General features: G+C 32.7%; 10 protein-coding genes across 23 annotated transcripts; 5 read left to right on the top strand and 5 right to left on the bottom strand.

The window, feature by feature from the left end:
* The first annotated feature begins 8693 nt into the window (after positions 1-8693).
* LOC8258762 lies at positions 8694-10403 on the top strand. Of its 2 annotated transcripts, none has more exons than XM_015724961.3 (2): positions 8694-8936; positions 9602-10403. In XM_015724961.3, exon 2 carries the CDS (start codon positions 9615-9617, stop codon positions 10065-10067), a length of 453 nt encoding a protein of 150 aa, XP_015580447.1. In that variant the 5' UTR covers positions 8694-8936; positions 9602-9614; the 3' UTR covers positions 10068-10403. The 2 variants fall into 2 exon arrangements, with proteins under 2 accessions (XP_015580447.1, XP_002528536.2); XM_002528490.4 differs by having other exon boundaries at positions 8706-8936; positions 9627-10403.
* A 139-nt stretch (positions 10404-10542) lies between these two features.
* Positions 10543-15527, bottom strand: LOC8258761 (subtilisin-like serine-protease S). Of its 2 annotated transcripts, none has more exons than XM_048374477.1 (11): positions 15008-15527; positions 14805-14902; positions 14607-14704; positions 14374-14532; positions 13989-14100; positions 13382-13910; positions 13207-13301; positions 12882-13124; positions 12677-12791; positions 12210-12396; positions 10543-10942 (listed from the first exon to the last, which is right to left on the bottom strand). In XM_048374477.1, exons 1-11 carry the CDS (start codon positions 15092-15094, stop codon positions 10860-10862), a joined length of 1806 nt encoding a protein of 601 aa, XP_048230434.1. In that variant the 5' UTR covers positions 15095-15527; the 3' UTR covers positions 10543-10859. The 2 variants fall into 2 exon arrangements, with proteins under 2 accessions (XP_048230434.1, XP_002528535.2); XM_002528489.4 differs by lacking the exon at positions 10543-10942 and adding an exon at positions 11028-11888 and having other exon boundaries at positions 15008-15522.
* A 4802-nt stretch (positions 15528-20329) lies between these two features.
* Positions 20330-21557, top strand: LOC8258760. The gene is made up of 3 exons (XM_002528488.4): positions 20330-20730; positions 20836-20952; positions 21068-21557. The coding sequence occupies exons 1-3, from the start codon at positions 20395-20397 to the stop codon at positions 21143-21145; spliced, it is 531 nt and encodes a 176-aa protein (XP_002528534.1). The 5' UTR covers positions 20330-20394; the 3' UTR covers positions 21146-21557.
* Positions 21558-21677: 120 nt separating this feature from the next.
* LOC8258759 (vacuolar iron transporter homolog 3) lies at positions 21678-24378 on the top strand. Its single transcript, XM_002528487.4, has one exon. The coding sequence runs from the start codon at positions 23192-23194 to the stop codon at positions 24074-24076; it is 885 nt and encodes a 294-aa protein (XP_002528533.2). The 5' UTR covers positions 21678-23191; the 3' UTR covers positions 24077-24378.
* Positions 24379-24575: 197 nt separating this feature from the next.
* On the top strand, positions 24576-25682 carry LOC8258758. Its single transcript, XM_015724967.3, has 3 exons — positions 24576-24804; positions 24918-25112; positions 25321-25682. The coding sequence occupies exons 1-3, from the start codon at positions 24721-24723 to the stop codon at positions 25444-25446; spliced, it is 405 nt and encodes a 134-aa protein (XP_015580453.1). The 5' UTR covers positions 24576-24720; the 3' UTR covers positions 25447-25682.
* A 3828-nt stretch (positions 25683-29510) lies between these two features.
* Positions 29511-33514, top strand: LOC8258757 (diacylglycerol O-acyltransferase 2). Of its 2 annotated transcripts, NM_001323687.1 has the most exon segments (9): positions 29766-30074; positions 30178-30252; positions 30355-30440; positions 30919-31025; positions 31122-31277; positions 32009-32095; positions 32354-32451; positions 32657-32744; positions 33114-33514. In NM_001323687.1, coding segments are annotated over 9 exon segments (1023 nt in total). In that variant the 5' UTR covers positions 29766-29850; the 3' UTR covers positions 33216-33514.
* Positions 33515-33810: 296 nt separating this feature from the next.
* LOC107262005 (protein FAR1-RELATED SEQUENCE 5-like) lies at positions 33811-37626 on the bottom strand. 2 transcript variants are annotated; one of them, XM_015724969.3, is made up of 3 exons: positions 37060-37626; positions 34642-36892; positions 33811-34162 (listed from the first exon to the last, which is right to left on the bottom strand). In XM_015724969.3, exons 2-3 carry the CDS (start codon positions 36802-36804, stop codon positions 33968-33970), a joined length of 2358 nt encoding a protein of 785 aa, XP_015580455.2. In that variant the 5' UTR covers positions 36805-36892; positions 37060-37626; the 3' UTR covers positions 33811-33967. The 2 variants fall into 2 exon arrangements, with proteins under 2 accessions (XP_015580455.2, XP_048229650.1); XM_048373693.1 differs by having other exon boundaries at positions 33811-34138.
* A 121-nt stretch (positions 37627-37747) lies between these two features.
* LOC8258755 (protein PIN-LIKES 3) lies at positions 37748-42212 on the bottom strand. Of its 6 annotated transcripts, none has more exons than XM_015724971.3 (10): positions 41330-42200; positions 40930-41009; positions 40705-40829; positions 39832-39953; positions 39481-39720; positions 38974-39063; positions 38604-38704; positions 38469-38521; positions 37969-38378; positions 37748-37848 (listed from the first exon to the last, which is right to left on the bottom strand). In XM_015724971.3, exons 1-9 carry the CDS (start codon positions 41462-41464, stop codon positions 37981-37983), a joined length of 1344 nt encoding a protein of 447 aa, XP_015580457.1. In that variant the 5' UTR covers positions 41465-42200; the 3' UTR covers positions 37748-37848; positions 37969-37980. The 6 variants fall into 6 exon arrangements, with proteins under 6 accessions (XP_015580457.1, XP_048229652.1, XP_002528529.1 ...); XM_048373695.1 differs by having other exon boundaries at positions 37822-38378; positions 41330-41505; positions 42074-42212; XM_002528483.4 differs by having other exon boundaries at positions 37822-38378; positions 41330-41505; positions 41789-42200.
* Positions 42213-45767: 3555 nt separating this feature from the next.
* On the bottom strand, positions 45768-49221 carry LOC8258754 (protein PIN-LIKES 3-like). Of its 3 annotated transcripts, none has more exons than XM_048374818.1 (11): positions 49201-49221; positions 48673-48882; positions 48506-48585; positions 48279-48403; positions 47987-48108; positions 47434-47643; positions 47222-47326; positions 46983-47083; positions 46771-46823; positions 46186-46371; positions 45768-46101 (listed from the first exon to the last, which is right to left on the bottom strand). In XM_048374818.1, exons 2-11 carry the CDS (start codon positions 48805-48807, stop codon positions 45977-45979), a joined length of 1242 nt encoding a protein of 413 aa, XP_048230775.1. In that variant the 5' UTR covers positions 48808-48882; positions 49201-49221; the 3' UTR covers positions 45768-45976. The 3 variants fall into 3 exon arrangements, with proteins under 3 accessions (XP_048230775.1, XP_025014786.2, XP_048230776.1); XM_025159018.2 differs by having other exon boundaries at positions 49065-49205; XM_048374819.1 differs by lacking the exons at positions 48673-48882; positions 49201-49221 and having other exon boundaries at positions 48489-48585.
* Positions 49222-55607: 6386 nt separating this feature from the next.
* LOC8258753 (protein PIN-LIKES 3) lies at positions 55608-58807 on the bottom strand. Of its 3 annotated transcripts, none has more exons than XM_015724963.3 (10): positions 58498-58807; positions 58146-58397; positions 57309-57388; positions 56979-57225; positions 56701-56883; positions 56514-56606; positions 56302-56402; positions 56169-56221; positions 55878-56063; positions 55608-55760 (listed from the first exon to the last, which is right to left on the bottom strand). In XM_015724963.3, the coding sequence occupies exons 2-10, from the start codon at positions 58278-58280 to the stop codon at positions 55636-55638; spliced, it is 1203 nt and encodes a 400-aa protein (XP_015580449.1). In that variant the 5' UTR covers positions 58281-58397; positions 58498-58807; the 3' UTR covers positions 55608-55635. The 3 variants fall into 3 exon arrangements, with proteins under 3 accessions (XP_015580449.1, XP_015580450.1, XP_048229665.1); XM_015724964.3 differs by having other exon boundaries at positions 58146-58370; XM_048373708.1 differs by having other exon boundaries at positions 58146-58807.
* Between the last annotated feature and the right edge of the window lie 9808 nt (positions 58808-68615).

Below are 68615 nucleotides of genomic sequence, written 5' to 3'. Positions count from 1 at the left end.
CTTTTTCCATTTAAGAGTGGGTTACTTTTTTAATCATTTTTAGGTTTATGATTTTATTTCTTCTTCATTTTAATACTCTTTTGATTAATATTATTATTGTTATTACTCTATATTCTTATTAATATGATATAAATCTTTTATGATAAAATTATTTATTACATAATTTAGAAACAACTCAATATTATGAGTTCTCGGTCAATAAAATTAATATATATTTTTTAAAATTTTATAAAGAGTAAAATGGAATAATTTTTAAAATATATAATACTTTTAGAATTATTTCATTAGTAAATTTGATAGGAGATCATTTCTTATGACTCTTTTTAAATGTCAATGTTTATTAATGTTATAACATAAAAAAATAAAAAGAATTAACAATGGACGGACCGAAGTGAAAAAGAAATGAAAAAGTCCATAATTACATAGTATTTATTTTGGATAAATTGCTATAAAGTCTCTAAGATTAGGTCATAATTACAAGTGGATCCTGAGAAGGATAAGCTAAAAACAAAAGAAAGAGAGAATGATCTTCATTGAATGTGAAAAACTGGCCTTTTAATAGCCATACAAAATAGAAACATCAGAAAATACGCAATGAAAAGCTAACCAATTTTAGACTACTTCAAACACTAACTCCCTAAGAAATAGGAGATTATTTTCTTAACAGTCTAACTAAGATAACTAATAATAGAACAGAACTTTCTAACATATCCTCCCTTAAACCAAATGTTAATCATTTAGTTTATATCACTATCTGCACACACTCCCAGCAGTCCACGTAACTTCAAGAAAACATCCAATTTGAGAGGTTTAGTCATAATATCTGCCAATTGTTCTTTTGTCCTGTAGTGCACCAAGTCTATCGTACCATCCTTAGTGAGATTAGGAAGAAAATGAAAACGAACATCAATGTGCTTGCTTCGACCATGCATCACTGGATTCTTTGAAAGCTTGATGGTTGAGCTGTTGTCACAGTGAATGAGTGTCGACTTATTTTGATTATGGCCCAATTTTCCCAACACCCTTTTTAACCACACAGCTTGACAAGCACATGAAGCTGCCGCAATGAATTCTGCTTCTGTAGTGGATAAACTCAATACAGGTTGTTTTTTGGATGACCACGATATAGCTCCTGAGCTCAGCAGAAAAACGTAACCTGAGGTGCTCTTCCTATCTTCTAAGTCACCAACATAATCACTATCTGAATAAACATGAAGTTCACCATCTCCTCCCTTCTTGTAGAAGATTCCAAACTCGATCGTTCCTTTCAAGTATCTTAGCACTCGTTTTGCAACCTGCAAGTGCATTTCTGTGGGATTTTTCATATATCTACTGATTAAATTCACCACGAACATCATGTCAGGACGTGTTGCGGTGAGATACATCAGACTACCCACAACTTGCTTGTAATAGGTTTTGTCCACCTTAACTCCACCTTCATCCTTTGTAAGCTTAACACCAGGAACAATTGGATTATGCACAAAATTGCTATTCTCCATCCCAAACCTTCGTAATATTTCTGCAGCATACTTCTTTTGACTTATAAAAATTCCATTAGGCTTTTGCAACACTTCAAGACCAAGAAAATACCTCATTTTTCTGAGATCAGTCATATCAAATTCACGCTTCATGGAGTTCTTAAAATCTGCAATCATCAACTCATTATTTTCAGTAAAAATGAGATCATCAACATACAAACTTACAATCAACATCCTGCCTTCTCCCTTAGATTTTATGAATAAGGTGTGCTCGTAATCACACTTCTCAAAGCCTTCCTTCAAAAAATAAGCTTTTATGCGACTGTACCATGCATGCGGTGCTTGCTTCAACCCGTAAAGTGCTTTTTTTAACTTGTAGACTTTCTGCTCCTTCCCCCGTTTCACATATCCACAAGGCTGCTCTACGTATACATTTTCTTTCAGCTCACCATGTAAAAATGCAGACTTCACGTCTAGTTGATAAATTTTTCAATGTTTTTGAGCTGCAAGTGCAAGGACCAAACAGATTGTCTCCATGTGCGCCACTGGTGCAAAAACTTCATTGTAATCTACTCCATGCTCTTGAGCATACCCCTTCACTACAAGTCTAGCCTTGTATTTGTTCACTTCTCCATTTTCATCATATTTAGTCTTATAAATCCACTTGACTCCCACTTTCTTTGACCCTTTAGGCAATTCCACCAATTCCTATGTACCATTCCTCTCTATTGCCTCCATTTCAACATCCATGGCATGTTTCCATTTCTCAATCTTCACAGCATCTTCAAAGTGAATAGGATCTGTTGTTGCAAACAGAAGAAAATAAGCTTCCTCGTCACCTTCAGAAATTCCCTCTCTTGTAACATAGTCTCGCATCCATATTGGTGGCACTCTTCTTCTTTCTTCACTAGAACTTGTAGACCCTTCCTCAACTGATGAATTGGAATCGTAATTTTCTTCATTATCAATATCAGAATTCATTCCAGCTTCATTCTGCTCCAGTGTTGTCTCTCCATTTAAGTGATTTTCCCATTCTAAATCACATGTAATTTCAGCATCGTACTTTTTATCCAGTCCCAACACTTGTCTTCTTCAAACACCACATCTCTACTGATTATAATCCTTTGTGAAATTGGATTATAAAGTCTGTATGCCTTAGACTCGTCACTAACTCCAAGCAAAACACAATTGATGCTCTTATCATCTAACTTGCTTCTCGTACTATTAGGCACATGTACATGAGACACACAACCAAAAACTCGAAAATGTGCAACTGAAGGCTTACTTCCACTCCATGCTTCCTCTGGAACTTGATTCTTTACCACCATTGTTGGAATCCGGTTTAAGACATGCACTGCCCAATTTACTGCTTCAGGCTAGAAAGTTTTAGGAATTTTCTTCTCTGAAAGCATGCTACGAACCATATTCATAATGGTTCTATTCTTTCGCTCCGCAATTCCGTTTTGTTGAGGCGTGTAGGCTGCTGTTAACTGTCTTTGTATGCCATTTTCATCACAAAAATTGTTGAATTCATGTGATGTAGATTCTCCACCTCTATCCGTACATAAGTTTTTAATAAAAAAACCTGATTCCTTTTCAACGTGAACTTTAAATTTTCTCTTTTTACTGTTGGAGATGGGTGTTATTGGTCCACAGATGTTAGCATGTATCAACTGTAGAACTTGTGATGCTCTCCAAGTGCTGCTTTTTGGAAACGGATCTCTGTGTTGCTTCCCTATCAGACAATCCTTGCACAACTTTGATGGAGACATAAGTTGTGGCAGGCCATGCACCATTTCTTTTTGTTGAAGAGTCCTCAAGCCTTTAAAGTTCAAATGCCCATATCTGCAGTGCCAGAGCTGCACAAGATCTTCGGTGATTGCATTAAAACAAGTAGATGGTAAAGGCTGACACACTGCACTAAACATGAACATTCTATTTGCAGACTTCTTAATTTCTAAAATCATGCCTCTTTCTGGATGATACACTTTGCACTTCTCATGCTGAAACAGGAAAGAAAGCCATTTCTCCTGCAACTGCCCTACACTCAACAAGTTATTCCTCAGTTGCGGCACATAAAAAACTCTTGTAATGATCTGCACCACATCATTCACTTTCGATCTCACATTACCCTTTCCTGCAACCACCATAGTAGTATTGTCACCTAACTTCACTGTATCACTGAAATTTTCATCAATATCAGTGAAATAGTCTTTCTTCCCGCACATATTGTTGCTGCAGCCTGAATCAAGAAACCATGTGTCTGTTTTGTTAGGTGCATCAACATCCACATAAGCCATCAACAATATCTCTTCTTGCGACTCTACATAATTCACCTCCTTGGCAGAACATTCCCACTGAAAATGCCCCAACTTGTGACACTTGAAGCATTCAATTGTAGATCTGTCAAATGTTTGGCTGCCTCTTCCCCTTCCCCTTCCTCTTCCTTTGGAGCTTCATCTACCACGACCTTTGCCTCCAAATTGTTCTCCAGAAGAAATCTTCAAAGCCTGAATTTCTTCTAGCGAAGACTTCTTTTTCATACGCTGCTCATGCACAAGCAAGCTACTTTGCAATTCATCAATTGACAGGAGACTTGTATCCTTAGCCTCCTCTATAGCACACATCACATAGTTAAAATTTGGAGTCATTGATCTCAGAATTTTTGCTACCATTTCACCATCTCCCTTGCTCTCCTCATTTGCCTTCATCTTGTTGACGATGGCAAAATAATCGCTGACAGATTCTCCTTCCTTCATTTCAAGAACTTCAAACTATTTTAGTAGAGCTTGCAAATGTGACTGCTTCACCCTTGTTGCGCCTTGATGTTTTTGCCTCATCGAATCCCATATGCTCTTAGATGTTTCTTTGTTGAGAATTGTCTCTAAAACAGAGCCATCTAGAGCCTGAAACAAGTAATTCTTTGCCTTTAAGTCTTTGAGCTTCTGCTCTTCGATATTCTTCTTTTGTGCTTCTGTCAATGCACCTCCTTCTGCTGCTGCAGGGATTCCTGTTTCCACCACACTCTGGTATTCTTTTGATCGCAAGAAGTTCTCCATGAGCATTGCCCAATCATCATAATACCCATCAAACTTTGGTACAGCTGGTTGCATAAACGAACTTTCTGTAGCCATTTTTCAATTAACACTCTCGTAGAAAACTGTTGTTTCTAATTTAATCAGGCCTTGTGTGAGGCTCTGATACCAAATGAGAAGGATAAGCTAATAACAGAAGAAAGAGAGAATGATCTTCTTTATTGAATGTGAAAAACTGGCCTTTTAATAGCCATACAAAACAGAAACATCAGAAAATACGTAATGAAAAGCTAACCAATTTTAGACTACTTCAAACACTAACTCCCTAAGAAATAGGAGATTATTTTCTTAACAGTCTAACTAAAATAATTAATAATAGAACAGAACTTTCTAACAGATCCTTCTTTCGAGAATCGAATACATCCCTAAAATTTATGGCCATGAACTATTAAATTCTTCCATTTCTTTTGCACATTTTACTTTAGTGTAAAGTGTCTAAATTGTGCTCATATAAATATTTTGACCCTTTTAGCAATCTCTATCTCTTGTTCTTGACTCTTTTAATTTTTATCTTTCTCTTTCTTAGAAGAACCATAAATAAAAAGAAAAATTAACAAAAAACCTTAATCCAAAAGAAATTCAACAACCTTAGATTCATTAAACATACCTAAAACCTTTATCTACAATCCTTTCAATATATCAAATAAAGACTAACAAGATCACTGCCCCACCATCATAAAAAGAACATCATATTTTACTTAATGTTAATAAGAACAATAATATTAATAATAACTCAGTGAGAAAATCAAAGATATATTTACATATAGCTTAAAACATCATGACCATTAATTTTTCCCTCCAATATTTGATTTTTGTTCCTTATAGCCAAAAGAGAATCCTTTTTAACTCCCAAATTTCATTATTCGAAATGTTTCTCTATCTTGTTGCACTAATTGTTGTCTCCCTGCTTTGGCTTATGGAATGTGTGCTTCATATCCAAGAAATCTTGACAGCAACCCTCTTCCCATAACCGCGAGGGTTATCAAGGTATCGTCCTTCCCTGGTAGTACTATTGTTTTAATTACTTGAGGATGACATCTTGTTTCTCTCCTAAAATGGAATTGATACAGGAAGATTATAAGCTTAAGAAAAAGAAATTAAAAATAAAATTAAAAAAACTCTTAACACTTTTTTCTTTTTTAACCATTAATCGACACAAATTACCCAACACTGCAAAAAATATATTCATTTTCAAGGGTTAATGATTCTCAAAAATAATTAATTGTCTTCGCTAATTGTTTAGTGACGAAATATAAGCCTTTCACTCGTCATTATAAATAATACCCTCGCTAATATCTTTTTTGCGAAAACGTCAAATGCCATGATATCAATCCCACTTAAGATTCTTTTTCTTTAAAACGGTGCGTTTACAGAGAATATCAAACTCACCGTTTTGATTCTTGCGCCTTCTTCTTCCTTCTTTTTTCTTGACAGAACTCTATAACCTAGGGTTCTCGCAAGCTAAAAGAGTTCGTTTTTCCAATCTTTCCAAAGCTAGCCCTCGAGAAATCTCATATCCAAAATGTCGAAACAAGATACTAATGAGACTTCTGATTTCGTTAATTTGATAACAAGGTCAAGTTTCAATACTTCAACCATATCGCAGTTTATTCATTCTGATTTACAAATTGCCTAATATCTGCACAATTGATGCCATCGCAAAAGCACAGATTGCATACTTCAATCGAACCATCCTTGGATCATTTAGCAGTGATGCAGACTCATCTTTCTAAGAAGGAAGAAGTAAAAGAAGAAGGTGTAAGAATCACTTGAGTTTGATATTCGTCGCAAAAAGCTCGCCTATTTTAATACTTTGGGCGGGTCATTAACGTGTTAGAATCGGTGATATATGCAGCAATAACCCAACATTTGGAATCAAACTTGTCGAATTCATAGATTATAAATAAGAAATAAATGGTATGGTGATTGCTATGAATTTTTTTTTTATATAGAAATTAGATTTTTTTTTTTTAAATGCTCAAAATTAAAAAATATATATATTATTAAGCTTTTTGAAACTATAATTAAAAAAATTTTATAAACCAGTTATAAATATGAATAAATTTTTTATTATAATAAATTATAAATTTTGTACATTTTATTTAAAAAATATATTTTTTTATAATAATATTTATATATATAATTTTAATAATATATTATATTATATTTTATCTTACTGCACTATTATTTTATTTTATTAATTTTATTTATATAATATGATAAAATATTTTACATATTTTATTTTTAATTTCTATTATTTATTAATAATATTAAATTTTAAATCTAAAAAAAAAAATTTAATACTCATATTTTCATCATAATCATATAATCAAATATATAACTATAAAAATATTTTACTGTATATTATGATTTGCTACTTTTATATACAAAAAATATATGTATTTTTTTATATATAAATGAGTATTATGTGCTTTACTTTTCTATCACTTTAACGTACAAACAATAATTTTTTTATATTATAATTATAATTTAGTGTAAAATAAATTTTGATAAATTAAGTATTGTTTTTAAATTAAATACTATTTAATAAGAAAATTAGAAGAAATTCTTTTGATATTTAATCAAATTTTAAAACAATACTTTTAAGTGGTGCATTATTTAATGCCTCATCCTTTATAAAATTATCTTTTCAGTGATGACCTGTTAAATATTAAAAGAAAAAAGCAACTATATAAAAATGAATCATATGAAATGATTTAGCACTAAAGTGCTTACAAAAAAAATAAAATGGGATGTATTTTTTTTAGGACGGAAAGAGGAGACAAAGAGATGAGCTTTTATTTGTTTAGATGCAGGCGGTGGTGACACAAAGGATGAATAAAGAGGAAAAGGGAGATATTGGAGACTTGCCGGGTTTAGCTTATTATTGGTTTTGAGGTTTTATTTTTGAATTTTTATTCAGTTATTAGAATTGCAGTCTCGTCCTGTAAAAAAAAAATAAATATATAAATAAATGTGAATATATCTAATTTTATATTTATAGGTTGATTTACTCGGTTAATAAAAAAATTTATAAAATTAATTTAACCGGTATATAAATAATTTAAATTATATTTAAACTAAAGTAATAATAAAATTTATTTAAAATATATTGTATTTAACTTTGACTCGAATTTTGATAGGTTTATATTAAAAATGAGGGGAGTGAATAATTAAGAAATTAATTCTAATTTGAACATAACTATTAGCATGACTTAAATCAAATTAATGACTTTTTTTATTATAAACTCTTTTATATTCTCTTATATTATCCCATAAGAGATATTGCATATATCCTTCAATGTTCTCCTCTTTAATGCAATACTTGCCATGGTCCAGTCCACAAATTAAATAAATCTCAGTATAAGTTTACTCACAAGCTCTGATACCATATATAAAATCTATGAATCCAGATTTTTCAATACTCCATCTTGAATGCAATTTGCATTTGACAACATTACATAAACTGTACTAACTTAAAAACTAATTTAAATTTATAATTTTGGACTAACAATATACAATCCATAAATTAACGGGTTTGTGATAAGTTCATTCTCAAATACTGATATTATATAAAAATATATGAGCTTAAAGATTAAAAATAGAAGAAGTGTGAGTAGATCACTAATAAAATTTTAATTTAGTCGAACCATTAGCATAACTTGAGTCAAATTAATAAATTTACTCTTTACATTATTACTTTTTTATATTCTCTTATCTGCTTTATGTATCATAACTCCAACATCGCACCGTAAAAAGGTAATACCATTTGTAACTGTATATAGGTAAATAAGTTTATATTTTATAAATATTAAATTACTATTATTAAACTAGAATTTCTTTTATCTTATAATAACATTGTAATAAATTAAATTTATAAAACTATATAAATATGAAATAAAATATATATGTCATAAAAATAGAATTCAATTTATATAATAAGTTATCAAAGTAATATTTTTCATACTAATTTCATATAATATAGAAGTTTTCAATATTTGGTCCGATTTGGTTTTTATTTTACAAGAAGAGCCCTTAAACTTTTTCTTCTTGTTTTTTTTTTTCTTTTTTTTGACAAATTCTTCTTGTTAAATATAGAAAACTATTAAAGGCTATGGCCATCATTAATCTCTGTAATCATTATTAATAATAATGGAGAGAGAATGGAATAATGTTAAAGCTATTAACTTTGGCTGACCGACAATTTCATATCGGTTTTCAATTTCCATATTTAACACAACAATCACCATTTACCCTTTTTAATTTATAATTTTATTATATTAAATCAGTATTTGATTATTATTGGAAGTCGTCTCGCCATATCCATCCCTCTGTCTGCTCTCATCCTCTCCATCTTTGTCAGGTAAATAATTTTCTCAACCATGCCAATCTTCTTCTCTGTTTTCCTTTTTCTTTTGAATGTTTTTTTTTTCTTTAATTCCATGAAACTAGCGTCTAACGATCGCAGAAGCTAGATTTTCCTTTTAATTTCTCTTATCTGTGATTTTTCAGTTTTAATCCTAGGAGCAATTGTAACCTAATTGTTGCCCCCTTTTCGAGCTTCTGAGTGGTAATTTTACGTGGGTCTGTTTGGTGGCAGTTGATTGAATAATTTTTTTGTAGTGTTATTTGTCTTTGGTTTTAATCCTTATAATTCTATGGAATTCTTTTGTGTAAATCTTTCGCTGCTCTCACAGGCTTGTCTTGGAAAAAGGTTGAACATGTCAAGAAATTGTTTTTAATCTTCTCTTAATTTTGAACATGTGAAGGAGGGAGGTTGATCTGTAGTTACAATTTCTATCCTACATTTGATCAACAGAAGGAAAGCACTGAAAATGCTGTAACAGTAATTCTAATAAAGATACAATAAAAGACTTCCTGATCATAAATACTTAAAAAATTTAGCTTACTGATGTCTTCAGTACTAATCTTAATGACTTTCTGTATAATTAATGATGTCTGCCCATTAATGCTCACACAGACTTTGCTGAAATTCTCTTTCTGCTATATCTGCTTTTGGCATTGCAGTGTTACTCAGTGCATGAAAATGCAGGATCCAAGGATGTTAACATCAGGAGAAATCACAAATTCCAAGCCACGCAAAAAGAAAGTGTCAACCTCCAGAGCTGCCTTGATCCCATTACAAGGTAATGATGTTAGAGAGTTTCACCTGGTACAGGCGCCTCTAAGAACAAACCAGAAGGCCTCCAAAAGGAACTTGAAGAATGAAGGCTCTCCAATGATCCAGCAACAAGAGAGGTCAAACTCAGATTCATTGCCCGACTCCTCGACATCAGGAAATGAATACCGTGCACTCAGAAGGAAGTACTTGCTGTTGGAGGAAGAAAGCTTCGGCTTAGGGAGAGAGTTGAAGGTGGTCGAAGATGAGGTTAAGACTCTGGAAGATGAGAAGCTTGCACTGTTAGACAAGCTTGTTGTGTTAGAAGGCCTAATTGATCCTTCAGAAGTGCATCCCAATGGAACGCAATCATAATTCTTAATATATATCCGTGCCTCGTTCTCGGTGAACTTCGGTTGGTCTACTTGTATATTGAATCAACGCATTGCATTACTTCACTAATGCTGAAATATGCAACTGATAGGTAGAGCTAAAAGTATGAAAAGCTCTTAGTAGATAAGCTCCTAGACATGTGTCATTAGCTCCCAATCTGCTTTTTGTAATGATAAAAGAGTCTGGAATTCTTTTTAACTATCTTATCTCATAGTCAATATCAAGATTTGATCTTACATAATGTAATATTACAGATATTCATTAGCGAGGTTTGCAAGTTTCTTTGGTTCCCCCATGGGGGTTCTTAGCTCCTCTTGAGATTTTGGTGTCTTAACAAACTGTTTAGCTTTGCTGTATTGCAGATATCTTATACACTATAGCTTTGTTCTGTTGCAGAAAGCAGTTTAATGCTGCTGATTAGCTGTTCTGTAATTTCTGACTGAAACATGTTATGTTTATTTTTAATAATCACCTCTAATTCACATATTAAAAACTTGGTGCTTTGGTTAACAGCAGTGTGCCAAAACAAGTCTTTTAACTCGGATGAAGTAGCTGCCCAGAGTGCAGAATAGCCAATTGTTACTGGCAAGCCCTGAGAGATCCACATTCATGCTTGTACGGGTTGATCTGCTTTCCTGAGGCATAACAGCGCAAATAACAATGCCCGGAGCACTATTTTTAGCGCTAAATCCAGAAGAATATAGCAGACTGCTGCCCAAGCCTGATATCATGCGTCAGGATAGGCACCTCCAGGCTGCAGGCTACCTTATTAACCTACTTTGTCTCGGCCACTAAAAAAGAAGAGACACAAGAACTTGTGGTGCTAGTACATGCCATTTTTGTGAAAACCTCCTTGGCTGAAAGTTCACTCAAAATTAAAGGCATCATACGTATAAGTAATGTATCATATGCAAATTTGACGCCAACGATGAGAAAAAAGAATAATCACAACAAAAAAATTAAATACGCTGATCATTAAAATATTCAGAAAGTATGAATTGGAAAGAAAGCTGCGCGGAAAACAATACAATTAGAAGAATAAAAAGAATAATTGATTTAATATGTATTGACAATTTCTGCTATCAGTATAACAAGTAATCTTCACAATTCTGGGGCTTGTGTAGTTCAGGTATGTAATGGTTACTTACGGTTGATTTACGAACTTGTTTATATTACTGGTTTTGTCTACCATCGTCAGGATCTTCAAATTCCTAAACCAATATATACAAATTATGCCACCTTACTTCATCAGCCCCATAGAAGAAGATGCTACGCGGACAACTAGAGGACTGGTGACCCATGTATTTCTATTCCTCCATGACAAAATACCAAATGCATAACCCTTTGATGGAGCTGTCACCTTGAAATTCACAGTGAATGTGATCTTCTGGCCATAGCTGTCAAAGACTAGTCGCTTTGGCACAACAGTAACATTTATACCAATAGGATTAGAAACTACAGCTTTAAAGATGCTTCTTGGTTTGCCAACATTCGTCACTGTTCGAGTAACAGAGAAGTAATCTTTGAGATTTGGGATGGTAATGGAAGGATAATTCAGGCTGGAAGCTGTTGCAAATGTCTGATTACATGTGCTGTTGTCTCTAGTGACCAAGTGCAGTGATTTGTCATCGTAGCCAATTGAACAGAGAAAAGATTTATAATCTGTTGTGTATGCATCATAGATAAGACCAGGATCAAGGACTCTTGTTGGGTTAACAAAACCTGATCCATAATCAAATGCATTACCCCTTCTTCCTCTAGGATCCACTGTAATGGGTTTACGGTTCTTATCAAGAATGGTAGCTGCAATTTCCACAAGTGATCAGTTCTTGGTTAGAAGGTTATGCACAAGAGACGCATACTATTCAGTAACTTCATCAATAAGGTCTGAAATTCAATAGAGTTTATTTTCCTTTCTCCACTAATCATTGTATAGAATATGAGTCTGGATTAAGTGACTGACAGCTCAAGGTTAACACTACATGAGGTCACAGAAGAGCTCGACCAAATTACAAGAAGGTTCAGTCAGAAGGGATTTCTATAGTATAAAAGAGGCACAAAATATCAATTCAATTTTAACTGCATCTCTAAGGAATTATATTTGTTTGTACCATGAGAACTTACCAGTAGTCATGATGGCAGATTTTATGGCAGATGGAGACCATGAAGGATTAACAGCTTTGATCAAGGCTGCTATTCCTGTTACATGTGGGCAAGCCATGGAAGTGCCAGAAAGAATGTTAAATTGCATTTTCCCAACAGCTGGAGACCACGCAGCTAGGATGTTTAGTCCAGGAGCTGTAACATCAGGCTACAAGGGATAAATAAACAAATACTTAGTTTAGTTTAAAAAACAAAAGTAGAAAAGAAAAAACCAGAAATTCTTGACAAAAAAAGTAATAAATACCTCAAAATATCAAATTCTTAAAAAAAACTATTCGACCTACCTTCATTTATTTATTTATTTATTAATTTCTTGATAACTATTTCTATCTATATTTATTTTGTTTCTTGAAAATTTTGCATTTTCAAATATTTAAATTCTTTTACTTAGATTACCAAAGGCCAAGAATTTATCGTTGGATATATACCTTCAAAATTTCAGGGGTCAAAGCATTAGGTCCTTTCGAAGAAAATGCTGCAATACGAGGTGCGGGTTGAGATCCCAAAATTGTCTTTGCACGGGATATTTTTGCTACTGGCTTTCTGTTCAGAGTGAAGAATAGCTTAGATCATATAACTGAGCAAACTCGAACATTAATACCATGAGTCTCCATAATGAGAAGTGAAACAAACCGCGTATTAATAATATAGGATAGAATCTTCTTCCCTATATCCTTTCCAACAATTGCTGAGGGAATTATAAAGGGAATTGCAACATCTTGATCTGTCTCATCAATGAGGACCATCCCGACTCCACCAGCTTCTTTCACTATACTGCTCTTTGCCAGCTTTGAATCTGTCGAACTCTCAGCATGTCGACAGACAAGGACTTTACCTCTTGCTTTGGTCTTATTTAAGGAACTCTCTAAACAAAAACTACACAAACAAATAGGAAAGTAAGGCTCCTTGATGCATTTAAATGTAAATTGACTTGGCTTTCAAGTACCTGTTGCTTCACCTGGATTGATAAGGAGTGAAGTATCCAGCATACGCTTGCGAGGCAGAGATAATACGTGCAGTGGCATTCATTTCAAAGAGACTTAGACTTTCACCCTATTTCATGACTCAAAAGAAATGAGTCTATGTCTTTATATTTGAAGATTTCTAACAAGAAGAAAGAAGAATGGGATTACCGAAAATTTAGCAGCATTTCCTAGAATAATATCAGATGCAAGGTCCCTATCTGTTGAACTGGCAGCAACGGTGATCATCCATGGTGCAAGATTTGTTGCAGAACCTTGACTTCCTTCATTTCCAGCTGAAGCAACTACTAAGATTCCACGGCTAGCAGCATGAAATGACCCAATAGAGATGGCATCATTGAAATAATCTCCCTGGGGGGCATCTGGACCCAGAGACAAAGACAAGATATGAACCCCATCTCTGATTGCATCATCGAATGCAGCTAATAAATCAATATCATAGCAACCAGAGTCCCAACAAGTCTTGTAAACTGCAACTCTGGCCATTGGTGCCCCACCTCTGGCTCCGCCAGCTGCCAAACCTTTGTAATTCATACTTGCCACATAGCGACCAGCAGCAGTTGATGCAGTGTGGGTGCCATGACCAGAGCTGTCCCTTGGAGATATAAATGACATTAGATTGGCTGAATCTTCTTCAGCTTCATAACCACTCCTATAGTATCTTGCTCCAATCACTTTCCTATACGAAACATTTTAAACCAACACTTAGGAGTCTCCATTGATAAATATTCATCAAATACAGTCAATTTAATTGTACCTGTTGCAAGATGAAGAATTGAAAGCTTCTCCTGATTGGCATTGCCCCTTCCATCTGGGTGGTACTGGAGGCATGTCATCATCACTAAAACTTGGAGATTCAGGCCAAATTCCTGATTTTAGGGATAAAAAGAAGAAAAAAATGAAAAACTTAATTTTTATGTTCCATCCTAACGCACAATTAGATATATCATGTCTCAATAAAGGATGAATCCCATGATTTCTGAAGCAGCTGGTAACATGACAAATTGGACTTTTAAGGATTCGTTTCAACGCAAGAATTTAACTTTAAACATAGGTAAGGGAGTATTTAATAGAAATATATGAAGGAGGCATTGGATTAAGAAATGGCTGGCAGAGGAAGTTAAAGAAAAGTGCAGCGTCACCTGTATCTATGAAACCAATTATAATGTTCACTTGGTTTTTGGTGGAATACCCAGGAATCTCCATAGTTTCTTCACCCACAAGACCCATGAAATCCCACGAGTGAGTGGTGTGTAGCTTCCGTTTCAAATTGGGGAAAACAGAGACCACCCCAGGCATCTCTGTTTCAAAAATGTGACTCAAGTTCAGCAAAACTAATTCACACTGCCTGATAGCAATAAATATACTGACTTACTAGCAATCTGAGAAGCTTGGTGGTCCGTCAACTTGGCGGCAAAGCCCTTGAATCCATGGCTGTAGCTATAAAGGTGAGAGGTCCGCGCTTGCTCAATGCTAATTTGTATTGTATTGTATCAGCAAGCAGAAAAAGCAATGGCAGTTAATAATGGAGATGGCGAATTAGCAAAGGAAGTAGAGGGTATAAAGGGCATACCTCCCCCCATGAACGGAAGCGAGAATTTGGTGGTTTTGGGAGAGAATGTCATCTGGGTGCTCTTCAGTACCTTTACTTCCCATATAAACCACATAAGCCTGCAATGCAACAACTGAATCAGACATCCCAAATTAAAAAAAAAAAATCCTACTTTTCCTTGCTAGCAATTTTCCAAACACTTTGGAAACCAATAAAGGAAGCACCTTAGAAGAATAACAGAATCCAATTTCTCCCGAAAGTAGAGCGAGCAACAGATTGAAGATGCAACTCATTAGTACTGAAGAAGCCATTAAAAAAGTTTTCCAAGTAGAAGTGTATGGAAAGAGTTGGGGGGGTTGAGAAGGGTATACAAGCGGAACCAGTTGGGAAAAATTTAATAAAGAATGCAAAAGGGAGAACAGAAAGTGAATGTGGAAGAAAAAGTTTTTGGTTTCACAAGAATGGCAATGGCATGTATAAAAAAAGAAAAGAATTATGATTGACGTTGGAGGGATGGTAATGGATTTTATTATATTGTAAAATCTAAAAAATGCAATGTGAAACACATATAAGAAAGAATAACGCGACAAAAATTGAGAGCAACGTTAATAATTCATGATTTAAAGATTGATTAATAAAAGTGTATATCATGGAACAGAAGTAGATTCCCCATTGTTAAAGTAAGAGAAAGTGTTTGCTTTAATTTGCTTTTCTTTTGGAGCAAACTAACAATGAAACCAGCGGCCTTGTCTCCTCCTCCTCCTCCTCCACCCACCCACCCAACCCCCTTTAATTCATTCCTGATTCCTTTAAGTTAAGTAAACTGATGCATATTTTATGCGGAAGGAAGGATGATGGACCATCCCAATAATACACCTGTAGAGTAACTCTTAAGGACAAGCTAGTGTTAATTAATATCACAGAATATTTTTTATATGATAGATAAGTATATGAGAGGATTCCAAATGTTCTTACTAATGGTAGCTATGCCTAATAGTCAGCACTGTTTCAAAAACTAAACCGGTCAAAATTTTGGTTACCGGTTCGACTGGTCAAATTGATTTGATAAATTCTTTTTAATTATTAAATTTAGTTTGCCAAATTTTTCTATTATCAAATGACCGAATCTGATATTTTGTTCAGGCTACATACTAGTTCAGTTTTGGAATTGATTAAACTCGAATCGGTCATATGAACATGAGGAATCAATCGGTTCTCTATAATTGAAATTGGAATAATCAGTTCCGATTCCAACCCGAAAAAAAAAATGATAGCTTAGCTTTACATACAGGCGGGTTCATCAGATCGAAATTGGTCAAAATATGAACCGGGCTTAAAGTCTAATTCAAAATTGATTCTAAAGGTTTTGAAACCATAAACTGATAGTTCTTAAACCCGTGAAGGCCTTAAAACTATAAACGGTCAATTCTTAAATTGGAACCGTCGGTTCATAAACTGTGGTTGGATCTATCCGCATTAGTTTGTCGGTTCAACTAGCTGGTTCGATCCGGTTCTTACAACACTGATGGTAAGAATAACGAGAAAAGGAAAAGAAAAAAAAAGGTTGAACTTTTATGGGTATTTGGAGTAGAGTTAATAAAATAATGATCACTAGTAGTAAACTGTTAATATAATCTAATATGCAGAGCTGATGCTGATCTTTCTTTTGTTATTTGTTTTTTTATATTTTGTATGGGAAGACAAATACACTTGTGTGTTGATTCACTCAAAACTGGGCTGCCCCCACTTATCTTCTTTTTCTGTTTCCTTATTTTCATAATTTCATACCACAAAAGCAGCCATAACAATTAATCAGATTCCCTGCAATTCCTTTCTATGCAAATTGCCAATAACATATGGCATTGCTTACTTCCCGTACTGGATAAAATTGGATTGCAATTTCAAGCAATGGATTCCGTGTTCAAATCCCATCTAATGATTGAATTTATTGAGAAATTAGAAAATGAGCCATAATAATAATACCATTGGATGAATATTATTGATTAGCGCATAGAAACTCAGGGATTTGTGTCATGATACCATCTTATTATCTCAAGTCCACCTTACTTGCCAATTGTGCAATAATCACCAAAAGGAAGGAATCTACCCTGACAGCATTATTATTCTGGAAATTGTTGATTTCCCAAGGATTTTCTCATTATTAATCATAAAATGACTGCCATCTAATTATTCTTAATGCAAGTCATACAACCAATTTACCATAATTAACAGAAAGATGACATAATGGTAATGGTATTGTATGGTAAGAAATGATATAGCTAATTGAATTGCAGAATGCAAGAAATATTAGAGATGGCTAATCCCAAACTAGAAAGGTCAAAAAAATGAAACTCAAAAGTGGCACCAATGAATAGGACAAAATCAAAAGGAGGGTCTCATATATCACTTTCAATCCTTTTGAAGACAGGAAGTTTTCAGGGGATATGGTGGACTCACAGCAGCAATTTTTGCTTGTTTCCTGCTTCTTTTCTTTTATCTTTTCTAAGCGTTTTGTGTGTAAACATATCTCATTGTTTTACTCCTAATCAACATATGAATCTGATTTTGCATTCGCATGTGACAAAAAATACTTACAATATTACACTTTCTAAGAAATATTTATATATATATATTTTTAATTATAAATAAAAAAAACAGATTCGAACTTAAAATCTTATTCAAATTGATATATGCATCTATTATAAGTTAGATGATATGAGGCGAAGAGCAGCTAAACTGACACACTAATTCTCTTTTTGTTGATTTGTTTAATTGATGGGTTCATTTTGCAAAACATGTGGAACTCTGACCTTGAGCACCACTAACATATGTATAAAGCCCTAGAAGTTATGTTCTCGTGCATTTTTCTGATGGTTTTCACATGCTCTTTCAGGAATGTGTGTGGAAGGGTTAATTAACAAGTGTTCCTTGTATGAATTTGGTAATATATATATATATATATATATATATGGAGTGCAGCTGTGGTGCACCAACACACAGTCACAACACAAGTCATGCCCACTGTACACAACGGCTACTAACAAACCTTTGGTGAAAAATGTTTTGAGTTTCTTTTCAATGGATGGAAATGATTTCATTAAAACCCTTTTTTCTAAAACTACCAAATGGTAATTGTTTTAGAGTAGAAATGATGAATGGGGTGGACAGAATCTTTGTAGAAATAGTAATAATGATGATTTTTCATTTTCTTTCTTTCTTTCTAGCCTTGTGCTGTGTGCTTGTGCAGTGGTGTTGGAGGGCATCGATTGCGAGAGTTGACTACAGCACCCATTTCGGTGCAAAAGGAAACACACACACACACACCATAATTGTCAATACAATGGAGTGAAGACTTGAGCCTCCTGTGATGTGATGATGTTATAATGTGATTTCAGATCAAAAATTATGATATGTGATTCTCAAATCATACAACTCAAACCTAACCCCCCCAACTCACTCTCATTATCGTTCTTACCTGCGTTTAGGAGTGATCAAATTTTTTAAAAACCTGTCCGAAATTAAAAAAATCGAATCAATAAATAGATTAATTAATTTGATAATTTCGGTTTCTTTTTTAAAAAAATTTAAAAATATCTCGAGCTGAAGTTTTTCTTTTTACAAGGCAACTGTTATCTTTGTTTTTTTTTTCTTTTCATTTTCTCCTATTTCTTCTCATGTCAATTAATTTAATTTTGACCTTTCATGATTATATTTATACATTACAACATTTTCTTTTCGGTGCATCAAAATTATTTTAGAGTACATTAGCTGTTATTTTTCTGGTTAGAAATTACTTTATGTAGTAATTTAATCATTTTTTCTAATTGCCAAAAAGATCATATACTTTACATTTGTCTTTAAATTTAGTATGTAAAGTTTTAAGTCTCAATAATATATTTTAATATTAATTTTAATTTTAACTTTCAATAAAATTATTCATAAGATTTACTGATATATCCCGAACTCCCGCGACAATAAAAAGAATTGATTTAATATCAGATTTATTAATTTATCTAATTACTAAAATATTATAATTTAGACACATAAATTATATTATATTTTTTTAATTTTAAAATTTTATTAATTTAATGTGTTTAAATAGCAATAATTTAGTAATAGAAGTGATGACTCACTGAAAGATGAAATTGAAAGTTTAATAAAAAAAAGACTTTTATTTATTCATTTATTTATTTTGAACAAATGAGTAATTTCATTGCACTGTGAAAGGATTTACATCCGGTGGTAGCAGAGTTTGCAGTTCACTAGCAGATACCAACTGGGATTATACAATAGGGATAAATTTTTACAGAAGCCAATCAGCAACTCTGTTTTGATCCCTCTTTAGAGATTTAAAAGAAACAGAGTAAATAAACTTAACCATCTCCCCAACAATGATTTGAATCTCTCATGAACATCCTCTCTGTTCTTATTACAACAGTCAATGTGTAGGAACAGAGGAGTCAGACCCACAATCTACCACTTGCCATTTTCTGAGAGATTGCCAGTCTCTTCCGAGCTATTTAAAATTTGTGCATTCAATGGTGGGCGTTATTCTGGTCCAAGCATTGTAAAGGGTCATGATCCAAGAAAGAATATGGACTAATAGGCTTCATATTATCAAGATTAATATTAATGGAGAATGAAGCTTAAGTAGTTGATATAGGATAACTGCATTGTCAATAGGACGTCTTCTTTGTTACAAAATCAATCAAGAAGATGCAGAAAATCTTAGCTAGTAGCATATGGTACCGCAAAGAGGTGAATCTTTGGATTGACAAATCATCAATATGTTAGTCTTTTTGTGATGGATGAGTCAACAAATTATGTTTAATTTTCTAATTAATTGCTATTGTTTCCTTCTTATTTCGTCTAAAGTTAGCAATTCTGGTAGAATTATAGAATCCATTTGATTCAAAGTCGAAAATAGAAATAAAATTGGAGAGAATAGGAATAAAAATGATTATATTTTGAATTTTATTTGATTTAGGAATAGGAATTAAAATTATTTGTGGTTGATATAATAATAAAAATTAATTCTTTTAAAAATAATAATATTTAATTTATATTACTATATGCAATAAATAAATTAATATAATGTTTATATGAATGTTAAGTTATTATTTCGCTTATTTGACCATTTATAATTTATTTTACTTGGTTTCTATGGAAATGAATTTTTTTATTTCTTAGGGAAAAAGAAAGAATGAGAAATTTCCATTGATGGGGTAATTTCATTTCGATTTCCACCTTATTTTTAAGAAGAGAAAAAGTTGTTTTTGATGAATCAAACACCAACAATTAGAATAATCCAATATTTTCACAAAAATTATATTATATGGATTACATCTCTTTTAATCTTCTTTTTTTTTTTTCTATTTCTAATGGAATGCAATTCATGCCCTTGTCAAAAAGAAATTACTAAATTATGAATGAGGATAAAAGTGTATAACTATTAAGAGATTATGGAGTATTAAATTCATTTGTGGAAGAGCGAGGACATAAATGGCAATTTTGAAATAAACTGGATTATGAGACGATAAGCTTACGTGTGGCTGAGCAAGCGGACCATTAACATTAGCTTCAGAGTTTTTTAGGTAGAGAGAAAGAAAGCATGGCAGCAGCCTTAATCATACCGTGCAATTCGAACATAATTCAGGCTTCATATTCCACATTGTTTGGCGTTCGGAGGAGGATACTGAATAAACCCACAGGAAAAGTTAATGTAAGCACCCGCAAATTCTGTAAAAGGTTGACGGTGTTCGCCGCAACTGAAGGTTCTGCAGACTCGAGCAAATCCGAAGAGAACATACCAACTTGGGCTAAACCTGACTCCGATGAGCCGCCTCCCTGGGCTCGGGATGAAGGCAGTGGTAACTCAGCCGAGCAGACAGTCGAGATTCCCTTTTTTGTTTATTTACTTGCCTCAGCAATCACTGCGATTGCAGCAGTATGTTTCCAATTCTTTCTTTCTTTTCTCTTATGCTTTTTTCCATTCTGTCTGCATTAGATTGATAAAGAGGCTAACTGATTAGAGTTCGCAATGAATATGCAGATAGGTTCTGTGTTTGAGTATGCCAATCAGAATCCTGTTTTTGGAATTTTGAAGTCGGACAGCATCTTTTATGCTCCATTGCTGGGATTCTTTGCATTTACAGGAATTCCTACTTCTGTAAGTATTTTTCTCCAATTGGAAGATTTACCTTCAATTTTTCTTTCCTTTTCATCTTGTACCCTATGGATACAGATGAAGATTAAAAAGTTCATGACTTTGCTCTCGTCTGCAGGCATTTTTGTGGTTCAAATCCGTTCAAGTTGCTAACAAAGAAGCTGAAGAACAAGACAAGAGAGATGGATATCTTTGATCTCGAAATTTCCATCAAGTATTATTCTTCCTTAGAGCATGAGTACCTTTCCTCAAATTCTGCTACTATTACGTATACTCATGGCATAGAATTGTGGATATAACAGCTGGCTAAAAGAACTGTTTGTATCACACTCGGAATCGAACAATGAGATATGTCTTGCTTAATTTCCTGAGAATTTTGACCTGTTTCTCTGCTGTGTGTTGCGGGTAAAAGAACACTGTGCAAAATCACTTGGCTCTGGTTCCATGCAATACAATGATATTTCAACGGGTTGTATATTTCACTGTAAAGTATTTGACAGAAGGGATGTGGTCTTTTACAATTTCTTCATAACACTGCATACTGAATTGTAATTTTTAGTGAATCCAATTATCACATATAAAAATCTCGTCCCAGTTTTTCATTTTCATTTTATATAAACTTATTTTATTTTAGGTGTGGAACTGTTAAATTGCCTCTTCCAAATTGCCAGTTTGTGGCGTTGCTTGTCTCTTGTTGAATAATGTTTAGAATGGTCCTGACCTACTGCACAAAAGCATCAATGTACAAAGCACTCTGATGCTTGAAAGGTAAAAGAAAATAAGAAAACAAGTATATAGACTTAAGAAAAATAGACAAGGTACAGATTTGATATAGTCTCTTTGCAGAGTCTTCTGTTTCTTACAGAATCCTATAAACACATAAATTCAGAAGGATTCCGTAATTTTGGAAGTCCAGGATGAATATATAGTTTCTGGATAAGATGGAAATAGGAAGTAGAGCAGTAGAAGGTGCCTAGTTTTTTCTCATCTATCTCTTTCTCTCTGCTGAATGCGTTAGTGAGCTATTGTTTAGTTTCTCTTAATCAAATTAGTAAGCTGTGTTTAGTATTTAGTAGACAATATACAGAAGTTAGATCTTCTTAGATGTAACGTAATGCTTCCAATTGATCATAGATTAGTTCTACTAGAACCTTTTTGGAAATTTTAATGCTTGAGACTGTGAGCAACCTTATGTTAGGTATGCTTGCTCTGCAATAGCAACTGGGGTCTAGTTTGACATGGATGCTTGGGGTACAGTACAGCTGATTGTCTTTAAAATAGATAGAGATTTGCATTATTCTCATTCTGTAACAATCTTGAGATACTTAAGTTTGGTTTATTTGTTGTTAAATTGGTAATAGACAGAGTACTATCACATCCCTTTTCTTTTTTTTTTGGAAAGAAAAGGTGAGAGATAATGGAATCTAAGGTAAGCAAGTTTTATTTGAGATATTGTGTATTTCTTGGATGGGAATTTTGAAGCACCGCAGGCTTGGAAGGCAATATGGACAAAATTTTGATTTGTTGTGTAGTATATGCACTTAGTGTAAAATCTAGTTTTTCCTAGTACTCTGCTGATGACTCCCGTACTATCCCTTGTTCATTTACTGAATGATCCGGCAGAATTTACACTTTTTGAGTTATTGAGCATATAAGTTGGGAGAAAAGATTCGCAGATAGCTCCAAGATACAAGTCCTTGAAGACAAATACTTGTAAAGCACTCTTAACAGGTGGCAATAGTTATTTTCCTCTCTGACAGAGAAAAGCATTTTAAAGTCTAACTGCTAGTAAGTTGGCTTCAGATGGGCTAGAATTGCAGTCACCCTTTGGGAGGAAAAAACATTGCGAGAATCTTGGAAGCAAGTGAAGACGTGGGAAGTTCCTTCTATAGAAGTAAAGACGAGTCTGATGAAGCAAAATCATGTTGACGAACCAATGAACTGCTGAACTTTTGTACAAAGAGACAGCAGCATATCTTAGACCTCAACGCTTGTTGGCCTCATTTGTGATTATTCACGGTATCACCTAAGTATCTGCATTCGTTATTCTCAAAGAAACCCAGTCAGTTTCTGCACACCCTTATATCATATATATAAATATTCCCAGCACCATAATACTATATAGATCAATCCACTCCACTTGCCTTAACGTGTGTCTGAATCGTTGCCACCACACTCCCCCAACTTTTAATTCCTGTACGTAGTAGTAGTAGCAGCAGTGGTACCTTCATCTTTCTTTCTCATGATGTTCCCTCGAATATCACAAACCTGTGCTGAGCAAAAGATTGCAGAGGCTGATGATAACTATCAGAAGGCTAAAAGACTGGAACGAGCTCAATGGCTTCGAGCAGCCATTCTAGGGGCTAGTGATGGTTTGCTTTCCACTACATCGTTAATGCTTGGTGTAGGTGCAGCAGAAGAAAATGGGCGGTCCATGGTTTTAACTGGAGTAGCTGGAGGTCTTGCAGGTGCCTGTAGTATGGCTGTTGGGGAATTTGTTTCTGTCTCAACCCAGAGAGATATTGAGAAGGCAACTGTTTCTCGCCATAATTCAGAACATGGAGAGTATGCCTCTGCCATTAAGCTCGACATTATTGCCACTCCAGCTAGTATTGAAAAAGACACAAAGCTTGGTGAGACTAATTTAGCTGCTAACCCATTGGAAAATATCCAGCACATCAACTTCCTATCTGAGCCAAGAGAGAAAGGGTCACCAAGTATTGTGGTTGAGCCAACATTGCCTCTTTCTGTGACTCCTGGAAGGTCTCCTATCTTGAAAATTCTTAAAGAAGATGCAAGGGAAGTTTCTGGGATGTTGCAGGAGGATAACAGAGAAGTGCTGATTGCAAACCCCTACAAGGCTGCAGCTGCATCAGCTGTATCATTTTTGTTTGGGTCATCTGTGCCGTTGGTGCCTGCCATTCTTGTTACTCATAATGCAAGTAGGATCATGGTGATTGTGGTGGTCGCATCAATGGCTTTGGTTCTGTTTGGCGGCTATGGAGCTTACCTTGGTGGTTCACCAATTAGGATGTCTGCAGTAAGAGTCTTGGTTGGTGGTTGGATCGCCATGGCAGTTACTTATGGCTTGCTTAAGCCTTTTGACAGTGACGATGAGGACCCATAACGCAACAGATTAGTTCCATGCATGAACAAGCATTAATGAAACAGAAATTTTGTATCTTCACAGCCTCCAGTGTGGAAGAAAAAGTTTTCTTTTTAATTTATTTTCCGTACATAGCCGAAGCTGATAATATTTGTTAGTTATTGTTTGCCTGCTGAATGTTCGTATTTCCAACAAGATTCAGGTTTCAGAACTCTTATTATTATGGCCAATGTGTTGTTGGGAATATGCATACGAATTATACATATTGCACAAGCATGAATTCCTACATTCCATTTAACATAAAATGGAAATTTGAGGAACACATGAAAGTACCCTAAAAGAACTGTCTTCTGTCTTTCATGACCCACATCACAAACCAGAGCCTTCAGATTACCTAAACTAAACAAGGGTAATTATTTATGTTAAGTTAATTTCTTACTAACAAGAAGTAGGGTATAGAGAAGAAGATAAGACATGATAAGAAGAAAACATCTTTACTAATACTGACACGTAACGGAAGTATGGCAAAAAGGAAAGTTTGGTCATTATTAAGCCCAGGTTCCATTTTTTGTTTTAAAAGCATTGTTCAGATTCCAACCATGTACATGGAGAGCGATCGAGTAATCTGAAAGTCCTCAATCCTGAAAGCATCCGACAGTTTAAAGATGACAGAACAGGAAGACAGAAAGGAATTCGTTTCTCTTTCTCCCTTGCCTATTCTCGCAAGACTGGATCGCCTGGAACATATGGTATCACATCTTTCTCAATTTGATGCAGTTTAATATCATTTCCCATATCAAATTCACATATTCCGAAAGAGAAAAGATAAGGGTTTTCAATGAAAATGATTATGCATGTGCAGTTGCAAATATTCCAAGAAAAGAATCGATCCTTGCCAGTGTGGACAAGTCCTTCTGCTATAGAAATGGAAGGAGGAGGAGGGGAGCAGTACTGCAAGACTCTATCCTCTGCACTGCAGGAAGTTCAGCTGAAAGGAAACATCATCGAGAGACTGCAATCGCTGGAGAATCGAGTAGCAGAGATTAAGACTTTAAAGGTTTGTAAAAATAAAAAATTTCAACAGCCTGAGTTGTCTTTTCTACATCTAGAATGCTGAACAATGATTAGCTGTCGTGACATCAATTTGATGGATACAGTACAGTAAAAATGCGTCAAGATCAGGCTCCTCTGTGATGATGACAACAAAAGTGAAGTAAATTGGAGTCTCTAATTGATTTGATTTGCTAAATGATTACAATTTACAGGAGAGCAGGCACACAGAGGGATGCTTAAAAAATTCAGAAGATGGCCAAAAGTCCAAAAGGGCATACAGGAGAAAATGGTTTGGATGGATTCCAATAATAAAAACTTCGACCCGGCACCAAAGCTAAGATACATCATCGTCACCTTTTAATTGTTCCAGATAAATCATATTCATATTCTTACATACAGAATTGTACAGGGAAGGAGGGCAGATCAGATGAGGTGGGTCTTCCTGCTTTTGACAGGCATTATCTGCTCAATTGATTTCAGTTGTGGGGCTATCCTCAATTTATTATTTTATTTTTTATCTTATCTCTTCATTTATAACAATAATAATATGGCTCATATTTTTCTTTTTCTTTTTCTTTTTAATATATTCAATGTTGACATCAATGTCTTCACGTACGAGCGCGATTGAGAACCAAAGAAAGACGCATCACCCAATGCAAGTGAAAAACGTGATAATGCAAAAGGCTAAATACATAATTAGTCTCTGAATTTATTATATTTTACAATTGACCCCATAAACTTTATTTTGATTTAATTAGCTCTCCCAATTTCGCAGACTTAATTATTATTAAAAAAAAAGTGTGTACCTTGATCACATATCTATTGAAAAATACATTATATTATCATTAAAAAAATATCTATTATAAATTAATATTATTATATTCAGTTTGTATAAATTTTTAGCTTTTTATGTCCATTAGTATTTTGAGGGTGCCAAAGATTAATTATTTTAAAATTATTGTGTTTAATGAATAATAAATGAGTTACATTGATCTAATTTCTATTAAATAATTGTTCAAAAGAATTTAAAGGATCTAAAATTTTCTAGATTCTTTAACTCTATTCCTAAGAATTTTTGTTAAATGTAAATAAAATAATTTTTATTTAAATTAAGAAATTACAATTAAAAGCTAAAAAATAAAATTAATAAAAATAAAAACTGAAAAAATTAAGCTAAGCAATTTATATTAAATAAATATTAGAGTGAAATTAATAAAATCGAAAGTAACAATAACTTACATAAATTATATTTAGAAAATTCAAAATCTAAGCTCAAGCTGAAAAAACATAAATAACTGTAAGGAAATGGAAAATTGTAAGCTACGTATTTAGAAAGCTAACAGAGAAGATATTTGACTTAATCTGCCTGTTGGTTTAAATGATTATTGCCTCTAGTTTGAATTATTGTTGTCCAGTTGGTATTGAAATTGAAGTGCGCTTCTTAATTAATTTATTGATTTTTCAATTTGGTGATTGTATTTTTAAGAATCACTTTCGATCCATTGTTTTAATATAGTAACTTATTACGTTAGGCTATTTTTAAAAACGTGACGCCATCAAATTTTGCTATAAAATCGTGCTCAAAAGTGATGTTATCAAAATTGCCTCAATTTTTCATAACTCTTACATAGCGATAATTCTTTTTCTATACTTTCTCGTTATTCCAAAAATATCTATCCACTGATATTAACCTCTCAAAATACGTCTTTTATCATTTTCTATATTTTACACATATTAATTCAATAAAATCTTTATCCTATAATTCTTTATTATACCGCTTCATTTAAATTAGTAGAATAATTATTTGATAATATAAATTTAGTATTTAAAAACAAGTCAAATTTAATGGATTTTTAGCAAAAAGACATTTTAAGTATAAACATATTTAAAAATAGAAAATATAAAAGTAATTTTGAATTAATAATAAAAACTCACTGTTCTGGTTCACAATTTATCTTTCATTACAGCTCTAACAAATACCATTTCTCATGCATTTCAACAAAATACTTGTCCAATAAAGTTCGGGTTAAATGTCCCGCTGATACCAAACTTTGGTCATCTATATCCAATTGGTACCAAACCTTCAATTTGTTTCTTTTTGGTACCACTTAAATATTATTTATATATCTTCCGCCAGTACAATGAAGAAAGTTTGGTACCAATTAGAAAAAAATACAAAGATCTAATACCAGCGTGGCATTTAACCCAATAAAGTTCATAGCTTCTACATCATACATACATAGCATTTAACCCAATAAAATGTACAAAACTAATTTTTACATGTTTCCATACTTTTTGAGTTTATTTTACTTTTTATCTGATAATTGATTGTGTTTTAATAAATTTTCTTATTTTTATAATTTTTAGATCATTTTATTAATAGTGTGCATACAAATATCACTAACACAAGTGAGTATAAAAAAAATTATACCAATAAAATAATGAAACTTTCAATTTTAGTTTATTGAGTCTTTAGAATATTTTTTTATTATTTAAAAAAATTCCTAAATTTTTTAATTTTGATTCATTAGATCCTTAAAAGTTTATATAATGTTTTGTTATACTTTTAATATTTAAACATTAATTGGGTCTTGATTTGCTATATGTCACTAGATTGAATATAAAAAACCTTGAATTTATATAAGAAAATTGTCGTGCACTTGTTTCATTTTATTTTCATTATTTTATCTATTTCTTTTATTTAGTATGAAAAGTAATTTTGGTAAAAATAGCAATATAAGATTATTCATTAAATTTAGATTTTTCTTTTATAAAAATTATCTTTATCTGATCCATTCTAAAAATTTATGAAACTTCAAATTTAATAATATCTAATCAATAGTATTACTTTCAGCAATTTATTAAACTGATGTACATTATCTAAAAAGAATATAGTGATGATCTTTTTGAAATAAGTTATATATCAGTTTAGGAGGCGATTCTTTAAATTGCATATAACATACAAAGATGATAATGCACCTAAAAAAATATGGTGAAGATTTTTTGAAATAAATTCTATATCAACTTAGGAGGTGATTTTTTTGAATTGCATATAGCATTACAAAGATGATCTTGTATTTAGAGATAAATATTTTTTTAACCTCAATAGCATATTATTTTTATTTTTCGTCTCATTCATATTTTATTAATTTCATCATTTATCTTTAAAATTAAAAAAAAATTCAAAATCAACATACGTTTATGTAAGGATTTAAAAAATAAAAAAATAAAAAATCTAGAATAGTTCAAAATAAAATAAATCCTTAAGAACCTGATGAATTAAAATTAAATATTTTACTGTTCCTGAATCAAAATTAAATATTTTACTGGTTTCTGGAAGAGTTTAAAAATGAGAAAAATAAAAATATAAAAATTTGTTTAAATGCAACCCGTCGATCGTTAGATACTAAGTAAAATAAATGAGAAAAATAGGAGCTAAAGAGGTGTTTTGCCATTTAAAATGATAAAATCCAACTTATACCCATCTTTCAAAGCATCATCGTGAACCTGTTTATCAAATTCGATGTAACCCAGGCACTCATATAAGCCTTGAAATACAGAAGTGAGTGTGATTTTAATGGATTAAATACCCAGTTGCAATATTTGGTGATATAAAGAACAAAATCATAGTAGAAGGCATTGATTTACAAAGCCACGAATCACTATGTTCCAGAGAAAAGAGTCAGTGGAGTTGGAGGTAGAAAGGAGGTCAAAGGCATGAAAAATGAAGCTAAGAGAGGTTTATTCAGCAATAAGATTGATGAAAAAAGATTCAAGGTTCAAATGAAGGTGACATTTTAGCATTGAAGCGTGAAGACTGAAGAGTCTTCTAAAAATGGAGAAAGTGACAGTTCGTAACGACGTTTATGAGAATATTATTTCTGTTATAATTTAGTCTGTAAAAATCCAAATATGAGAATTCATAAAATTTATATCTCTAATTGAACTAAGATTTTAGTTTAGGAGATAATTTTAGAGATCCACTTATATATTTAGCGTCACGTCTCAGATCAGCCAAGACTTTGATCATTGGTTTTTAAAAGGGAAACAAGCACATGGAAATGGAGAAAACATGTGCATACGGTGGCGGTGGCGGTGGTGGTGTGAAAGGAAGCCAGTCGCAGTCTCCTCCTCGAAGTAATAACAGGAAGATCAGACACTGAAAGCTGGCTTCATTTTTAGTGCCACTGTAAAACTTTGAATGGACTCTTTTGTGTGTTTTTTTCCAATACAAAGTCATTTTTGGCAAAAAGATGGGCCGAATTGGTTGGACTTTTATCCATTTTTTTACAGAAAACTTGTTAAAGCTAAAAAAAAAAGAAAGCATTATTAATATTCAATCTAGAAAGAAAAGTAAGAAAGAACGGGTTGGTGCATCATGTGATGCGAGTACAGAGAAGAAAGCTGTAGAAACCCCCAGAAATAGAAAAAGGTGGACCCAACATGACGATCGGTATTTTATTTTCTATTTTTTTATTATTTTTTAAGAAAACAACAGAAAAACAAAATTAAAGAGCAAGAAGACGAGTTGGAATTGAAGAAGAAAATCCAGAATTTTGCCGAAAAAATACAATAAACAACTGTTAATTTATTTATTATAAATACTCGCTGTCCACGGCATCAGAATCAGGGACGCAAAAAAAGATTTTACATGGCGGAGAGGTCGATGCTGCTTTATTTTCATTAATACAGAAAGAGTTTGAGCACTGAGCACTGAATAGCAAGAAGAAGAAGAAGAAGAAATGGGGGAAGAAGCGAATCATAATAATAATAATAATAATATCAATAGTAATGATGAGAAGAATGAAGAGAAATCAAATTATACAGTTGTAAATTCGAGAGAACTATACCCAACGAACATATTTCACGCACTGTTAGCGTTGAGCATATGGATTGGTTCAATCCATTTCAATCTCTTCTTACTCTTCATCTCTTATCTCTTCCTTTCTTTTCCCACATTCCTCCTGTTAGTTACTCCTCCTCCTTCTCCTTCATTTTTCTACTATTTTTGTTTATTTATTTTTTAAGACATGATTAACTATCAATTTGTTTCTTTCTGTTTTTTGAAGGATTGTTGGATTTTTTGTGGTGTTAATGTTCATTCCGATCGACGAACACAGTAAGTTGGGCCGTCGTTTGTGCAGGTATTTTATTTATTTATTTATATATTTTCATTTTTCTTTCTGTAATTATCTCTATTTCTTTTTACAACATATAAAATTAATAAATAATTTGATGATGTTCAGGTATGTATGCAGACATGCGTGCAGTCATTTTCCGGTAACTCTCCATGTTGAAGACATGAATGCTTTTCATTCTGATCGTGCTTACGGTTTGTTTCTTTTTTCATTATTTATTTAATTAACTTTCATTTCCTGCACTCAAATTCCACATTTCTATTATTGCATTTTACTTCAATCACTTAACTCAAACACTAGACCGACTGTTTTCCCCAATATGATGCGCTATAGTTTTGGAAAATCGATGGCATGATTTTGCAGGAATTCCATTGATTTATTCCAAACAATATACTTATTTGATTTTCAAACTCAGTTCTAACACCTATATAAAAGGGAAGGACGCCTTCCTCCAGATAATTCTTAATTGGTTTCCTTGTTTATCTGCTTTACCTTAGGCATAGTGGATCTTCCCAAAATTTCCATGCTTGGATCTACATATCTTAACACAGTACTAAGTTGATTGTCATAGTTTCTAATAGGGTCTTTACTTATCCTCATGACTTTTGTTGCTTCCTTTCCTTTCCTACTTGTTTTTGTGCAAGTAACACTCTTGGTTCGTTCCTCCTGCAGTTTTTGGTTATGAGCCACATTCAGTATTTCCCCTTGGTGTTTCTGTACTATCAGATCACTTTGCTGTCCTGCCCCTTCCTAAAATGAAGGTCCTTGCAAGTAACGCTGTAAGAATTTCTGCCCTCGCCTCATATTCTTGTCTCTCTATTAGAGCCCTTTTATTCTATTTCACGTTCTCAACACAATTTGGATCATATGTTTAGGTGTTTCGCACACCAGTTTTAAGGCATATATGGACATGGTGTGGTCTTACATCAGCAACAAAGAAAAATTTCACTGCCCTCCTAGCATCTGGTTATAGTTGCATTGTGATTCCCGGTGGAGTTCAAGAGACATTTTATATGAAGCATGGCTCTGAGGTTTCTCTTTTAACTCTTCTACACTGTTCTTTATTTATTGTTTCACTTTACATAAGTACACTTCCCTTCGTTTTTTCTTCCCTGAATTCCTTTGGCTTGGCAAGTTTTGCTCCTAGGACTACTGCCACTCATCCAAACTCGCTATGTTGCTGTATATGTAGGATTTGTATTACCACTACGATTTCATGAATTTACTTATGTCTTAAATTTTGTTCTTAACCATGCAAGTATATGCCCAGTTATATGTTGTTATTTCTTTTTCTTAAAGATTGTTGCTTCAGGACGTTTTCTCTTTGATATTTCAAGTATCGTTTTAGGCGATATTAGGTTTCAGGAATAAGAGGTCAAAAAATGAAATGAATTTGGTAATGAAGCAATTTCATTTCTGGTTTTTCTTCAGGTTCTCTTTTGACCCAAATTGAAATATTTTGGCTTAATTTCAATTCCTGATCTCTAGTTCTGAGCAACCAAAGCTGGCTCTATTCTTACAGCTTCTCTTTCTTCCTCATATGGCTGGGGAAGAATTAACAATGAGCATGACGTGTGAATTGTTTCTTGGAACAACTCCGTCAAATTACTCTTCTTTTCCTATCATTGATTTTTCATCCCCCTCCCTCTCTTTCTCTCTCCTCCACTTTTCCCCCTTCTCTCTCCCTTATTCCCATGTAACTGAAGATAGCAAGTTTGGCAGATTGGTTGGTCGTTTATCCTGTATGTTGCATGTTCTACAGATTGCTTTCCTTAAGGCGAGAAGAGGGTTTGTCCGAGTAGCTATGGAGATGGGTAAACCCTTGGTTCCAGTTTTCTGCTTTGGTCAAGTAATGGTTCTTTTCCTTATTAAATTTTTTCTCATCCGCACTGCTTTTTTCTTTTACTTTAGCTGTGAACAGCATAATGCTGACTATAGACGATAGTGCTGAGATTAAATGGATTACCATCTTCTAGCTTTACAAAGACATTGATGCCTACTAGGTTTTTCTTTTCTGTTGTGTAAATTGATACTTTTCTTTTTGGTCAATTGCACATTTTGGATCACCCAAATTTGTTGATTAACTGTTTTCTTTTTGTTGCAACAGTCGAACGTGTACAAGTGGTGGAAACCTGATGGCGAGTTATTTATGAAAATTGCTAGAGCTATTAAGTTCAGCCCAATTGTCTTTTGGGGAGTTCTCGGGTAAATATAAATCTAGGAGAAGTGTGAAAGACCTTTTGATTGAGCCTATTTTAACTTTATTACATTGTGGTGTAACCTATATTCACTTTATAATATTTTGCTTGATCGAACAAATTTCATCTCTTACTAAAGTTTAAAATGAGGAAATTTTTCTTATTGCTGGTAATTTGTCATTTATATCTTGTAATGATTTGTTTCTTTTCAGTTCTCATTTACCGCTACAACGTCCGATGCATGTTGTCGTCGGTAAACCGATTGAGGTGAAGCAAAATCCACAGCCTACAGTGGAAGAGGTATGTCACTGCTACAAGCGTGGTACAAGCTATGATAATTTAAAATGATAAGTGCACATATGCTTGTTTTAGCTGAAGTTATGGGATTCCATGGTCAGAAACATGATGGATGAGAGTTCCTGCTCTAATCTCCATATACATCTTCTAAAGCCCTCAGTTTGTCTATAGGTACTCTTAGTAGGCATGTGCAAAAGCAATAATATTTAGGAAGTCAAATCTTTTCCAAAACTAGGAAGTTTTTATGTAGTCTATAGCTTGCAAATATGCAAATTGATATGCCGAAGCCCATTAGTAGCGAGGGAGTAAATGACTATTTGAAGTGCATGTGGTACTTCCAAACTGTTATATATAAGTTTAAATCTTTTGCAGGTCTCAGAAGTACAGGGTCAGTTTGTTGCGGCACTTAAAGATCTTTTTGAAAGGCATAAAGCACGGGTTGGCTATGCAGACCTTACACTTGAAATTCTTTGATAGAAGTCAGTACTTGTTTTAGTTCAGTTGGATGCCTCTTTCAGTTTTTGGCGATAATGTTTGTATTCATTAGATAATTAGGAAAATGAAATGTAAAACGGTGAATAAAGCTTTTCAATATGCGGGCATCACAAAGTTGTTCTAGATATTCAAAGATATGTGCCCCCTTTGGTAGTAGTGGTACAGTAGAAATCTTTGTAGTGGAAAACAAAGCCTGGCACTTGCTGGTACTGCCTAAAATATTCATTAATCGAGCAAGAATGGATCGCTTTGCTCTATTCGGATCGCCCTTGCATGCAGTCGAAAGTAATCAAATGTCAAATGGATATCCATTTTTATTGCATGTTTTAATATTACGAGATAATAAAATTCACATGTAGGCATTAATTGAAAACTAAAAGTATTTATTAAAATTAAAAAAAAAAAAATTAGAAGCCTTTGCCTTCAGGTTTTAATATTTGCTCGTTAGTGTTTGGTAGTCTCATAATACAGAATCAGGACAAATTTTCGATCCAAAAAATATTATAAGATTTAAGGGTTACGTTTCATAATTATTATATTGTAATCATGCTGCTGCGATTTAAAAGTTAAAAAAGAAAAAGCAAAAGGTTATCCATATCTTTATTTATATGCCAAAGGGAAAAAGAAAAATACTTTTCAACAATCTGTCTAAACTACAAAGAGCAGAGACCCTTCACAATGCCTTTGCCTTGAAAGAGAAAGAGATAGAGACCTAAAATGGGGCATTCACATCACATCTCCTTCATCCTCAACTTAATGTTCTCAACTTTAACTGACAACTCTAACTTCTGCTCTTCAATATCTTTCAACACAGAAAGCAAGTTTGCCCGATACAATTCGCACTTCCATCGTGCTCGCTCAAGCTGACGCTCTAGTTTCTGAACCTTTCTGTCCTGCTCATCCTGCATATCGGCATTTACGTGTTTCTGCAACATTAATCTCGTCAAACTAGCGAAACATGAAAAGCTAAACAGTGTTTCAGTAAAAAGATTATAGAATTCCAGAAAACGAATCACATTGCAAACTGTAGAAATAGAGAACAAAATAATTTTCCAATGCTAGGGGGCAGATGCTTTTCGGTTCAATAAGAAGTTGAGGATTAAACTCCTTTAGGAGGAGAGATCCAAGCAAGAAATAAGCTTAGGCGCATAGTTTAAAGATACTTTGTTCTAGAGTAAATTAGATCAATATTTATGTGCAGTGATATTTTTAATTTTTGTCAACTGTTTGTTTGTGCAGCGAATGGCAAATTAGCACACTAATGAGTTAATTTAGGATCTCCAAGGCCAATTAGCATTATCATTTATCAAAAGCACATTACTCAATCCAGTTAACAGTAAATTAGCATAAGCATGGTAGAAATGAGCAATGAAAAATACATATACGTAGGACACAAATTACTAACCGTAGATGCAGGTAGTTCTGAACTCCATTGCTGATTTCTGCTATTATTATTTGCTTGTTTACCCTGATGGGGATGGTCTCGTCGAGCTCCATTTGCAATTGCGACTTTCCCTCCATTCTTTTCCGTAAGAGCCACTTTATGTGCTGCCTCTTGTAAAGCATCCATAGCAACATCATAAACTTCTACAGTTTTAATCCCCTCATCAACATACCTAAGGGCTTCATGGCGAAGATTATTACATCTGACAGTATGAGATTCTCGTGAACAGCTGTGTGATGTGTTCTCCAATATGACGCCACTCTTGGCATTCCTAGTCCATCGTTTCAAAATGTGGTGAGAAGGCAGCATAAGAACGTTTGTCACCCTAAAAACTGTTAATATATGTCTGCAAAGAAGGCCAGAGAATTCAAACATCTGACAGCTACAGGTGGCTTTCATCTCATGAACATTAAGACGAACAAAGTAAGCTTTATGATTTTCCCTGAACTTGGCAACTCGATATATGCTGATAGCCTCTGCATCCTCAATTTTGGTTGCCAGAAAAGCTAATGTCTCAACCAACTCCTCTTGAAATTTCAAGAATAACTTCCTTGTGTAAAGCTCAGATGCTTGTTTCTCCATTGGTGATGGAGTTTTGAGAACTGGAGCAGTGTTTATTGTATCATAGTCTGCCTTGACTTCTTTCTCATAGCGACTTTCCATAGCCTTTTCATACTGCTTAACAAACAACTGTAGGGTTGTTGAGGCATTGATATATCCATCAAAGTAAGAATTGATGCTATCACTGCGCTGTGTTATAGACATTTCTGCAAAGAATGTGTCCCTCAAGTACGCAGGTATCCATTGCCGGCGATCAGTAAAAACTGCTTGTAGCCACTCATGCTCCCTGAGATCATATTTATCAATTATTGACAACCAACATGATTCAAATTCTTCAACTGACTCTGTGAGGTTCACACAATTGTGGAGCTCTGCTTCAAAACTGGGATGTTCAGACAGCAAGCAAGATAATTTCTCTTGGCATTCCTTAAAAATATGCCACTTGCAGAAACGGTGCCGGGTTTCAGGAAATACCTGAGTAACAGCTAGACAAATGACTCTATCATGATCAGTAGTGATTGAAACAGGAGGCCTCCCAGACATTGCTGTAAGCCATGTTTTGAAAAGCCAAATAAAAGATTCCTCAGATTCATTAATTAGGAGCGCACAACCGAACAATATAGGTTGGCCATGATGATTAACGCCAGTAAAAGGTGCGAATGGTAACCGATAGCGGTTTGACCTGTAAGTAGTGTCAAAGGTAACAGTATCACCAAAGTATGTGTAGTTAGTCCTTGCTGTGGGATCAGCCCAGAAGATATTGCTCATGCACTGATCTTCATCACCTTGCACAGCATAGAAAAATGCAGGATTCTCAGCCTGTTTGTTGCGCAAGTAGTCCAAAAGTACCTGAGTATCACCTCCAAGGGTTCTCTGGCGACTGCTTCTCATGTAATTCCTACAGTCACGCTCAGTGAACCCAACATTACTGATTCCGCCATATTCTTTGATGAGAGCAGACATAATTCCACTAGGGCCAATACCAGCACCCTGCAAGGTATCAATCAAAGACTTAGCAGAGCCAGAGACATGGCGGTGTGAGCGGAGGCAATGCACCTTATCAGGAGGGACAAGGTCATGGTTGTGTTCCTTGACAAATGCAGAAATAGCCCATCTGCCAGAATCCTGAATTTTAACTACTAACATGGCCTTGCAACCAACTCGAGTTTCAGCACGGGGACGTTTTACACGGATATGAGGATCCGCAGGCTTGTCCTTGTCAATACGAAAGCCCTCTTTGGCACAAACAAAAGAACGCTGAATGATGGCACCATCACGCCTAGAGCGACGAGACATACTGACACGGGTGCTGAAGCCAACACGGCGAGCATAAGAATTATAGAAGGCCTTTGCAGCCTCCTCAGATTCAAATTCCATTCCCTCGTAGGGCTCGAGATGAGGGTCTCCTTGAGGAATGCAGAGCCTAGTGGAATTTTGAAAGAGGTGGTTCTGTAGTTGTTTCTCTACATCTTCTTCATCTTCCATTTGATCATGATGCTCATCACCAGTAACATTAAGAAGGTTCTGGTGGACATCCACGGTATCATCTCCCAGACCCATCATCTCAAATTAAACAACTTCATTTTGCATGCGCAGTAGTTCCAACCCCATATCTTAATTTCCAATTCATATTATGCTTGCAAAACAAAATCTTCATAAACAATCAAACAGAAAAGGGATAAAGTTTAAACTTTTACAGTTGCATTAGTATTTATACTAAACAGAAAATGAAATGCCAAAAAATGGAGCATCCAAAAAAAATAAAGGAAGATTACAAAATTATCATTAACTGGAAACTAGAAAGAGAATGAAACTGACCCAGGTGTTTCCTTTAGCTTGCTTTGATGGATCTTTATATTATTAGGGATTGTAATAAGCTCATTTCAGTAAGGCCGCGCTGCACAACTATCTCTTACAAAAGCTAAACTGAAGTTGCATGTCGACAACCGAAATCATTTTATTTCATTTCCACAGCCAGCCGATCTGTGTCTACTGTTTTTTTTTTCACTTTCTTCTTCTTCTTCTCCGATATTGTTTCCGCTTGATTTTGAGATAAACAGAAAGATATTTCTTTTTTTTTTTTCTTCGTAAATCTTTTTTTATATTATAACTGAAGTTTTACGGTTTTCTTTGCTGCTTACAATTTTTTTTAATGAATTTGAATTAATACTAACGTAATAGTAAAAGAAAATACTTAATAATAATTATATAATATATTTTTATAAAATGCAAAAAGTAAAAAAGAAGGAACTCTAGTAATATTTTTTATCTGTTGCAGTGGAATTAAAATAATGTTTTTCTTGTCACAATTTTAATACTGTTCTTAAGTATTCAACCAAGCCATTATTTTTCTTTGAATTTTGCAGTAATACCTGTCCTTCAAATCTTCATACTTAATTACATAGCCAGCAATAAAACCAATTTTATTTCACGCAAATATCAACAAAATTTGAATTATAACATAAGAATTTGGGGAATTTCCTGAATAATTTATCCTAATGAAATCTGCAACAGAAAATGTAGTTTTTCATATATATATATTGAAGACTAGTGGATGATATGATGGATGGAACACTTGCAGAACCACAAAACTGCAGCAGTTAAAATCTGCATCATTGATCATTTAAGAAATTAGACTCCTATCAGATGTACATATGCATTTCTATGTAGCCAATGTAATGGAATTATCTCTGCTAACAAAACCAAAACAAGATTAGTATTGTTTACTGAGTAACTCTGCTACCCCACAAGCCACATGAAGAATGTTGACCACAGCGTTAGCGAAACTGATGCCACTGCATAACTCCATAGCAGAATCACTGAGCATTCGCTCTCACCTGCTCCGAACAGTTGTGTCATCATACCTGCGCGAGCATTGTGAGGCCGAACAAGTACATCAATTACAAGCTCATGCTCAACTTGGCCTAGACATTTTAATTTATCAGACAGACCTATGTTCATTGCTGGAGGAAGAGCAAACTGAAGCAGAAGAACGAATTGGTACAGCGGATCTGACTGCACTAACCCCAAGTGCACTGCAGATTTAACAATCACCACCCCGCAAATTGGCAATATAATGTACCTAACCACCATTATCCCAACAATTACTGGCAGCTGCACTGCTGACCCTTTCAGACCTGAGTGCTCGTCATCATTACTATGCTTGGACCCCATCAGAATCGGGCAAGTTAAAACATACATAACAAAATGAAATTAATCACTGATACCTGTGAGAAGATTCGCCCCTACCCCCAAAGTGATTGATGGAATGGCAGCATCTCTGCAAATGCACAGAAAAATGGAATACTAAGGGAAACCAAAAGCAGTCTTGTTATAGCATCAGGACAACACATGATACTCACCCAAGCAAGGATGCAGAATCTGGAATCACATGAAGAGGAGCATTATCACCGATTAGAGCCTCTCGTAACTGAGGCGTGGTGCCAATAATAAATCCGATCACCTGAGAAATAGAGCATACTTTAGGTCTAGATAAGTTTAATGCAGCTAAATACAAAAAATGACAGCAAAATCTGAAAAGAAAAAAAAGGATTTGCTAATATAGCATTTTGATCTTTATTTACTAGCATACTATATTTGTGTGTGCTCATCATCAGGTGATAAGAAACATATGCACAATTGTGTTTAAGATTCTGAGACATAAAGCATATCTTAATGTAAGGACTTCGCTAGCCACTGTTAACTTCCATTCTACATGATAGATTGGCCTACCGCTCCAGTAGTTGAAGGTGCAAACAATCTCTTTAACTTGAACTCTGTAACCATTTGTAAACCCTGCTTAATCCTGTCTAGAATGGAGACCTGCCATAAAATTTTGATGAAGTCAGCAGATAATTTCTCTTATTGAATCCGGTATACCAACGTTTTCATTATTCTCAACATTTGCTACATTATAGCTACTGATTTCCCACATGTTCAATACTTCGACATACATGTGTTTGTGTCTGTGTGTGTGATTCAGAAAAATCTTGAAGTTAGCATGCCGCTTTCTTGTGCATGTAATTTCTCTCAAAAGATGTTTTCAGGACTTCTCCATGACATTAAAATTGGGAAGAGATCCAGCGGGCTACCAGATTCTAAGAACAATACTATATGAAAAATAAATAATTCACGTAACTTGTAGTGGCATTGTAGTAAAAATTGGTCTTGAAGTTCAGCTCTTACAAAAATCTATCAGATGAAAGATAAATAAGCTGTAAAATTGAAATATTAAACCACCTCTTCCTTCTCCTTAGATAATGTGCACTCTAGTTCAAAACAATCCATATGCTCTTCATCTCGTGAGGAATTTTCTAAAGGAAGCAATGGTCCTGTGCAACATCTTGAAAGATTTTTTGGTGTTTCTCCAGAAGACTTTGCACCCTTAGTGATGGCATCCAGTTTGGTCCCTCCACAGTCCTTGTTTGAGTACAAACGCACAATGTTGTACACATAAGACCACATGTAGATAGATCCAATCTGAATTCATATCAGTGGCAAACCTTTTAATAATTCAAGATCTTCTATCGCTTAAATTAATACAATTAACTCATAAACTCTGACATTAAGATTAAAAAGAAAAGATCATACTGCCATAGAGAGTGAAGCATATGCCAGTCCGTGTGTGTAACAGACATCAACATCTCCAAATGGACTGCCTCTTTCTTTACACACAGTCGGGATGATTATCATAGGCAAGTTCCCCAAATTTCCTGTTCATTATAAGCTATAAAGTTTGTCATTAAGCACAAAGGATTACAGGTAGTGTTAGCATATGTTACATATATAGCATCACCTCTTAGACCATTTGCTTTGGGGCAAATGCACTTCTCTTGGCAGCACTGGATAATCCAGAGACAGAGTACATTGCTGTCACCACAACTAAGAATAGAACACCAACTACCATCTCATTCTCATTCAGTTTCATTTTAATTTCTTTCTTGTTCATAAGGTAGCTCAGCATATGAACAATGAAGCGGGACAGGGAATATAGAATTACAACATCCAATGTGCCTTTTCATGAACATATGGCCACCAAATGAAGTGGCTGAAAAGTGTCAAGTACACAGTAAAAAAAGTGTGGTCAGTTACCCAGAAAAGGGAAACTAGCACTTTCAGTAGCATTTTCGAAAAAAGAAATAAAACAAAAACTCAGAGCCAAGACATTTTTGTTATCACTTGAGGAGGATCAACTAGGTATTAAAACTACAGAACCTCTTTGAAATCTGTTTGGAAATTTCAGACAGCAATTATTAAATCATAATAACCTCTACTTAAATTGACTTTCATTTGTGTACCATTTTCTGATCCTGTCAAGGCATATTTGTATCTGATGCCAATGATTTTAACTAATTTATGCCCATGCCAATGGATCAGTGATTTAACAGAGATCTTATGCATATTGTGAACCAAAAAGATGCTCAAATTGCAAAAATACCATCAGCGAGATAGAAAGAAACCCACCTGCAGAACAGCATCCCAATACAAGGCCCCAGAGCTCATGAGGAGCTTTGGTACTTTTAATGAGTAGCCATCCGAGCATTGAGCCAATGATGAATGTGATAAGAATATTGAGTGGCATGAACCACCTACATGATTAAACCAAAGCTTCTTTTTATCAACAAATACGAAAAATAAAACGCCAAATTGGGAAGCAGTCCCCATACATTTGCAAAGAAACAAACTCACAGTACGCCCATGCTTCTAAGTGTAATGTATTTAGCAATGTTGCTACCAACAAGTGCTGGGTTGAAGACGAAAAAGACAATCTGAAACAAGATCAGAAAGTAAGATCTGTCAGGCTAGCCTTCTGCAATGAAAAAATTTGTTCTGCCTTGGAGCTGATAGATTCATAGCATGGAATGGAAATTGAGAAAAGAAAAGGATAACACAAGGGGCACTTCTCAGTAGAGACCAACCCACTAATTAGAAACAATATCAGTAAACTGAATATCATTCTTCATATTTGCAGTATATTGCAAGGGACAGGTAGAACCAGATTACTCAGTGCCTCAACAGTTGCAGCATCAGCATGAAATCAAAAGGGTATTTAAGTGTATAGTTTAAACCACAAACAACAGATACTCACATTATTTAGATGTTTTCTTGCATCGACTCCCAATATATCTACATAATCAATTGCAAGAAATGAACCAACAGCAGTAATCAGGAGCACTTTTACAACTGGTATTACTGAAGCAATAAAGATGTCCAGAAGCCCCATAGAAATGTATCTTCTTCTAGGTCTCAGATTATGTCAGTGTCCTGAGAAAAGTAACAAAATTAATAACACTAATTAAAAAGAAAATAATAATAAAATAACAAGATAAATGAAATGCAACATGATTGATGAACATATGAATGAAACATTAGCGGGAGGATGGATATATTCAAATTTGCATCCAGGCATACAGAATTCCTTATTAGTAGAAGCAGAGCCAGAGAAAGTGATTAAAAGAAAACAAGAAACGTTATGATCAACTGGGCAACCAAATTACAAAAACCAGTGAACAACAATAAAGAAAGAGAGAGAACATAAAACACATACGGCCATGCTGATACTGATGATAATATGGCTGATACACAGTGTCAAGATCACGAAATTTATTATAAAAACAAAAAAACAAAAAAGAATTGCATCTGGGATTGTAAATTGCATGTCATGCTTTACTTGTGCTTCCACAAGAGTAGAGCAATCGTGATTATTTAATTAAATAAAAGAAAACAGAAGAGGCGTGACTACTGGAGTGAGGAGCTTTCGTATCATAAAGAAGAACAATAGCAATAATAACAATAAATAATAATAACAAGAAAGATTAGAACGCAACATTACGTATACACACAGGTACCCAATCAATCAATTGTTCAAACTGAAGTATTAACTGACAGATTAAGCAAATGCAGACTGAAAGTATAATGTAATGATACAGAAAGGTTAATTCAAGAGATTAAAAGGACAGAAAATATCAGAAAGGTCATATATATATATATATATGATCTTGTGCAGTATCACTGTATATCTATCACTGTGTAGCACACCAGATTTTAGCAGATTGCCTGCAACCACACAGCTCATCCTATTCCTCCGATTCTACACTTGGACTGCCACTGATTTCCCACGTGTTCTCTCATAACTGAAACCCCAAGATTTCTTTTCAGATTCTTCTCCAAACGTACGCCATGTTTCATTGTTACTACTAATTATTTAACAACAAAGTAGTTTGCCCCACTGCATGCACACAGGGAGGAGCTTCTTGGGGACATGGACTTGCTGTGGCTTCTTTTTTTAATAAATTCCTTATTCTACGTATAATGTATGTTTCAGGTTATTATTTGTAAAATCTTGATGCGTTCCTCAATTGATGTCCCTGCAAAGAATTTAAATAGGCCTTTAGATGTACCTCAGTAAAAATATTAACCCAGTTCCACCACTACTGCTTATGTATATGTATTTTAAATAATTATTTAAATACAAAAATTAATAAAAAAAAAACATTCTGAACGAATATTATTATCATTTTGGAGAATTTTCTCTAGTCTGTTCTGTATATATACAGAATCTAAGATAAAATAATGTGCATGTGCATTTCATTATTTTTATATATAAAATCTTTTTTATAAATATTTATTTTTTGTACATACCATTCAAGTTTAAACGTAAATTTATGTATTTTTTATTAATTTATTAATTAATAAAATATTTTTTAATTAAATAATGATTATCATTTTAAAATTATATTTTAATTGTATTTTAAATATTATATTAATTTATAAATTAGTCCCTATCTACATAATAACTTCTAATTCTAAAAAATAAAATAATTAATAAGGTCTGAAAACAACTTTTAACTCAGAGAAGAGATTTGATCCAAGTTAATTTTCTCACCAAATTGGCTAAGCTTCCATATTCAATTTTGTGCTCAAACTTGACATAGTGCTTTTATCTGGGTGAGTTGCTAGTTAGTACTAAATCTTTGGACATACTATTCAGTTAGTGTCAACTATTTTAAATATCTTTTTGGTATTACTATTTTTATTTTTATTTTTTATTTAGGGTATATATCTCAAATTTTTTTCATTTTGGCTTCAGTATTTCAAATTCTATTTTAAATTACAGTACCCGCCACTTATTTTGATATATTTTGTGCCTATTGAAATGAAATAGTTTTAATTGTTTTGTGACGTGATATCAACTCACTAATAATTTATCTTACTAAATATGTAGAATCCATCTTTAAATTTTTTTTAAATTACAAATATTTACAGATAGGTCTCGTATACTTAATAGAATAAATTATTAGTAAATTAGTATTGATTATATGACAAATCAATTAAAAATATTTTATTTTTTATGGCCACATCAGCAAAAAATGCCAAAAAAGTTACGGGTATCATAAATTGAACAGATATAAAATTATGGGTATAAAAAAATTTAAAATTTAGTAACAATTAGATACAAAGTAAGGGAGCAATTTACTCACTTTATATTTTAGAATTCTAAGAAATGAGATTGTGAGCTTAAAAAACATAGTGGACCTTCCATCATTTGGATCAAAAGCCCAGACAACATCACAAAATCCAACTGACCAAACTTTCCTAAATGTAACCCATAAGCAACAGCTGGTTTCAAATATCTGAGAATTCTATAAACAACTCTCTAATGTTCTTTAATTGGATTCTGCATAAATTAACAGACCTATAGTAACAGGCATATATTGTAAAGCTGCCTCAGTGCTTCATATAGTTGAATATCTTCTACAAGATCACTACCATGTGTAAGAAGTTTAAGAGCAGTACTATATAGGAATGAAGATCAACCTCGGTCAAGTTTTTCAAGTAGATGCGCCAAGTTTTGATAAAGGATGACTCAGGTGGCATGCTCGTCTCGGCCAGTGTAAGTGGAATAATTGCAGGACATGCCTTCGCTTGTGATTGCTTGAACCTCCTCTTCCAACAATAGGTGCTCTTGCAGGTTCCATACCTTAAGATTGCTAAAAATCTAGCTCCTAATGCCCTCAAGGGAGGTAAATCAAACAGAAACGCAGCCCTCATAAACACCAGAATAAACAAAGGCTTAAGTTTTATCATAGGGCCAAATGGACTCAGCTAAGGGAGCTTGGAATCGCAAGAATTGAGAAGTCCTACAAAGATCAGCAGGAAATGAAATAGAACATGAATCATAAGCTCCCAAGCACTAGGCTTGAGGCTCTTACCATGTGCTTGTTGAAGAATGTTTACATCCGACCAAAAGAACTATATGAGAAGGGCGACATTTGAATGTGGTTATTTAAGCTTCTTGTTCTTGCTTTAATTTGGGTCGCCACGGTTCACGAACCGCCGGTTAAAGAAAACTGCAATTAGAATTGGAACAGGCCGATTTCGGTTTACAATTTTGGTTAGGCCGATTCAGACAAATTAAAAAAAAAAATTAATTTTTCTTAAATAAATTTAAACAAATAGAGATTGGACTTTAATTTTTTTACCAAAAATTAAGGTGTCTACATATTTTTTAAAATTTAGAGGACTGAAAGCCCACATAATTTTTTTACCTATTTTTTAAAGACTTTTGTACGCTGGAAGTTGAAATCTCTTTTGTTTGTATGGTGGAATAAATATTTATCTTCTTTCTTTATAAGTTTTATTTATTATTTATTATTATTGTTAACTTCTATTCATTATTATTTTTTATTCATCAAATATCATTAATATTATTTATGTTATTATAATATTATTATATGTATTATTATTAATATTTAAACTAAGCTAATTTTTCTTAATTAAAATAATAATTAAATTATATTATAATAAATATTTATTGTTATTAATTTTTTTAAATGGGTGAATTAGAATTGAAACTATTGACCAGCTCTCCCTGATTTTGATTATAAATCGAGCCGATTCTAAATTTACCGATTTTGATTCCGATTTTGAGCCAGCATATGGCCAATCCTAGCTTCAATAGCCATTCAGCTTGCTAACTCACTTTGATATTGATAACAATTAAAATGTTACAATCGCGGCTTATAAATATATATGCATTACAATCGCGGCTTATAAATATATATGCATTCACGCTTTTGGCTCCGTAATCAATTTGATATTATTTATTTCAACCTATTTAAAAAAGAATTATTCTTTTTTATTTTTTATAACTACTTTTTGAAATCCGACTTTAAAAGAAAATAGAGCAAATCATATCTTGTTGGAAAGTATATTATAGAAAATAAAATTAGTAAACATAAAATAAATTTAAATTTAAACATTTTTATTTTCTTTTTTGAAAAAGGTGATTCAATATAAACTATAATAAAACTAAGACACTTGGGTGAAAATAAAAGTACTGATTTTTTTATCTTTTATTTGTTTCTTTATTGGATTAACTTCAGCTTAAAATGGTGGTCCTGGGGTACCATGCTCATTAATGGAGTATAGAAGATTTAACTAATTTTTCCCTTCATTACATATTAAATAGAGAATTAAAAGAAAAGAAAAAGAAAATAGTAGTACCTAAAAACAATACAAGAATATGATAAAGAAAAATATGTATATGAAATGGGGAAAGATGTGATAAAGTTAGTTTTCAAAGGTGGGGTATAACCATCATCGTCATCACCAAAGGTGTCCCTCTTAGCATCATTTGTGTAAGTATACGTCTTAACTGATATTCGTCTGAATTGCTGTCAATGTCCTCAACTATGTGAAAAGATGTCTAAAGAAGAAGTAATATATACAGATGTCAAGTCACCATCCACAAGAAAAGGGTTGACCATAGTGTAAGAGAAATCGATGCCATAGCATATGTCCACAGCATTATAACAGAACATTCACTCTGTCCAGTACCAAACAATTGAGTCATCGTCCCTGCCAAAATTCCAAGTACATCACTAATCCGGATGTTACATCTAATTTGCATCAGTCAGAGAATTGTGTGTTTAAGGTTCATACCTATGTTCATAGCTGGTGGAACTGCAAATTGCACCAGAAGGATAAACTGGTACAATGGATCTGAACCCACAAGACCAAAATGCACTGCACCTCTAACGATTACAATCCCCAGTAGAGGTAGGATAACATACCGAACTCCTAATATTCCAAATACCAGTGACAACTGAATTCCTGATCCTTTTAAACCTGAATTTGCAACCATCACAAATCTTTTATGAACATTCTGGACAATATCAGTATCAAATATATAGGCAAAAGCTCTTAAACTTCGAAATTCTATTTTGTTGAGCCCATTAATTTTTATTTTGTTTCATTAAGACCTTGTATTTTTATTTTTGCATCGATTAAGGACAATCAAAGTAAAAATAAAAATATAAGGGTTCAATAAAACAAATAAAAACTCATGAGATATATATAAGAAGTATTTAAATCAAATAAAAATAAAAGAACAAGGGTTCAATAGAATAAAATAAAAATTCAGGGCTCAATACAATAAAATTGAAAATTTTGGGGCTCAATCACACGTTTTTGCCTAAAATATACAACAATCTCTTAAAATGCCATAGCATATGTCCACAACATTACCTCTAAGAAGGTTTCCTCCAACTATCAGGGTAACAGCTGGGATGGCTGCATCTCTGCAATTTCAGTAAATAATATATATATTCAAGGTTATGGATTGACTGTTGAAGGTTAGAAAGCTGTTTGGTCTAATGTAAAAGATACTAGGAAAACAATGTTTACTTATGATTCGAGTAGTCACAAATTAAATTACAATCTCAGGGGAAAGTCATTACCCAACTAAAGAAGCCGAATCTTCAATTACGTGAAGGGGAGCATTAGTACCAATCAACAACTCTCGAATTTGAGGGACTGCTCCAACAATAAACCCCACAATCTACAGAGGAAGATAACTATAAATGTCAGTTCAGATAATACCCATGTCATTATACATAATAAAATGCAAAAATATGTTGTTTGCATATACTTCTATATTAACTGTGAAATGAAGTAGCCATAAGGGAATAGAGGATACCGCTCCAATAGTTGAAGGTGCAAATATTGCTTTCAGATTAAGTTTTTCTGAAATCATCCGCAAATGTTGCTTAATCTTGTTTGAGACTTGTGTCCATGTGAAAGTCTACAAGTAATGGATTGAAAATAATCTTCTGTAGATTTTTACAATACAAAGACAATAATAAGTTCGTCCAAAATATCTTTTCAGCGGAGGATAAGATGAAAAGGAACCTTAACAATTTTATCAGACTCTGTCCCAGGATGCAGTAAACCATATGTAAGCTCAGCAGAAATGGGCAATTCTTTGGAAGGAAGAAGATTTCCCGAGTTCATGGATTCTGGTGTTCCTTCAGTGTCTTTCCTACGAACTTCTTTGTTGATCTCACTTGCTGAAATTCTCATCATGTTATAAACATAAGACCACATATAAATGGCACCTATCTGAAGTGTCAAAAGAGAAAGGTTTCTTGATCATAGTCAGACACAGAAGAGAATAAAATAAAAACAGAAATGCACTAACAGCTAGGACATTGTTGTCTATCAGAAGAGATTGTAAAACGGGAGAGAGTAATCACAAGCATTTAATACTAACTAACAAACGCCATTGTTTGAGGCAATAGATATAGCTATAGTATATGATATATAATCCTGACAGCCAAACTGATTTCTTGCTCGCAGCTCATCAGAAAGGTGAACCCAAAAAATCAGAAGGTCATGACAGTTTAAGCATTGTTTTGCCTGCTTTGATCGAATGTATAATATATGAAGTTGGCATTTACCATACCGCCATTGAAAGTGAAGCATAAGAGATCCCATATGCGTGGCAAACATCAGGTGGTCCAAATGGACTTCCTTTCTCTCTACACATTGCTGGGACAATGATTAAAACCAAGTTTCCCATGTTTCCTGTTACAACAACAACAACATCAACAACCTGAAAACACGAACTACATCATATAAATTAACTGATCCAAGAATCCGCATTTAACATTAACAAATTAATGTTAATCGACAGAGGAATTAATAACCAGTAATCTAATGCAAACATACGTAAAGGGTCACTGAAGATGCCAAACCTGCAGCACAGCAACCCAATATAAGGCCTTTAAGATGTTTTGGAGGGGCTGTGATTTTGATGAGTATCCAACCCAGTGCTGAACCAATAATAAATGTAATAAGGATATTGACGGGCATAAACCACCTGGTAGAAATTGTAGATTAGCTTTGAGTTCTACAATTAAATTTTTTCATTAAAAAAAAAAAAAAGAAAAAAAGAAATACAGTACATCAAAAGGAAACCCACAGCAATAGAATGCTTTCAAAGGTGATTGTTTTAGCCAAGTTGCCCCCTACTAGTGCTGGATTGAAGACATAAAAAACAACCTGGTGATGGTCATGGGGAAATATTTGACATGTCAGATAGCAGATTGCTTATGGAAGAAGCTCAAAGTGATTGGGATATATACTGACTCGGTTAATTTGCTTCCTTGCTTCCTCCCCCAAGATATTGACATTGTCGAAAGCCAAGAAAGAGCCAAGCGCAGTGATGAGGAGTACTTTGAGAACAGGCATAGAAGCAATGGCAAACAGATCCAGGAGCCGCATATTGATGTCAAATTTTTTAAAAAGAAACACTTGAAAAAAAAAAAAAATCCAATCTTTCCTTTGCTAGCTAGCTACCTGTTCATTCATTGAGGAAACTTGTTACGTTAAAATTTGCATAAATATATAAACAAACACAAACAAAATGGAAGAAATAATAAATAAGAAGGAAAGGGATTCATTCTAAAGTTATAAACATTGTATTAATAATAATAATGAATGGAAAGTAGAAGAAATTAATTAGACTAGTGAGGCATCACCTACTGAACCAGTCCAGCAATGAGAAAAGGAGGAGGAGGAAGAGGAAAAGGAAAATAGTAATGGTTTTTGACAATAGCATTAGTAATTGAAAGAAAAAAAAAAAAAGAGTCCCATATTTTTAGATTTCCTTTGTACCTGAATGAGCATTGTATCGGATAATACCAACAAAATCAATTTAAAAGAAAAAAGAAAAAGGAATCAGAGATTGTAAAAAAGAAGTTGAATTTTGGTAAAAGAAAGGACAAAAGAAAGCGGTGGAGAATGTTGAATTGAAATACATTTTACGTAATAAAATAAAAAAGAGTACAGAAAAGGAAATGTGAAAGAAGAGGCTAAAATACAAAATCATTAATATATATATTTATAGCTTTAGATATTAAGAAGAAGAAGGAGGCGGAGGCGGAGGCCGAGGCAGAGGCAGAGGCAGAGGCGGGCAGCCTTGTCACTTCTTTCTATTTGTATTTGGATTTGTTTTTGTAACCGTAACCGGCTCCATCATTTATACGGGCCCCACACTTCCAGATTCCTTCTGTTCTAATTCATTTTCAATTTCACACGTAATTAATAATTATTCTAATAATTTATTATTAAACTACTAGCATTAATTAATTAATTAATTAATGTTAGGGACGGCTATTAGTTCTTAGGTTTAAATACAATTTAAGTAAATAAATATCATTTTTATTTATGAGAATTTTAGAAAATTATAGACTAGTTTTTAATATTTACTGTAAAAACTACTCACTTAATACAAATCCTTTTTTTTTTTTGGAGAACAGTAAAATCAAATCTTAATATCCATTTGGTAAAGCCAAAAATTTAACATCCTTTTGAATTTACCATTTTATTTGGATCAGATAATTCTTTTTCCTTAAGAAAAAACAATGACCAGTCAATTGAAAATATAAAATAAAAAATAAAGAAAAATCCCTGTTTCCGAAAATCTCTGAATATAACTAAGATTTGGAGAGTATCACCCGGGACCCACCCCAAGTTCACCGAATCTGAAAACATTAAATTGGGAGCCAATTACAAATAGCAGATTTTGCAATTAGAGAAAATATTTTGCGTTATTGATCTGTCTCTATTCATGGTTTTTATAATTTTAATATATAGAAAGATAGCAAAATAAAAAATTAACTAAAATATTTAAATATATGTTTTATATATTTTATATATAAAAAAAATGATTAAATTATTATTTTTTTTCTATATTTTATTATTATTTTAAAAAATTAAGCGATCGTGACTTGACGATCTTAATTATTTAAAAAAGAAATTATTTTAAATTTTGTTAATTATATATTTTTTTTTTAAAACGCACATAAATTTTAGTTGACTAATATTATAATATAAGATGACAAAAATAACAGAAAGAAAGAAGCCCCCACAGGGCCCTTTCCTGAGACCTTCCTATGTTTCTGCTTGTCACCTTTAATACTGCACGGCTGCTCCTGCAGTTTCTTCTTCCCTTCTCTTCAATTCCTTTTTCCGTTTCTTAAACAGAAAAAAAAATAAAAATAAAAATAAAATCATAGATTTTCCTATAGCTGTACATACAAATGTAATATACATTTTCTATGCATAAATCAATATACATAATATTGTTAGTAAAGCAATTAAGTATCAATTAGCTTTTAAGATTAGGCGTTTGTAATCCAAAAAAGGATGAATTAGATTTCTCAAAAAAGTTTATACAAATTCTTTAAAACCACAAAACATCTCTGGTCATCTGTAGGTCTAATATAAATATGCACACAGATAAAGCATATAAAGCGTATTTATTTATGTAAGCATATAATAAAAATAAAAAATAAAAAGATTTATTAAATTGTACTATAACTATATGTTGTAAATTTGATAATGATTATCTTAAAAAATAACATATTAATATAAATTTATTTTTTTAATTAAATAATTATTATTTTAAAAAATTATATTTTAATTATATTTTAATATTATATTAATTAATAAATTAGTTTTCTAATTAGATAATAATTCTAATTTAAAAAAAATAATATTTTAATATTACACTCACTAATAAATTAAATTTTTAATTATATATGTAACTGTGAGTATAACTAATTATGCAGTTGTCACATGGTCATTGGTTAGTTGAATAACAGATTTTGTTTAGTGAGTAGGTTAGTTAACTAGAGTAGCCGGATATATTTCATCATTGATGTACAAATCATTTTTAACTTAATGAATATAATTTTTCTTTCAATTATCTTCGTCAAATTACATGGTATCAGAGCTTCGGGGTAAGTTCTAAAAGCTTAACAGTTTTGATCCCTTTTCAAGCTTTTCTTTACCTGCAAAAATGGCAAAATTATATTGATTTACTGCATCACCACTTAATCCTTTCGAAGATCCTTTATCACTATATTAGCTTTAATATCTCATCCAATTTAATCACATCATTCATATCATATGTTAACTTCTTCTCATAGACACTTTAGTCATGATATTCTTTCCACACCTGATCCAACCATATATCAACAAGTTATTAAACATGATCATTGGAAGGATGCAATGAAAGATGAATTACTTGTCCTTATTCATAATCATATTTGGACTATTATGCCTTTACCACTTGGCAAATAACTTGTAGGGTGCAAGTGGGTGTTTAGAACTAAGTTTAATGCATATGGGAGTATAGAACGGTAGAAGGCATGTTTAGTGGCTAAAGGTTATACAAATTATCAAGATACCTTTAGCCCAATTGCAAAACACTTTATTGTCAGGGTATTTCTAGCTTTATCAGCAATTTTTAATTGGTCTCTCTCCCAATTGGACATTAGCAATGCTTTTCTTAATGTAGACTTATCAGAAGAGGTCTATATGCAAATTCCACCAGGTTATTACCTTCAGGGGGAGATGCAATTGCCTAATGAAGTTAATAATCTGGTATGTAAGCTGAACATACCTCTATATGGCTTGAAATAAGCCTCCAAACAGTGGAAAATCAAGTTTTTAGATTGTTTAATTAGTAATGGTTATATTCAATCCAATTTTGACTACTCTTTGTTTACCAAAAAGGATAGAAAATGGTTTTGTAGCTCTTTTAGTTTATGTTGATGACATGGTGATTGCCAGTAACAACAATGCACTCAGTGATGATTTGAAGAATCTTCTCAAGTCTTATTTCAAGCTTAAAGATCTGGGTAACTTGAAATATTTTTTGGGATTGAAAATTGCAAGATTTAAAGATGGTATTTCTGTTTGTCAAAGAAAATATACTTTAGAATTGTTTCAAGAGTTTGGTTATTTGGGAAGTAAGCCTAGCAGGACAACTATGGAGGTTAACCACAAGTTGACGTATATGGAAACATATTTGTTGGAAGATTGCAGCTAGTACAGACAACTGATAGGCAAGCTGTTATACTGAACACTAACAGGGCTAGACATTTCATATGTAATGCAAGTCCTTTCTCAATTTATGGACAAGCTTGCAAATGTGCATTTAGAAGCAGCGTACATAATTCTAAGATATTTGAAGACTTCTCGAAGGCAAGGTATTCTAATGTTAGCTAAGTCTAAATTAGGCCTATACAGATAGTGATTGGGCTAGCTGTCAAGAAACAAGGAGATCAATAATAGGGTTCTATGTTTTCATTGGAAATTCAATTGTCAGTTGGAAATCTAAGAAGCAGAAATACAGTGTCTCGAAGTTCTGCAGAATTTGAGTATAGGGTAATAGCAGTTACAACAAGTGAAGTGATGTGGTTGATTTATTCACTTAAGGACTTTGGTTTAATATTGGAGACACTAGTTGAGCTTTATTATGATAATATTTTTGCATTGCACATTGCCAAGAACCTTATGTTACATAAAATAACTAAATATATAGAGCTAGACTGTCATTTTGTGAGAGAGAATATTATATATGGTTTAATCAAGCCTAAGTACTTGAAGACCATAAAACAATTGGCAGATGTTTTCACTAAAGCTCTACATCCTACACATTTTCAATTTCTGCTTAGCAAGATGAGTATATTAAATATATATGCACATCTTGAGGGGGGGGGTGTGAAGAGAAGCAGCATATTGAATCACAATCAGCATTAAGAACACATGTAGGAGCTAGTCAACCAATTAAAGGCTAGTCAACTTAATGAGAAAAATGTAACTGTTAGTGTAATTAATTGTATAACTGTCATATAGTCATTAGTTAGTTGAATAATAAATTTTGTTTAGTGAGTTGGATAGTGAACTAGAGTAGTTGTATATATTTCATCATTGATGTAAAGATCAATTTTAATTTAATGAATACAATTTTTCTTCCAATCATCTTCATCAAATTATAATATAATAATCTTTAATTCTAAAATACAGTAATATCAATTATATATAGTTTTAATCTGTATAATATTAGAATTAATTAATAGATATTCTTAGAATGATTTTAGATTAGTACCCTAATAAAATTTTAAAATATTAAAAAGTTAAGTAGACAATTAAAAATTTCTAATTTTCTATTATTTTTAAAAATATGATGAATAAATATTAAATATTAAAATTATATTAAATTTTATTTACAAATTTGATTTTATAATCGTATAATAATAGTGGTGCAACACACGGGTAAACGATTAGTATCATCTAAATTTTCTACAAAATTTTCATTCTCGTAAGATTTACTTTCATCATCTAACTGCAATATTTTTATTGGTCTCCTCATTCTCAGAAAGGTCAATAAAGGTGCTCAAACATTTTTTATGTAGCAACAATAGCACATGACTTTGGCTAAATATCGACTTATTAGAAATCTTTATATAATAGATTAGCTTATAATTTTTTATTATATTATTATATAAGTAAATGTTTTAGACCATTATATTAGTAAATTTATCAATACTAATTTTAATTTCTTATCTCACTGCGCATCAAGGCTTCAACTGTCTATTTAGTTGTACTCCATTATGGTCTAGTTTTTTTTTTTTTTTTTTTCTTGCAATTCTTTCCAAAGCCTCCATAAACGAATCTCGTTTGTTTTTAAATTGAGCTTTCCATAATTTCCTCTACTCTCATTTTGCAAATCTTTTAGTAACATATTCAATTGATTCACTAACTTTTTGTCTTAAGTCATAATACTTAAAGATTGTGATCCTTTCATGTCTAAGTTGAAAATGATAAACATGTTTGCAATTTATATCTTTAATTTGAAATCAAATGGTTGAGATTTTATTAAAATATTGAATTTAGAATTTAAAAAATGAATAGATTTTTATTGGTAAATCTCAACCATTAATTTTAAATTCATGGTCAAAATTATACAAACACCACTCATTATATTTAAATTTGAATATTAAAGGATCTTAATCCAATGCTGAGAGATCAATCCATAGCTCAGTTGGAATCATCTATATACTAAGCCAATAGCCCAACTTTGGCTACTTTTATATAAAGACTAATGCCTGAAGCCACCACCAAGCACCAACCACATTTAAAAGGGCATAAAGGGAAGCGAATGTGAAGCATATATATATATATATATAATGTGAAACATCAATTGTCTATTTAGTTGTACACCATCCTAGTCTAGGTTCTTTTTTTATTGCAATTCTTTATAAAGCCTTCATGCCTTTTAAAACTAATCTCGTTTGTTTTCAATTGAGTTTTTCCATAATTTTCTCTACTCTCATTTTGAAGTTTTTTTTAGTAACATATTTAATTGATTTCACTAACTTTTTGTCTTAAGTTGAAAATGATAAATATGTTTGCAATCTATACCCTTAATTTAAAATTGAATGGTTGAGATTCTATTATAAATTTAAATTTAAAATTTAAAATATAAATATTTTTTTATTGAATGGTAGATATCAATCTTTGATTTTGAAACCAGGATCAAAATTATACAAATATGATTTTATTATATTTAAATTTAAGTATAAGAAATTCTTAATCCAATACAGAGAGATCAATCCTCAGCTAAGTTGGAATCGTCACTGTGCTAAGCAATAGGCTAATCTTGGCTACTTCTGTATAAAAACTTATGCCTGAAGTCACTACTAAGCACCGACCATATTTAAAAGCATAGAGGGCCATAAGAGAAATTCTCATATAGAATCAATCTATCACACTATTCATATAGACAAAATTAATTACATTGTGATATATGACATTATTTATTAAATGTTATATTTTTATTAATTAACTATTAACCATCGATGATTAAAAACCAACCAATCTAAATATCACATTTTATATATAAACCTCTATCCAAGAATTTCTGATTAACACAAACAAATATTTTTTTTCCAAAGAAATATCATTCTTATTTAAATAAAATAAACAACACAAGGCATTCATGAAGTTACAAAAACCTTCCTTACAAATTAAGAGGAAATACTGAAAAAGAGAAGTGAAGAGTTTTGGTGCAAGCTTACATTAATCTCTTGGACTGCACCATATTACTATAGTATAAAAGTTTTCTGGATTCACCATCCTATTAAACTTCCAAAATTGAAAGGTCATTCATAGTTTTTGTTGTACTCGAGCCTTTCTCTGGGTTTTGTGTATATATATATATATATATATTTTTATATGGGCAGGTAGAAAATCAAATTACTGGAGAAGCCACATGTAGAAAGTGGACCAAAGGGTAAGAGCAAATCCAGCCACAGCATAACTCCACAGCATTATCACAGAACATTCACTTTCCCCAGCCTGGAAAAGCTGTGCTATAATTCCTGCCATTTTCATCATAAACACACAGCAAACTAACCTGTCACAATATCCAGAACCCCATCGGCTGAAAAGGAAAATATCGATCATGAATGTGAGCATATTATATATGTATGCATTACCTACTGTCATTGCTGGTGGAAGTGCATACTGAAGCAGCAGAACAAATTGATACAATGAATCTGATCCAACCATCCCAAAATGGTACGCTGCTTTAACCACACCAATGCCCATCACAGGCATCAATACGTACCTCACCATTATTATTCCAACGATCACCCACATGCTCACTCCTGATCTTTTCAAGCCTGCAACCAGCCATTTTATTTTTATTTATGTTACTAGTATACTACTTCTGTTCTTAATGGATTGAAACTCGAGGAATATCAAGCATATCAGAGATCATTATGTACCTTTAAGAAGGTTTGCTCCTACTATAAGGGTCATGGATGGAATTGTTGCGTCTCTGCATATATAAGATATAATCTTTAATGAGAACCTTTAAAAGACTGACCCGATTGTAAATCCGGATGATAGAATTTATACCCGAGCAATGCTGCAGAACTGTCAAGCACACGAAGAGGAGCACTAGTACCGATGATCAACTTTCGGATTGCAGAGACTGACCCGATTGTGAATCCGATTATCTAACAACGACATAATTCAAGAATCAATATTAAAGAGTTCCCCTCCTCCTTGGCTAAACAATAGAATTATTACACCAAGACATAAGAAATCCAGCAAAATTTGTAGCATACAGCTGCTATTGTAGAAGGTGCAAAAACCATCTTCAGGTCGACCTTTCCTGCAAAATTCTTAATTCGCTGGAAAGTTCTCTCTATAAAAGACTCCTGTCAAAAGAATCTTAGCAGGGTCAGTTAATTATGTCACTGCGTGTAAAATCATGGTAATAATTTCTTGAAAGAAAATGAATGAGAGCCTCACTTTTTCTGAAGATGCACTTCTTAGAAGCTGAGCATGAAGTGAATTGCTACTGGAAGCAGGAATGTCCCTTGAAGGAAGCAATGATTCCCTGAAACTCTCGTTTGTGTCAACGGCTTCATTACTCTTGTCTGCATATATTCGCATGATAAAATACACATAGGTCCATATGTACACAGCTCCTACCTGTACCATGACAGTTCATTCAATTGCTAACTAACTAATCATTAGATTCTATCAGAATTCAGAAATATATTCAAACGAGGAGTAAAGGGCCATACTGCCATAGAAAGAGATGCATAAGCTTCTCCATAAGTAGAACACGTGGTTGAATCTCCAAAGGGACTATTTGATTCCTCACAGACTGCTGGAACAATTATGAGAAGCAAGTTTCCCAAATTCCCAGCAGAACAACAGCCAATGACAAGGCCTTGGAGATGCGGCGGGGTCTTAGTGATTTTAATAAGAACCCAAGCGAGTGCAGACCCTATTATGAATGTAAGCAGGATATTTACTGGCATAAACCACCTGATGAGAATCAAAATAATCAACGCCGACACTAGCACGCAACTGAAAGAAACTACAGAAAAGATTACGAATTCCCTACTCACAAGGAAACCAAACTTGAAAATGTAATAGTCTCGCCGAGTTGGCTGACCACGAGAGCGGGACTGAACACATAGAACACAAGCTGCACAAGACAACAACCCAAGAATCTGCTGTTACGGTGAATTATCATATAGCCTGAAAAATTACCAACATAAATATTGACTGCTAAGCACTCGATTAATTGCCAAATGTCACTTTCAAACAACTATCTAGTTGATTAAGCACACCAGAAGGAACAGAATACTGGCTTCTACCACTTATTTATTCTTTTCCTGTCAAATTTATTATTTTGTTCTTGGCCATATGAATAAAACTCTATTGAGTGTGCAATACGATGGAGAGATGACTCCTCTCCCTTCTCTAACCCCACACTGCCCATAATTTCATTCCATCAATTTTTGCTGAGCAGTTGTTACCCCTAGCCAGTAGCCTATAATGTACAATCAAGAGTCTGCAGTCCCTGTATAGCCTATATATAATATTATATATAAATCTAAATTGTTCAAACTGAATTAAATAATAAAAAAAATTGCCTGGACCATGTGCATATCCTCACAAGAATATCAAATTAATAAAATATTAATTTTAAATATATTATTTTTTTATTTATTATTGTATAGGTTAACGGTATTAATAAATGGGCTCTCGCACAAAAACAAAACAAATATAGAGCTGCAACAAAGTTAGGTCTCTTAATAGATGTGTGTATATATACACACACACCGTATCTCCATATGAATTAGTTGCACGAATGTGTATGCATGTATTTCTAATTTTTGAAGACAGGCAGTGCCTACAACTTCAGAATTGAAAAGGGAACAATGTAATCAGTAACTTACATTATTGAGATTGTGTCTTGCATTGGGTCCAAGGAGATCTATACGATCTAGAGCAAGAGACAATCCGATACCTGTAACTATGAGAACCTCGAGTACCGGCACTAGTGCTACAACCAGGAGATCAAGAAATCCCATTTCTCTCTCTCTTTATATATGTATATGTTTCAGAAATTATGCAGATCTTCTTCTTTTCAATCTCACAGCAACCGCCTTAGTGCATGTACTCTGTCAAACAAAAGCCATGCTCCAAAGCTATATCAAAGCCCCTGTTTAGCTACGGCACTCTTGGAGCTAACGAAGAAGAAGATATATTTGGAAGGCAGAAAAGGAAAGGGAAGAAACGGGTACTCACTTTATAGATATAGGCTGTATGTATATGTATGCTACACGAGTTGGAATATATTCTGCAAAAGTGCAACCTCAAGCTTCCGTAGACAACAGTATACTGTGCATGGGAATGGAGCAGCAGAATTTGTGAAGGAGACGTAAAGAGAGAGTACCAGTGGAGGGACTTTTAGCTTATATATAAATATTAGGAAGAATTACAGAAAGAAAGAAAGAAAGAACAAATATAATAATAACAATAAAGGAGAAGACTACTACTATCCTCTCTCCTCTCTCCCTCTCTCTCTAATTCCTATTTTATGGGAAGAAGAGATTTTGGGCACAACACCATTTATACATGTGAATACAAAGAGTGATTACCATGAATCATATACTATAATTAAAGGCACAAAAAGAAAAAGCGTAACACTTTTAAAAATTGAAAAAGAAATTAATCCCAATGAAATTACAGTTTGTGTAAAGCTTAGTGATGTAGAAAGCTGTAAAAGGTAATTAAAATTATTGGAAAGTGGGGTCAAAATTTGGATGCTTTTTCAGCGGTTCATACAGTGTCAGTGAGTAGTGAGGGGTAGCAGTTGTTCAATTCCAGTCCCAACTTCATTTCCTACCGGCCATTCTATTTTCCAGTGACTAACAGTTTGAAACTTTTTCCTATCGCACACGCCAACTTCTCCAACATTTATCACATACCACAATTATTATACACACATCATTTACTCCCACCGTCGTTTTTATCGTTATTTTAATTATAAAATTATACTTAAAAATTTATATTTATTATTATAATTTAATAAATAACATAATTGACAACATTAGAATATAAAATTATATACCTAAAAAAATATAATTATTATTATAATTTAATAAATAACATAATTAATAACCTTAGAATATAAAACTATATACTTATTATTTTTTAATCAATTATATACTTATTATATATCATAAAAGGAATATTAATTTTATATATTTTTTTAAATCTAAAAACTACTTCACCAGTATCATTCTTATTTTCTTTTCATAAATTGGAGTAATATTCTTTTTACTATGAATATGTTTTGATATTTGAATAGTTGACTTTTTTTTATATATATATTTAGAGTTAATCTAGAGCGTGACGCACAAAACTCTTACAGGTGATAAAATACTATTTTAAAAATTTTAACATAATTACGTACCTAAAATTTAAATTCGAGATTTTAATTAAGTTAGAAAAACATCCCATTATTATATAGCTTTTCATTTTTCCTTTTGTTACTCATACTCTTTATTTCCTATAAAAACCACACCAATTCTTCAGAGTTGATTATGTGCTAGAGCTCAATAATGGCATGATAATGGCCATAATCTCTTTATATGTGATTGAGCTTAAGCCCCACTAATTTTACATCTCATTGTTGTGTAGCCGACAATATAGGTTGCTTTATTTAAATGGCAACGTTCTCTTAATAAGAAAATAATGATAGATTTAAATATTTTTTTTTAAATTATAAAATTTTATTATTCTTTAAATAATTAAAGATGAGATTTTAAATAAAAATTTCTTATTAGACGTTTTATAAATAGATGTTACTATAAATTTAAAAGACAAAATTCCAAATTTATGCAATTGAAGATTTTAGCTTACTAATCTTTTTTAATAATAAAACATTCTTATTTTAATAAAAGATCATTTTTCTTAGTTTTATTTCAAATATGATTTATAACGTAAATATTCAATTTTTTTAAGAAATAAATTTAATAATTGAAAGTAAAATAATTTAAGCATGTATTTAATAATATTAAAATATATAAATCAACCATTATAATTTATTATGAAGTTTCTGTGTAATTTCTAATGCGAAAAGAAAAATAAAATTTTAAGTATAAAAAATAAAATTAAAAATTTACTAGTCAAGAACAATAAATTTTAAATTCTTATAAATTATAAGATTATAAGGTTGAAGAGTTTAAATTCTTACGAATTCAAATTGTCACAAAAAAAAAAGGCCCTAAATGCAATCTACTTAACAATACTTTTCATTTTTTTCTTTATTTAATTTTTTATTAATAAAAATAAATAATGTAATTTTTAAAGTAAGAAAAAAAAAATTTAAGAAGCATTTTCTCCATTCTCAAATTTAAGAAGAAAAAATATGAATAAAGTTTTTAAAGAATGAGAATGGATTAGAAATTTATTTTGAAATCTTAATTTTTTATATTTTTATAATAGAAAATGATAATGAATTAGATTTTTTTTTATTTTTATAATAAAAAATAAACATGATTTTAGAACTTATTGAGACACTCTAAAAGCTCCAATTTTGAAAATTTATTGAAATCTTTATTTTCTTATATTTTTATTTGCTAGTGAAGCTCCGTTTAAGTAGGGTCTTAATCTTTTTTTGACGCTAATAAATATGTGAAAATATTTTCGTTGTATTCTAAGTCCCTATTTAAACGGAGCCTCAATAGCAAACAAACGTCCTTATCCATGTAAGCATTTTCATAATTGGTTTTAATTTCTAAAGTAAAATACTATTTATCTTAAAATTTGGTCTAATACACAAGTCTATTCTTATTTTTTTATTACATCAAAATCTTTTTAAATTTTAATAAAAAAAATTGCTAATCCCTTCCATGTTAGTTGAAAACTAAACTGATAATTTAATATTACAATTTAATTCTTAAATTTATTATTAAGTATCAAATTCGTTCAAGATTAATTTTAATGACTTTTTATGTATTGTTATGAATAAAAATTTTTAAGATTTCTCTTTCACTTTTTTTTTTAAGATTTCAATAGACTTTTTTTAAACTCATTTTTCTTCTTTTAAAATTCTCCTGCATTATTGTATTTCTTTCTCTTTACTATATTGTCCATCTTAAAGAATATAAGAAATTAGATGAAACTTTAGAAGTTAAAAATTATTTACTAATAATATTCTCTTGTACTCACGCATACAAAAAACTAATTAAATTTTTTTATTTAATTTTAAAAGGACCCTCATAAAATATAAATTTTAAATGAAGCATTTAATGAATTGTCTTGAGCAAACAACCTCGTCATATATAGACTTCTAGAATTTATTAGGAAGATTATTTGAACAATTTTTTCTGTTGGTAACCGTAATTGTCGATTTAAGTTTTATCAAATAATTAGTAATCATGATTATTATTGATTTAAGTGTTTATTAAATACGTAATAAATAAAATATAATAAGTATGACATGAATTTGAGGGCTTAATTGGAGACAAATTGTAATATAATAATTTTTAAAAAAAATTATTCTCTTGATAGAAAAAATAGTGTTCATATTATGAGATAAAAAATTTAAAATTGGTATAAATTTAATACAATAATGAAATTAAATCCGTTACTTGTATATAGAGTTGCATATAATATTATGTGGAATAATGTTAAAGTAAATGGAAAAAAGTAAAAAAGTAAAATGATTAAATTTATTTTATAAATAATATTCTGTGAAAATCAATAATGATTTGACCCCTCCTTTTAATTTTTTATTTTCTTTATTTTTATTTTGCATTTTCGAAGTCTATTAATATTTATAAAAGTATTTTTAAGTAATGTCTGTGAAATTTATTTATAAAATCATGAATTCTATAAAAGTTATTAAAAATTTAGAAACGCTTTAAAAGTAATTCATTTAAAAAATGATATAAAAGTCTTAATTAAAATACACCCTTCTAAATTTTAAATTTTACCAAATAAATAATTATATAGCGTGTCACTAGATATTATACCAGTATATTAATGAAATAAATATTATTTATAATAATTTAATTAAAATCTAAGGATCTAATATTATTTTATTTTTTAAAAAGGTTTAAATTGGATTTGGTGACTTTTAAATATAATTTTAGAGAGCTATTTACTGAAAAAAATTTAAATCAAATCTATTTAATCTTTAGACATAAATTTAGAGTGCTATACATACAAAATATATATTTATATATATACACGAACGTGTGGCATGCATGTATCACATTTTAGTGAATTTATATAAGACAGAAAATTAAATTAAAATATTTCACGTGTAGGTTCTATTATAGCAACCTGTATATGAACCTGGGAACCGGATCATGAGAATGTGGAACCTTTCCCAAACATTAGTCAAGCCATTGACCTTTCAATATAATCATGATTAACATGTAAGTTTTGCTCACCTTCCAACAAGCTTTTCATTTTTCAACAGAACCCACTATTATTAATAATATTAGTCGTACCATATAAATGTGATTCACATTACATGTGAATTTGTTCACCAAATAAAATTTTAAAAATAAAATAATAATACTAAATCTAAATATTTATATATGTGATTAGAGGTTCTAACTTTTATCAATTAAAAGCTAGATTATATTACAATGAATTAAATGTGAAAAATACTGTCATACCAAAAAAAAAAAATCAATTAAATACTACCTTTTAATAATAAAGATATTTGGTAGATTTAAAAAATTATTAAGTATAAAAATATTAATTTATTAAATTTATAATGATCAAAAACTTAAAATTTAAAATATATCCAAAACATAATGTATTGTAGAATGAATTTATATTCTTTCTATATATAATTTCCGATTCAGTAAATGATTATAAAAAGAACATATACATTCTTTTTCCTACATTAATAATAGAGAAACTATTTTTACTTGCTTATATACTAATTCTCTTTGAAATATTTCCTCTAATAATTAATATTTTTTTATAAAAACTTATTGATTTTTTTATTATCTAATATAACAGGAACAATAATATAAAGACCAACAGTTAAGGACCGAAGGTCATATCATCACAGGCCTAAAAGCTGAGAAAAGGAGCAAGGGAAGAAAGGTCGCTTCTACCTTTCTCATAATGGAAAGGAACGTTGACATAGAGCTAGGGGATCAACAGGGTAGCAATAAGACCCTTATCCTTCATTTGTATATAACATAAACTCTCATACATGTAAATCTCAGAATTTAACTTGTAAACTCATCACAGATCAATAGAACTTCTAATTACATTTTCATCATGGTATCAGAGCAGGCTTGATCCTCTCATCACTTACCAACCCAAACCAAACCACAAACAAAACAATCTTTCTCATCATGTCTCATAATGATATCACAAAACTAACCAACATTGTGTTAAGAGGCAATCAAAGTTACTCTGAATGGTCGAGGTCAGTTTACATCAGCCAAAGTGGCAGAAAAAAATTAGGGTTCATCACAGGAACCAGAAGCAAGCCACAACCAATCAATCCGAACCAACCAACTAAAGAAGAAATAGAAGTAATAGAGGAGTGGCAGACGACAGACCATATGGTAATTTCACTACTCACAAATACTATGGAGCCTCAAATAGCCAGACTCTGCATGCTACCGGAATCCTTAGAGGCTATCTGGATCAAGATGAAAGGCCTATATGGCCATGAGCAAAATTATGCTCACATCTTCAATTTAAAGCGAGAACTGGCACAAATCAAACAAGGGACTCAGACAAGCACGAGTTACGCGACTGAGGTACTGACCAGATGAGAAGAACTATAGAGTTACCTCCCATCGACAACAGACCCAAAAGAGGCAAGAAGAAGAGCAGAGCAAGAGACGGCTCGAGCGAGAGGAGCGCCTGCCAGCGTCGAGAGGTGTGACCACTGCAAGAAGCAGGGGCACTCTCAGGATCTTTGTTGGCATTTCCATCCCCATCTGCGACCGAGTCTCAACAGAGTTGAGAGAGGAAGGAGCGGGAGAAGACGAGAGAAAGAAGGAAGGAGAAGATTTGGTGGCTTAGACATTGTAAACTCGTCTAACCCTAAGGGTTATGACGAGGCGTCTGGATCGGGTCAGGAGTTAAGTAGCGGGTCGGATTCTTTTAATTCAATCTGCCCCGACTCCAACACCTACTACCAACCTGACCACATCGATCCGATTCGACCCGACTCTAACAACTGGGCCGACCCAGATCCGACCCGTTTTGCTCAGCAGACCCGACCCAGATCCGACCAGACAAAAGATTCCTAACTTTCCCAATTAAGTTCTCAGCTCCAGTCCATTATCCAGCTCCAGCAACCTCGAAGGTCAGGTTTGGTGTCTAAAAATTACATAAATTCTTTAAACGCTTCTCAAAATTGGATCATTGACTTCGGTACAACAGATCACATGACGTGGGATGCAACAAAATTATAAAATTTTGTACCCACTGATTTCCAACATGTGACCGTTGCCAACAGAGATCGAGCTAAAATCTCTAGTTTTGGCTCCTCAAATTTATTGCATAATAACATACATGATATTTTTTTCTTACCGGATTTTAAATCTAATTTATTATCTGTCGGTAAGATAACTAGAACCTTAAATTGTAATGTTATTTCTCACCTATTACAATGTTGTTTGAGGATCGAATCACAGGGAAGACGATTGGTGAGGGTCATTTTAAAAATGGCATGTATTATCTAACAGACTCCACCATCCAGTGTCTTATCTCGACTAGCCTAGTCAATCAAGGAAAGTTGATGCATCGGCGGTTTGGGCATCAGTCCGATAAAATCTTAAACCAGCTTTTTTGTCTAAAATTAAATTCTAGTTGTTGTGACATTTACAAATTTGCCAAGCATACTAAATTACCTTTCCCTGTATCTTCTACTATATCTGACAATATGTTTGACTTAATTCACTCTAATATTTGGGGACCTGCCCCCATCACTTCACACAATCACTTCAGATATTTTATCACATTCATTGATGACTACTCCCGCACTACTTGAGTTTATTTGTTAAAAGGAAAAATAATGTCTTTACCTATTTCTATAACTTTTTTACTTTTATTCAAAATCAGTAAAAAGCCAAAATTAAAATTTTTCGCTCAAATAATGGCACTGAATACATAAATAGAAGTTTTTTTTGACTTTTTTTCAAAAAAATTTTTTTTGCATCAAACCATCTGCATTTTTGCATCAAACCACCTGTATTCATACTCTCGAACAAAATGGGATTTCTGAAAGAAAAAACAGGCATCTTCTTGAAGTCACAAGATCCTTTCTCTTTTAAAATAATGTTCCACATATTTTTTGGTTGGATGCCCTCCTAACTATTGCATATCTCATCAACAGACTACCCAACACCAAACTCCAAAATCTTAGTCCTCTAGAAATTCTCAAAGGCAGAAAAATAGAATTAGGACACATTTAAATTTTGGTTGCACAGCCTTTGTCCACATTAGACGTTACCACAAACTCAACAAGAGTTCAGTCAAAACTGTGTTCCTAGGATACTCCTTTGAAAAAAAGGGGTATAAATGCTATGACCCCTCCACTCACAAGATCTATATCTCTCCGGATGTGTCATTTGATAAAAGTACACCTTACTTCACAAATGACCCAACTAAAAATCATAGGCCCCCTACCTTATTATTTTCATATAACTCTTTCTTTGTTGACAGTCCAATACAGGATACTCCATCAGAGAGGGAGCCAATTTCAGAGACCACTTCTTCAGGAGGAGAACACGTCACTCCCGAGGCAACTTCTTCAGGGGGAGAAAATGAGCCACAAGGAGAAGAAATTGCCTTGCAAAGATCATCTTGACCAACCAGACCTCCTGCCAGGCTAAGGGTCTATGTGTCCCACAAAGTGTCGTATCCCATTCAACGCTTCATTAATTATAATTCTGTATTAAATTCATATAAGGCATATCTAGGCAATTTCACAATACACACTGAGCCCACATCTTTCTATGAAGCTAACTCTATTCCTAATTGGTGCAAAGCCATGAAGGAAGAGCTTCAAGCCTTAGAAAAGAATGACACATGGGATATTATTACTCTACCTCAAAAGAAAAAATCCGTAGGGTGCAAGTGGATATATAAAATAAAGAACAAATGTGATGGTACCATTGAACGATATAAGGCTAGGTTAGTAGCAAAAGGATTCACTCAAACCTATGGGGTAGACTACCAGGAAACTTTTGCGCCTGTAGCCAAAATGAGTACTGTTTGCATATTATTATCTGTTGCCACTAATTCAGGTTGGAGCCTATTTTAAATGGATGTGAAAAATGCCTTCCTTCAAGGATCTCTAGGCGAAGAAGTCTATATGACCCTTCCTCCAAGTTACAAGTCCTCATCAGATCACTCCTTGGTATGTAAACTCAAAAAGGCTATACGTGGGTTAAAGCAATCTCCAAGAGCATGATATGCTAAACTAAGCCATTTTTTGGTGAACATCAATTTTAATAAATGTGTTTCTGATTTCTCTATATTTGTAAAACACACTCACACATGCACTATTATTATTCTTGTATATGTCGATGATATTATCATAACCGGTAACAATAATGAGGAAATTGAAAAGGTTAAGCTAAAACTAAAAGGAGAATTGAATATCAAAGACTAATGTCAACTATCATACTTCCTTGGGATAGAAATAGCCAAATCACATAAAGGCCTATTTCTGTCTCAAAGAAAGTACGTTCTTGATATATTAAAGAAATAGGAAAAATAGAAACCAAACCGATAAATACCCCAATGGAGACTAAAAACCAAACTTAGTTTGAAAGATGGCGAACCTTTAGATGACATAGGCAATTATCAGCGTCTAGTAGAAAAACTAATATATCTAACTGTCACTAGACTTGATATTGCATATGCTATAAGTATGGTAAGCCAGTTTATGCATGCTCCCCGTGCCAGTCATTTGGACTCTATCGATAGAATCCTTAGATATCTCAAGGGCACCCCAGGTCAAGGTATTTGGATGAAAAAAAATAACAATGCTAATGCATAGTTAGTTTTTCTGATGCAGATTGGGCCGGAAGCTGTGACAAAAAATCGACTTCTGGATTCTGAATCTTCGTAGGAGGAAACTTAGTGACGTGGAAAAGCAAAAAATAAACTATAACCGTAAGGTCGAGCGAAGAAGCAGAATATCGAGCAATAGCGTCAACAACCAGCGAGCTCATTTGGATCAAACAAGTGCTTACTGACATAAAAATAGAATGCAAAGTCCGATAAAAATGTACTGCGATAATCAAGCGGCAAGGCATATTGCATCAAACCCCGTTTTTCATGAATGAACTAAACACAATGAAGTGGACTGCCACTTTATAAGTGAAAAAGTTCAATCTGGTGAAATTGAAACTCCATTCATCAGGAGCCACGAACAATTAGCGGATATCTTTACAAAGGCTCTGGACAAAACACATCATCAAAATCTTCTTAGCAAAATAGGTTCTGTCAACTTGTTCAAATCCATCTTAAGGGGGAGTGTTGAAGAACAAAGCCAGAAACAAGAACACAAAAACCAACAGTTAATGACCGAAGGTCAAGATCTCAGGTCATATCATCACAGGCCTAAAAGCTGAAAAGAGGAGTAACATTTCTTTCCTAAAAAAGAAACCTTTCTCAGAATGGAAAGAAATGTTGACATAGTGCTAGGGGATCATCAGAGTAGCAATAAGACCGTTACCCTTCATTTGTATATAACAGAACACTCTCATATATGTAAATTTCAGAATTCAATTTGTAAACTCATCACAAATGAATAAAACTTCTAATTATATTTTCATCACATTATTAATAGCATGAAGCAATCTATTTATATCACATGACATTTTAGTGAATTATTTTATGTTAAAGATAAAGAAAAGAACTTTGTTATAAAGAAAAAAGTAGTTGGATGTCGCTTCTGCCACATTAACGTTACTTTCACGCATGCGTCAGTAGCATGATTTCAGGACCAAACACCATTATTTACAAGGTTAAATGTCCCTATGCATGTCCTTGCGCCAGGCCATTCCCGGTGATTTGGAATATTACACTGAGCCCTTTCTTTTTTTTCTTTTTTTAAATTTCCTAATTTCTTATGGCATTTTGATTTTCTTTTGTTCTCTATTCTTTTTATAAAAGTTCTTTCTTCAATTTTGGTAAAATTAAAAACTGCCCTGTTTTTTTTTTTATTTCCTGAAATCCAATAAACTACACGATATAAAATGAAAAAAAAAATCAGAAATACTTGTGTTTTTCTTTATTATCAAATTTATGGTTTTTTTATTTTTTTTATTTTTTTATTTTTTTTATAAACAACTAAAAGACAGTCAAAAAATAAGTATTTTAATTTAAAAAATTAAAAAATTAGTGAATTAAAT

Source organism: Ricinus communis, chromosome 5 (genome assembly GCF_019578655.1).
Source record: "Ricinus communis isolate WT05 ecotype wild-type chromosome 5, ASM1957865v1, whole genome shotgun sequence".
NCBI lineage: Eukaryota > Viridiplantae > Streptophyta > Magnoliopsida > Malpighiales > Euphorbiaceae > Ricinus > Ricinus communis.
This window is presented reverse-complemented; position numbering and strand designations above follow the sequence as displayed.

What these genes read in the sequence shown, in the direction of transcription:
- LOC8258759 (XM_002528487.4), top strand. Translation starts at nt 23,192, where the DNA reads ATGATGTTCCCTCGAATATCACAAACCTGTGCTGAGCAAAAGATTGCA.
- LOC8258762 (XM_015724961.3), top strand. Translation starts at nt 9,615, where the DNA reads ATGAAAATGCAGGATCCAAGGATGTTAACATCAGGAGAAATCACAAAT.
- LOC8258753 (XM_048373708.1), bottom strand. Translation starts at nt 58,280, where the DNA reads ATGGGATTTCTTGATCTCCTGGTTGTAGCACTAGTGCCGGTACTCGAG. An exon ending in ATGCATCTCTTTCTATGGCA is followed by an intron (nt 56,884 to 56,978) that starts GTATGGCCCTTT and finishes GTCATGGTACAG; the next exon opens with GTAGGAGCTGTGTACATATG. An exon ending in AGGAGCAAACCTTCTTAAAG is followed by an intron (nt 56,064 to 56,168) that starts GTACATAATGAT and finishes GGCTGGTTGCAG; the next exon opens with GCTTGAAAAGATCAGGAGTG.
- LOC8258760 (XM_002528488.4), top strand. Translation starts at nt 20,395, where the DNA reads ATGGCAGCAGCCTTAATCATACCGTGCAATTCGAACATAATTCAGGCT. An exon ending in CAATCACTGCGATTGCAGCA is followed by an intron (nt 20,731 to 20,835) that starts GTATGTTTCCAA and finishes ATGAATATGCAG; the next exon opens with ATAGGTTCTGTGTTTGAGTA. An exon ending in TTACAGGAATTCCTACTTCT is followed by an intron (nt 20,953 to 21,067) that starts GTAAGTATTTTT and finishes TCTCGTCTGCAG; the next exon opens with GCATTTTTGTGGTTCAAATC.
- LOC8258755 (XM_048373695.1), bottom strand. Translation starts at nt 41,464, where the DNA reads ATGGGGCTTCTGGACATCTTTATTGCTTCAGTAATACCAGTTGTAAAA. An exon ending in TATCTAAGGAGAAGGAAGAG is followed by an intron (nt 39,064 to 39,480) that starts GTGGTTTAATAT and finishes ATTTTATGGCAG; the next exon opens with GTCTCCATTCTAGACAGGAT. An exon ending in CACCTTCAACTACTGGAGCG is followed by an intron (nt 38,705 to 38,973) that starts GTAGGCCAATCT and finishes TCTATTTCTCAG; the next exon opens with GTGATCGGATTTATTATTGG.
- LOC107262005 (XM_015724969.3), bottom strand. Translation starts at nt 36,804, where the DNA reads ATGATGGGTCTGGGAGATGATACCGTGGATGTCCACCAGAACCTTCTT. An exon ending in CAGAACTACCTGCATCTACG is followed by an intron (nt 34,163 to 34,641) that starts GTTAGTAATTTG and finishes TTAATGTTGCAG; the next exon opens with AAACACGTAAATGCCGATAT.
- LOC8258754 (XM_048374818.1), bottom strand. Translation starts at nt 48,807, where the DNA reads ATGCGGCTCCTGGATCTGTTTGCCATTGCTTCTATGCCTGTTCTCAAA. An exon ending in GATTCGGCTTCTTTAGTTGG is followed by an intron (nt 46,824 to 46,982) that starts GTAATGACTTTC and finishes CTGAAATTGCAG; the next exon opens with AGATGCAGCCATCCCAGCTG. An exon ending in TGGAGGAAACCTTCTTAGAG is followed by an intron (nt 46,372 to 46,770) that starts GTAATGTTGTGG and finishes TTGCAAATTCAG; the next exon opens with GTTTAAAAGGATCAGGAATT.
- LOC8258758 (XM_015724967.3), top strand. Translation starts at nt 24,721, where the DNA reads ATGACAGAACAGGAAGACAGAAAGGAATTCGTTTCTCTTTCTCCCTTG. An exon ending in TGGATCGCCTGGAACATATG is followed by an intron (nt 24,805 to 24,917) that starts GTATCACATCTT and finishes ATGCATGTGCAG; the next exon opens with TTGCAAATATTCCAAGAAAA. An exon ending in CAGAGATTAAGACTTTAAAG is followed by an intron (nt 25,113 to 25,320) that starts GTTTGTAAAAAT and finishes TACAATTTACAG; the next exon opens with GAGAGCAGGCACACAGAGGG.
- LOC8258757 (XM_048373494.1), top strand. Translation starts at nt 29,851, where the DNA reads ATGGGGGAAGAAGCGAATCATAATAATAATAATAATAATATCAATAGT. An exon ending in TCTTTTCCCACATTCCTCCT is followed by an intron (nt 30,075 to 30,177) that starts GTTAGTTACTCC and finishes TGTTTTTTGAAG; the next exon opens with GATTGTTGGATTTTTTGTGG. An exon ending in CACAGCCTACAGTGGAAGAG is followed by an intron (nt 32,745 to 33,113) that starts GTATGTCACTGC and finishes AATCTTTTGCAG; the next exon opens with GTCTCAGAAGTACAGGGTCA.
- LOC8258761 (XM_002528489.4), bottom strand. Translation starts at nt 15,094, where the DNA reads ATGGCTTCTTCAGTACTAATGAGTTGCATCTTCAATCTGTTGCTCGCT. An exon ending in TTCACTCCTTATCAATCCAG is followed by an intron (nt 13,125 to 13,206) that starts GTGAAGCAACAG and finishes TTGTTTGTGTAG; the next exon opens with TTTTTGTTTAGAGAGTTCCT. An exon ending in TGACCCCTGAAATTTTGAAG is followed by an intron (nt 12,397 to 12,676) that starts GTATATATCCAA and finishes TATCCCTTGTAG; the next exon opens with CCTGATGTTACAGCTCCTGG.